Source organism: Rhododendron vialii, chromosome 6a, assembly GCF_030253575.1.
Source record: "Rhododendron vialii isolate Sample 1 chromosome 6a, ASM3025357v1".
Taxonomy (NCBI): Eukaryota; Viridiplantae; Streptophyta; class Magnoliopsida; order Ericales; family Ericaceae; genus Rhododendron; species Rhododendron vialii.
The window spans coordinates 12,182,647-12,254,735 of record NC_080562.1 but is presented as its reverse complement, the minus strand read 5'-3'; the positions used below and the strand labels follow the sequence as shown (position 1 = coordinate 12,254,735).

At 39.7% G+C, this 72,089-nt stretch overlaps 3 protein-coding genes and 1 non-coding gene across 6 annotated transcripts; 2 read left to right on the top strand and 2 right to left on the bottom strand.

Moving 5' to 3' along the window:
* The first annotated feature begins 20,716 nt into the window (after nt 1-20,716).
* Nucleotides 20,717-26,698, top strand: LOC131328902 (uncharacterized). The gene is made up of 5 exons (XM_058361869.1): nt 20,717-21,355; nt 21,933-22,250; nt 25,744-25,836; nt 25,923-25,990; nt 26,348-26,698. The coding sequence occupies exons 1-5, from the start codon at nt 21,050-21,052 to the stop codon at nt 26,514-26,516; spliced, it is 954 nt and encodes a 317-aa protein (XP_058217852.1). The 5' UTR covers nt 20,717-21,049; the 3' UTR covers nt 26,517-26,698.
* A 4,097-nt stretch (nt 26,699-30,795) lies between these two features.
* Nucleotides 30,796-43,024, bottom strand: LOC131328900 (uncharacterized). Of its 3 annotated transcripts, none has more exons than XM_058361863.1 (6): nt 42,456-43,024; nt 41,744-42,148; nt 39,259-39,400; nt 37,297-39,180; nt 32,773-33,236; nt 30,796-31,229 (listed from the first exon to the last, which is right to left on the bottom strand). In XM_058361863.1, the coding sequence occupies exons 1-5, from the start codon at nt 42,896-42,898 to the stop codon at nt 32,865-32,867; spliced, it is 3,246 nt and encodes a 1,081-aa protein (XP_058217846.1). In that variant the 5' UTR covers nt 42,899-43,024; the 3' UTR covers nt 30,796-31,229; nt 32,773-32,864. The 3 variants fall into 3 exon arrangements, with proteins under 3 accessions (XP_058217846.1, XP_058217845.1, XP_058217847.1); XM_058361862.1 differs by having other exon boundaries at nt 32,796-33,236; XM_058361864.1 differs by lacking the exons at nt 30,796-31,229; nt 32,773-33,236 and adding an exon at nt 34,548-34,846.
* Nucleotides 43,025-46,953: 3,929 nt separating this feature from the next.
* On the bottom strand, nt 46,954-47,060 carry LOC131331689 (small nucleolar RNA R71). The gene has a single exon (XR_009201489.1). It is a non-coding gene; the product is annotated as a small nucleolar RNA R71 (small nucleolar RNA).
* A 681-nt stretch (nt 47,061-47,741) lies between these two features.
* LOC131328401 (uncharacterized) lies at nt 47,742-50,303 on the top strand. Its single transcript, XM_058361346.1, has one exon. It carries the CDS (start codon nt 47,742-47,744, stop codon nt 50,301-50,303), a length of 2,562 nt encoding a protein of 853 aa, XP_058217329.1.
* The last annotated feature ends 21,786 nt before the right edge of the window (nt 50,304-72,089 follow it).

Below are 72,089 nucleotides of genomic sequence, written 5' to 3'. Positions count from 1 at the left end.
ACTACAAAATCTTGTGAGGCCACTTCATACGGGATTATGCTTTGGCTTTAAATAGGCCATTTGCTATTTAACAGTCTCTCAAAAATAAGTTGAGAAGCTCGTAAGCTGTTAAAAAGACCCTGAAATCTGGAAAAAAGAAATAGAAATTCGAAGAGGAGTACTGCACGTATGCAGAGATTAGTTGGGAATGGATAACGCCTTGAACACCCAATTATCACAAATACAGTATGTATTTTTATTTTATGTGATGGAATATGGTGCAACTAATATAATACTCCCTTTACATTGTCCATTTTTTAATTGCGTGTCATTTTTTAATTTCTTATATTTTTCAATTTATAATGTTTTTTATGATTTTGAAAACTTTGTAGTATAGAATTAATTGAAATCTATCAAACAAGATTCATATTGTATATTTTTCAAGATTCACACTAAAAGATATAAGCAAACGACATAAAAGAGACAAACAAAATAATGGACAATAAAAATGGAACGGAAGAAGTAATGATTTTACAGTATCGGTCAAAATTGAAAGGGTAGACGGCTGGACCTCATGCCTACCATATTGGGAGTGAGGTGACGCATTTCCCTCCACACATAAATGTTTTGCCCCTCATGGAGGTCTGAACATTAAATTCCCAGATGCATTGTTCTTAGGGAAAATTTCAAAATATTCCTAAACTTTACATTCAATGATTTTTTTTAAAAGTTTAAGAGTTTATTAGACATTGAGGTCCCGTTTGATAACAATGATAGATAGATGAGATTTGTAAAGAGATGGGATTAGGATTGAGATTGGTAATGAGAACGGATTGTTAATAAGAATGAATTGATAATGAGTATGTTTGTTTGGGATGAGATTCGATGATGAGATTATTAATATTATGTTTGTTTGATATGAGATTAGATAATGAGATTAGATTGATAGAAGAAATTGGTAATGTCACGCCCTCGATTTTTAATATAAATATAAAGGATTTTCACAAATAAATTCTCACAATATTGCATACGATACCCAAAAGATTTCAGTAATTCCATTCCCATAATAACACTTCCAAGTTCATGAGATTTCCAAATATTACATCACCAGCTCAACGACCTAGATTAACATAAGTATCAAGTGTCACGAGAGTTTAGAGTTACAAATATTCTGTAGTCAAAAGGATTATAACTTAAATTACAATTACATCTTGCAAAAGAAATTTTCAAAGATGAATGAGTAACTTCTTTGGTTAGCTTTCAAAAAGATATGTCCACACTTCAAGCATTCCAGTCATGCAAGCTATCGTTCCGGATTGGTACCTGAAAATAATATAAGGCTTGAGCTACCCTAGCCCAGTAGAAAAATCTACGCAAACTCTATATGCAAATGAACAACACAGAAGAACAAACAATAGAAACCCAATGACAACAAAGATGAACATACTATCATAATCAAGTATCCAACTATTGTCAATCCACTTTCTCATGCGGAACCACATTCTTTCTCATTTCCCTTTTTGTTCGTCGTTGAACCCTTTATCATGAAGCTTTTCTTTTTGATATTAGACAATTTAGAGAAAAACTCAAAACCATTGTAGGCCGAGCTCCGTTGATTCGGGCTGAATACCGGAGTCCATTGATTTGTACCCAAATACCGGAAACCGTTGATTCGCTCAAGAATACCGGAGAATTTCCATCAAAATCCTTTAACCAAAACCTAAATCCTTTAATTAACTTCATAAACCAATTATATATCTTTAAGAGTCTGAGTCGATGCTCCCACCAGACACTTACTCGATAACGAGCCCTGAAGACAAATGATATGAACAATTTGCTCCTGCCAGGCATTTACTCATTCAAGAGCCCTGAAAGTATATGATGTGAGTATTTAACTCCTGCCAGGCATTTACTCATTCAAGAGCCCTGAAAGTTCTCTTTGTGTCCATTTGTCATCCATTTTCATTCCATTTCCCATTCACAAACATCAAGTTGTTCAATCGAATCCAAAAGCCATCTAATCGATCACATGGTATTACAAGACCAACAATCTACCATATCGCATATAATTAGATACACACATCCTCACCGTACCTCTAAGTACACCCCCTACCTTCACATACCACATATCGACCCTCAACTAGACTCTACAATGCCCGATCTTCTAGTTTCTATACTTGGAGTCTGTAAGTCGTATGCTAAAGGAGTCTAAAAGATTCTACGAGTCGAGAGAACACGAATTGCAATACTACTCATTGGATCCCTAGACATATTCAGGTGTATCGTTCGTGTAACGCCCCCAAATTCTGGGTACGTTAATAAGACTTTTTATTACAAAACAAGTGAGTCTGACTCATTATTACAACACAAAGTCTTACAAGAGTACTTTTAGACAAACAAGGAGGGAACTAAGGTCCCTAACTACTGCTCCGCTTCTTCCTCCATCCGGGCTAGCTCTTCGGCTCCAAAGGCCTCCAAGGTGTAGAGTTCACCATGTTCATCTATGAGGTCTGACATATTATACCGGCGTCGCCACCAATATAATATGTCAGGGTCACCAAAAAGGCAACACCGTGAGCTACAACGCTCAATAGAATAACCCAAACCCTATAACCCTTAACTTACAAACATTAACCATAAAATCAAAGTTCAAACATATTTGACAGACAATGACACATCCACATTCCTTATCCAAACTAACGTTGGTGTCCATGATTTTTCAAGTTTCTCCTACGCGACTCCTCATAGATTGTGTCAACATTTTTCACAATTCATAACCATAACACATTTTCAAAATCGTTTTTAACACACCCAACCTCGGTTCCGCCGTTCCGGGTTCCCGAGTATCCTCACAATGGTTCCGCCGTCCCGGGTTTCCATTGGCACACTTTGCATTAGCTCCTCTCTGCGGATAACCAAGCCACACACCCAACCTCGGTTCCGCCGTTTCGGTCTCCCAAGTATCCTCACAATGGTTCCGCCGTCCCGGATTCCCATTGGCACACAAAACACACACCACACAATGGGCTACCACGTCCGGCCACATTGCGGTTTCCAAAATATTTCGCCCTTTTGAAATCACGTCTTTTCATAAACCACACCCTAGGTGTCATGTTTCTACTTTCTCGATTTTCGTGTGTTGTTTTCATGCATTGACTCCGCGGTAGGACTTTTCACATACGACATCATTCATTGTAATCTTTAATCTAACAAGATCATCCAACTCAATATTATACCACAAGTAATGCAAGCAATTTACGTAAGCATGCTCATAACCATCCTAAGATCAAAATACGAATACTTCTAAACAAGCGATAAGTTTCTATCTTTCAAAAACCGTTCTTTCTTCTTTCATGGAAAGTTCTAAACAACATATGTTTATTCGAAGTTAAAAGTTGATTATTCCAACATGCTCAAACTCCCATTTAGCGAAAAGAAGTTTGTTAACTATCATACATTCACACGTCATAACCTTATCTACTTCACAAAAAACTTCATGTTATACTTTGAACTAAGGACTAAGACATCCTATTTCTCAACATATGGTTCTACACTATACTTAGAGATAGGGGATAAGATGATTCTACCTTATTTCTTGGCGGTAGGGCGGCTATGGAAAGTACGTCGGTGATCAAGCGGAGTAACTTCCTACGGAATGCTTATGGTAGCTTCGAAAGAGAAAGGTTCTCTCGAAACTAAGTCTTAACTACACAACTTAAGCCTTTTTAGAGTGGTTTGGTGGTATCTCTCAAGAACTTCAAAGAAAGAACAAGAAACTTGGACTTTTGAACTAGGAACACTTAGAATTTCTAGAGAGAAGTTGGAGCATATGGAGAAGGTGTGAGTTTAAGCTTGGAATGGCTTGCTATTTATAGGCCAAGGCTCCTCCTCTCCCTCTCTCAACCGAATTCTCTCTCTCTCTCTCTCTCTCTCTCTCTCTCTCTCTCTATATATATATATATATATATATATATATATATATATATATATATATATATATATATATCTTTGATTTTCTTTCACATGTCAAGCTTGATTGAAAGCTTGATAGGTTAGGGTATGGGGTTATTTAGGCTTGCATGGCTAGATTTTTGTACCTTGGATTGGATTATGGAAGATTTGGTGGAGGGAAGGAGGGTTTGTACAAGATTTGGTGTTTAAACAAACATAAAAGGACAATTGTAGGATAGATTTTTGGCTAGGAAGAATATACAACCATGGATTTGGAAGGATGCAAGAAGATCATGGTGTACAACCCAATCTCTCTTTCTTTCTTCTCTCTCTCTCTCTCTCTCTCTCTCTCTCTCTCTCTCTCTCTCTCCCTCCGTCTTTCTCTCTCCTAGTACTAGTACACACACACACACACACACACACATATATATATATACAAGAAAGAATAAGTACAAAAGTACTAAGGGTACTAGATTTACAAAATCCAATATCCCCTTAAAATAATCTAATTAGGCACATGTTGTATTAAACAAATAGATTATGTACCTTGCCAAATCTAGGGCCTAATATAATATGATATGAATGTGTACTCATGCCCAATATTTAAATATGGAGGTAGTACCAAGTACCTAATTAAATAAAGGACTAGGATTAAAATAACCATAAGGTACAAGTACTATTATATTACAAAAAGTACTTAGAATCTAGAATTTAGATTTACCCAATATTTTAATGCACAAAATCACATGGGAAATCCAAAACTTGGTTATTTAATAAAAACCTTGTACCTTGTTGGAAGATTAGTGCTATTATCCAATGGATAACAATTCCCTAGTAGTTATTATTTAATGGGTAATAGTTTCCCTAGCGGTTAATAACCAATGGATAATGGGATGGGATGATATCTAATAAACAATGCATATTTGTCCTTTGCACATGCGTATATATAACTATATATTACTATATCTTTATACTTATCAAATATTCTAATGGAATGTCTATTATTCAATGGACAAAGATTACCCTAGCATTTATTGACCAATGGGTAATGGTTCAACTAATAACTAGGTGAGTTTGGTTCCTTCAACTAGTTGGTTAGAAACTAACTAAGTTGGCCAAGTAAGGCTTCTAGTCAAGATTTAACATCTAAGAGGACTAAAACCTAATTAGGACGGATTACCGGAAATTACCAAGAAAATCATCAAGCCATTCAAGAGAAAATAAAGAATTTGAAATACAATGAGAATTTTATTTATAGAAAATCGGAGTTGTTACAGTTCGTATTTCAATGTGATAACGTCCATTTCTCATTTCTTAACACAACGAGTTCACTCTAGTCCGTTGGATACCACTCTAAGTGAGAAATAAGTAATATTCTTCAAAACACTTGAAAGAATGTGTATACAAACCTATTAGAGTCAATGAGAAGCTTCAGAATGTGATTTTGAAGACGTATGTGAAGCAGCTTAAAGACACTATAGCAGCTCAAACACCTACCGGTAGGTGAATGAATCCTACCGATAGGAGAGAAGAATTCGGCACTTGACCTACCAGTAGGTAAACAAGTCCTACTGGTAGAAACTGCAAACAGAAGAGCCAACATTTTGAACAAAACAACTTTGTGCCTGACCTACCAGTAGGTAAACAAGTTCTACCGGTAGATGGATTCAATTTGGCACTTGACCTACCGGTAGGTAAACAAGTCCTACCGGTAGAAACTACAAACAGAAGAGCCAACATTTTGAACGAAACAACTTTGTGCCTGACTTACCGGTAGAAAAATAAATTCTACCGGTAGATGGATTCGGCACTTAACCTACCGGTAGGTAAATAAGTCCTATCGGTAGAAACTGTAAACAGAAGAGCTAACATTTTAAACGAAACAACTTTGTGCCTGACCTACCAGTAGATAAACAAGTTCTACCGGTAGATGGATGTTCTACCGATAGATGGATGAATACGTTTGAGCAGCTTTTAAGCTGCTACAGTACGTTTGAGTTGGTTGTAAAAGAATTTCTCACTTGTCCTACCGGTAGGGAACTGATTTTCTGGTAAACCAACAACGTTCTACTGGTAGGAAGGACAAGCCTACTGGTAGGAATCCAAAAAAAAATAGACGATTCTTACAACAATAGCAGAATTTCGTTCAAACTCAACAACAACCAATACAAACTCAAAACAAACATGAAAATACTCAAATAACATATAAAGAGAGGTAGAATTTCCTACCTCGAAATCGGAGCACGAAGCCCAAGAAGTTACGAGCCCTAACTTTTCGAAAACCTTGGTCCAACCGGAATACAACTCCTCCGAGCTCAAACTAATGAGATACGGACCACAATACACGTAGGGATGAAAGATTGAAGGTTGATTTGAGTGGATTTTGAGTGGGTTGGGTGAGATTTGGAGAGAGAGCAAGAGAGAGAGAGGCCGAGAGATAGAGAGAGACGTGAGGGAGGTGGAGAAGAAAAATGATTCTCTACTCGCTCACCCTCCTATATATACTAGCCCAAAAACATATCACACTTACACTCCCTCAACTAACAATCCTAACACTTTAACCCCAAATTCAATAAATTCAATAAACTTTACATTTTTCTTAATTTCTAACATTTATAAAACTTTTAAATAATATCCGAAAAATACGGATCCTTACACGTAATAAGAAGGGATTGGTAATGAGAAGGGGTTGGGATTGGACTATGAATACCAAGTCTTGGCCCCGTTTGATAACCATATTAGTTCTTGGGATTGGTAATCCAATCCCATGGGACTACTAATACTGTGTTTGGTAACCCAAAATGAGTTGGGATTACTAGTCCTTAGGGCTAGCAAGCCGGGGATTAGGGGGTATTAGAAATACCCTGGGGGAGATGGTATTAATAGTCCAAACTCAACCCATTCTCATTACCAATCCCTTTTTATTACTAATTCCTTCTATCAATCAAATCCCATCATCTAATCCCATCTTAAACAAACATGATATTAATAATCCCATCATCCAATCTCATCTCAAACAAACATACTTATTACTAATCTCTTCTCATTACGAATCCCTTCTCATTACCAATTTCAATCCTAATCACATCTCCTTACGAATCTCATCAATCTATCACTGTTATCAAATGGGGCCGCTAATACCTTGTGGGCTCCCCGACCGGCGCGCGCTCGAGAGTCGCTACCCGGATTTTTAAGATGGATGATCCGAAAAATCGAAAAAAACTTGTTTGAAAAAGGCTTTTGGTCTAACGAAAACGTCGAGACTTTGAGTTCGAGAGCCACGTTATGAACGGGGAAGGTTTTATTGAAAAGCACCCTGTTCACGCGGTGAAAACCGGTCTCTACTAAACATTTTAAAAAGGAGAAAATTTCATAAATCTTTTGGAAAATGGAACTCTTTAATAAACAAGTAAGAGGGGAAGGGACATGAGAAAATATATCACGCTAGCGTGCATGTGGTGTTATTTGTACAGGGATGATAAGAGTATGATATTGTAAAATGAAATAACTAAACAGTGGACTGTCCAGATCAGAACTATTATCACACGGCTTATCACAATACTGCGCACGGTCTTGCGATACGCCGTGCGGTACACCTATTCCATTATAAGACTATTCATCAGTACCCGTAGCAGCGCTCGGTATTCTAGATATCTCGTGCGTAACTTTTAAAGATATCTAAAAATACCCAGCTACTGTCCTACTTCAGAATGACACCCCATTCTTCAAGCCATGAACAAGAAACAAGTTTTGATGTATTTGATCATTTGAGAAAGCGAAAAGGCCTTGTTTAAGAAATAAAACATGGCTTGTAGATATGGTCTTGTTCTGAAGATACTGATGACAATATTTCAGCAATACAAGCAAGCCTGATGATAAACAACCATGATCCAGACAGTCTAACTAAATAAACAGAGATTAATAAAAGAGCGTGTGGTTGAACGTACTACGTCGTGCGACGCATCAGAACGCTGCACGACGTGGTATATCCTGCACAGTGATTGCTTTTGTTTTTAAAAATGGTTTTTAAGTCAGTATTTAACCAAAAGGGGTCAAGCCTGACTATAGAAAAGTTCCCTTAGGGGTAGGAACATGGCCTAACCCAAGGAAACTTGATTTTTACCTTTGGTCTTGAGCTTGAATGAGGGCGGATGATGTTGGATGAATGTGGACAAAATCGAATGAGAGAAGATGAATGGTTGTTGACTGTTTTGGTGGGTGAGATCTCAAAGTGAGTAAAAGGCTAACTTTGATGGTGAAGAGAAAAATGGAGCATTTTGAGGAAGAAAGCACCTAGAGAATATCTTTAGAGCAACATTCTCAAGGCTTGGAAATGAAAGAAGTGGGTGTATGAGGAATATGAGAGAGAGAGAGATTGGAGATTCAAGGCTTGGGCCCTTTCTTTAGAGAGCTTGGGACCCTTTTCTCTTGAGTGGAGTGGTGTATTTATAGGTAAGAGCCAATGATTTTGAATTCAACTGGGGGAGGTGTTTTTCTAGGCGGGCTAGAAGTGCCTTTTTCAGCTAAGCCATTTTGTAGCTGTGATTCAAGTGAGCATGGCCGACAGCTTTCTGAGCCAGCCGGAACTTTACTTGAAATGTCGTGCGGTTAACCTCATGACCTCGTACGGTGTAACAATTTTTACTACGCTGTGCGGTGTAGAAGTGTTCTGCGCGGTATTCTAAGTCAGTCTAGGGTTTTTGAATTTTTGGTTCGAGCTTTCGGTTGGGCCTGTGGTTTATCTGGGCTTTTGGTTTTATCTGGGCCTTTTGGGTTGAGGGAGTCCTTCATCCAAGCTCTCAAGGGTATTGTTTCCTTTATTTCATCATCGGGACATTCAAAGAACCTCCGAGGCCCAGATTGGGGTATCTACATACCCCTTATGGGCCGACTTGTTCATCCCATGGGAGTAATAGTCCTTACGTTTTTTGGTTACCAAACAAGGACTTAATAGTCCCTTAGAATTGGTAATCTAATCCCAAGAGCTAAGGTCCCGTTTGATAACAATGATAAATGGATAAGATTCGTAAGGAGATGGGATTAGGATTGGGATTGAGATTGGTAATGAGTATGTTTATTTGAGATGAGATTAGATGATGAGATCATTAATATCATGTTTGTTTGAGATGAGATTAGATGATGAGATTGGATTGATAGATGAAATTGATAATGAGAAATGATTGGTAATAAGAAGGGGTTGGGATTGGACTATGAATACCAAGTCCTAGTAAATATGTAAAATGATCATTGAACGTTAAACATCGGAATTGAGAATCGTAATGTCCTACGACTGGCTATGTAGTTTCCACAAGTGCTCGACGAGATCCAATTGGAATTGAGAATGCGATCCGCTATCTCTGATGTGATGATTTAAAGAAATTTCGTAAGCTTGATTATGTTCTCGTGTGATGGCTCTGCAATAGGAACTTGATCACTTTGCTCATAATCTAGTGGTCAATTTTCATCTCGTTCATCCTCAACAATCATATTATGAAGTATAATGTAAGCCTTCATTATATAATTGAGAGTCTAAAAATCCCAAAAGGTTGTGCAGGACCACGCAAAATTGCAAAACGTGCTTGAAGCAATCCGAATGCACGCTACATGCCTCTTGAACCATCGCAGAAAAAAAATTCTTATTCCCTTGAGGACATGGAGTTGTTTTCACCAATGTTGCCCATCGCGAATTTATACCATGGCATCAACAAAGATAATATCCCAGTGCGTAATTATTACCATTAATAGTGTAATTGACTGGAGGAGCACGCCCTTGAGCAAGCTCGCAAAACACGGAAGACCTTTCCAATACCTTGATATCATTATTAGAATCAGGTAATCCAAAAAATGCCCCCCATATCCAAAGATCATACGAAACTACTGCCTCTAAAATGGGGTTGTTTCACGAGCATTATCATTATACATACTTTTCCATGCCGTCAGGAAGTTCTTCCATCTACAGTGCATGCAATCAATGCTCTCTAAGAGCAAGTTTAGTAGTAATTAGGTTTAAAAAAATTGTGAATAGTGCACATTTTTTATTTTACCTACTCACATTTCTTTCAACACTACACTAACACTATCTATTTAAGTTTTAACCTATCCTCTATTAAAATATATTTTCTTTCTTTCTCCAACAGTGCACCAAAGTGCAATTTTTTAAAAAAAAGAAGAAAGAGGGATGGAGAGAGGAGAGAGAAAATAATGTTAAAAATTACATACCTGATGAACAATGGATAGGTAAAAGTGCCGAAGTACTGTTTATAAATACATTTTACCTCTATGTTTACCTACCCTGTTGTAGGAGTAGTTTTCCCCTTTTGATGAGCTAAAATAGCTATAAAGCTAGTTTACCTGTGCTGTGCTAGTGAACTTGCTCTAACATTCCAGGAAAGCCACGACTTTCACCAATCGCTAGCAGTCTAGCAGTGTCTCATTACTTTTTGGTGACCTCAAGTACTCACCAGAAAAAATCTCAACCACTGGCAAATTTCTTGAGGCTTTTCATTGCAGTGCTTTCAACGATCCTTAAGTATTCATATATAAAATCACTCACTATTCCGTAACAATAAGTCTACACACAGATTTATTGCACATAAATCATGCACAGATTACAATGTGGGGCTCACTACGGGTCCCACATAAACGATCCAATCCGTTCATTAAATGTAAAACATTTTTCAAGGGCCTCCTCAAAAAAAATCAGCTCAATCTGATGCCTATAACTGCTCGATTCAATCATCTAACTTTTCATTATTCGAAAATCTTAATGAAAAGTTCAATGATTAAATCAAGCACCTATAGGTATCAAATTGAGTTTATTTTTCTAGGTATCATCTAACTTTTCATTATTTGGATCGTTTGTGTGGGACCCGTAGGGGGCCCCACATCGTGATTGTGCACGATTTGTGTGCAAAAATCTATGTGTAGCAGCGTTGATTCCGTAAGCGAGTATTCTAAGTGTTGCAGTTGTCTTCTAAGCATTATTCCTCTTCTGGACAAAATAAGGTTAGTAAGCTTCCACCTCAAAGTGAATATGAAGAAAAAGAGAACGTTTCATTCGAAATCTCCTCGGAAACACATCGGGAGGAAATACTTGTTAATTAGCAAAATAGTCGAGAAATAGTCTTTGTTGTCCTCCCAAATGATAGCGTCTAATAACAGTGGGACGTAGTCTCAGGCGTGGTCTTGATGAACTCTCAGCTTCCAATCGTTCTGCTTCCATGGCAGCTATTGCAATAAACTCCAAGTCATCGTCGAAATCGGAGTCATAGACAATCATATTGTCTAGAAACTCAAGATCCATATTTAATAAAAATTAGAAGATAGAAGGAAAGAAAATGTAAGTGTAGATGAAAGTTGAATAATAAATGATGGTATTATATAGTTGATGGGAGAATACATCTGTTGGAATATAGCAGTTGGAAATCTGACCGCTGGAATATAACCATTGCAAATACGTCCGTTAGAATAGAGCCGTTTAAAAAGTATAAGAAACTTTTGAGTTCTTTTTAACTAGAAAAATATTAAAATTAAATTATTTTGAAAGATATTTGAATAGAAAAGTAGAATTAAAAACAATGAATAGTTTAATACAGTAGAGATAGAATAGAGAGTCTGATTCTGTGGAATTGTGAAAAAGTGAAGAGCTACTTTCCAAAATTGATTTTTGAGGTTTAATTTGTCCCAAAATTTGCTGAGCCCGGTAAAGATGCTCTAACTAGTAGCTAGTACTTCGTTTGGCCCCTTCTTTGAAAAATTCATGCATCCGCTGCTGAACGTGAGGCTAAACATTTATGGCTCGATTGGATGGTGTATTTGAAGGGTGTATAAGCCAATACACCCAGATGAACAACTGACGTGAATGTTTTAGCACCGTTTGGAATCCATCAAAACCCCTGTATAAGCTAATCCCCCTTCTTCGTTTATCCAGGCCAAGTAGGATTTGGGGTGATAAATTATGGCTACCTCTCGAGCTCGCAATAACTTATCCGGCCTAAAACACCACGTTTTTTTTACCTTTCTACCCTTCTTCATCCCGTCTTCATTCCCCAACTGGTCACCACAATCATTGCTCACCCCATAACCATCATCAGAGCCACCACAAACCGCTACCACCACTGAAATCCTCAATTTCAAATTCAAACCCTAAATTTCAAAAACCCCAAACTCAGAGAGAGAGAGAGAGAGAGAGAGTGTGTGTGTGTGTGTGTGTGTGACGATTACAGAGAGGGAGGGATCGAACCAGGCCATGACACAGAGAAAACTTTTTATCTGACTATCCACCGTCTTCATAATCCGACCATCAGCATCTTTGATTTTGCAACCCCTTTGATTTGCTTGGCAAGACGATCTGATCAAGCCCTTGGAGAAGGTTGGTGGCTGGGTTAGTCAGGAGGGGGAGAGAGAGTGTGTGTGTCTCTGTTTTATGGGTTCCCTATTCTGTTTTGTACGAGTAAACAAAACACTTTCCTTTGCACCCCTTTGATTTTTCTAGAAAAATGCAGTTTTGATCCTGTGGTTCTCATCATCTCAAGTCCTCATTTGCCTCTTTTGTACTTTTGATAGTGTACAAAATTAAAGGCCCAACATGAACACAAGTCCAATTACAAACACACTACTTTAGCTCAAATAAGTACAAAATACAAACAAGTGATTAATATAAAAAATTGGTATTTATATTCTATAAGTTTTTAAATTATTTAATTTGAGTATAATAAATTATTATAGCTTAAATTGTCGAAAAGTAATTAAATATATTATATTTTGCAATTATATAATTAATGTAATGCATGCTAAAGTTTAGACTGCACAAGGGCAAAAAAGTCATTTTACAGCTTTTTACATTATACACCCTTTGCTATCTCTCTATTTTATCCTACATCCAAACCAAGTATTATTTTATCCTCTTTCTCTAATACATCATCCAAATTATCTACTTTTTAATATACCATCTATAAATGTCACATCAATGTGGGCTCTCCCTTATTAACTAATACCCCTTACTATCTTATCCCCCTTCATAAATAATACACCCAAACCACATATGGCATCCAATTTAAGGGCCCGATTGGATGACGTATGTGGTTTGGGTGTATTATTTATGAAGGGGGATAAGATAGTAAGGGATATTAGTTAATAAGGGAGGACCCACATTGATGTGCCATTTATAGAGGTTGTATTAAAAAGTAGATGGTTTGGACGATGTATTAGAGAAAGAGGATAAAATAATACTTGGTTTGGATGGAGGATAAATTGGGTGTATAGGAAAGGGTGTATGATGTAAAAAGCTGACAAATGACTCTTTTACCCTTGCTCAGTATTAAAATCGATAATTTATTAGATTAAATATATTATTACAAAATCCAATAAAATTAATTACTTTATCACAATTAAGCAATACTAATTTAGTTGACTAATAATTTAATTATTTTAATAATTTCAAAAACCCACCCACGGTTTTCAACCACCCAATTACACAGTTTTCTACAAAACCACTCACCTCTCTCTCTCTCTCTCTCTCTCTCTCTCTCTCTCTCTAGTGTAAATGATAACTCCGGCCATAATTTTTTTCCTCTCTCTCTATTTTCCATTTTTTCCATTCCGTGTGCATGTGTGAAGAGGGGGATTAGGGAGGGCAGAACTGGCAAGATTTCACCTGTATTGCCCCGGATTAGTTATGGCTACCTCTGGAGGTGGCCATAAATTAGTACCACGAGGGCTGTATTAACGAAAACGGGGAGAAACGAATACAGGAGCGAAAAATCATACCAAACGGTGGAGCAACTGTCCCATCAGAAACCAATACACCCGGATTGCACAATACACCCGATGGATACAGCATCTGATCGGGCCCTAAACGTATTATAACTAATAGGTGTATTGAGATATTTAGGACCCTTTGTTCCTTTCCTAGTGGTGTCTTCATTCTGAGTAAGAATTAGAAATAAGTAATAGGCAGCCAAACGGTGGACCAAATTGTGTAATTATTCAGTACTCCGAAAGTATACTACATCCTTTCACATAATATGTGGGGCCTATATATGTGTCCACATTTTATGTGAAAGGAGAGAATATACTCCCGAAATTTTGAATAATTTCCCGGACCAAATGAGTTCATTGCTAAGTAAGGGAACCAAATGAGCCTTTTTTGTGAACATCACAAATACTCAGTTTTTTTTTTAAATTATTGACAACATCATAAATACAATTTTGCTACAAAACTAGTACTACGAATTTACGGGCAAGAAATGGGTCACGAATCTCTCTGGCATGGCTAGTTGTCTTTTTGGGTTTGAATTCTCTCCTGTTTCAGAAATTTTCTTAAAAAATAATCAGTTTATTTTACATTTTTAAACTAAAAAATAATGTAAATAAAAAATAAATTTTTAATTTTTTTGCACCGTTTAAATAACCTGAATGAGATCTATCAAATAAGATTCATATTGCTAGGAAAATTATATGCGTAAACACATAATTTTTAAGTTTGAAATTACCTTCTTAAAAAATACTAGTATTTATTTAGATTTCTAGAACGGTATATAGATCTGAAAAAAGTAGTTAAAAAGAAAGGGAAAAGGCAAATATGGTACATGCTTACAGCTAGCAAAAAGAGAGAGAATTGAGAAGGACCAATACTTCTCCCAAACCCATGAGACTTCGAATCACAATTAATCGAATTTAAGGAGTTTTTCTGAATCACAATTAATCGAATTTAAGGAGTTTTTCTGATTTCTACAAGGTAGCGATGAACGAAAGATTTGAAGTTTAGGGTTCAAGGCAAGGTTCTGCATATCGTACCAGTTATAGTACTGATTTTTTTATTGGTACGTACTGCGTACATATCGGTACCGGTGTAATACCGGATATTATTTTGAATTTACCGTTATTAGTGTTATTTTTCCACATAAAAGAATTTATAATATAATATACACATTTATTAAAGATAAAAAATAGTCCGGTATTTGTTCAGTATCGTCTTGTATTTCAGGTACTTGAAGAAAAAAAATTTAAAGCAGTCTGGTACCATTCTGTATTAGCCGGTACTGACTCGTATTTTCGGTATTGATCGGTACCGACCGATATTTGAGCCGGAATAAAATTAGAAATGTAAGATACCAAATTTAGATAATACCGATACGTACGGGCCTGTACAATACCGAATTCATAACCTTGGTTCAAGGTGGAAGCATCATCTCTTCAGTCACCACCGACCGCCATGTACCCACCTCGTCACCTAAAACAAGATCTGAAAAAGTTTTTCTGATCGGTCTTGCTATTGTCAGCCCAATGGGCTAACGATAAACACACTATAAGACAAGAAAAACACGTATTTCTTTGTACTTTTTATACCCTTTAATATACATTCACACACTCACTATTGTCAGCCCACTGGGCTGATTTTAGAATTTTCCTTTTCTGATATACTGTATAAACATCCCAAGGCAGGCAGCTGAGTAAAATTTCCTTTTCTTCACACAAGAGGTGACAATATCAACTCATATTTTTTAACCCGTATTTATATGAATTTAGGTGAATTAAAAATGGATTCATTATGGATTGAGATTAAAAAGCCCAAACCAGCCCAACTCACTGCTTTTTTTTTTTTTTGAACAACAAACTTCATTGCCATTATCGAAAAAAAGATCCAGAGGATCAATTACAGAGAAAGCCACACAAGCATGGGGATATCACCCCGAGAACAAGCATCGAAAACTCCAAAAATCAAAACCCTGGATTACAGTAAGCGCACAAAACGATAAGGGCCTAAGCAGCTAACCCACAAGCCGATGAAATCCGCCAAGCCGAGAGAGGACGTTGCCATCGCTGGTCATTACTATCTCCTTAACATGCGGACAAGGGAGAAACACCGAGGAGCAGCCGCTACAAACCGGCGAGATGCACCACTGCCGGAGCAGCCCACAAACAACCGAAGAAAACCAGACACAAACTTATTCGCCCACCCCCGCACCCTCCGGATCTGGAGAACCCAGACCGGAAACAAAGCCGGACTGGGGAAAACCAGCCGGAGAAAAGGGCACAAAGCCCAGAAAACCAAAACGAAAAGAGAAAAAAGAAAGAAAGAAACCCCCTTAACCCAACCGCACACCTTATTGACTCATCACCGGTCAGAGGACAACAGATCTGGAGATGACGGGTGAGAAACGAGCTAGGGAACCACCTACCGCCAGCCACGGCGCACTGAGGAGTCCTAGTCGTACCCAAACCGCACACCCGGAGACTGGGGAGCTCGAAAGCCCAGACAGTGAGAGAGGAGAGGCGAGGAGGGAAGGAGGGGGGAGGAAGAGGGGGAGGGGGAGGAGGCGGCGGCCTCCCCCCAACGGCGATCAAGCTGGGGCTTTTTTCTTAGAGAGAGAGAGAGAATGGATAAGAACGAACACGGTTGCTCTACAACTGGTTACTATTACACAATCGCTAACAACTCTCTCTCTCTCTCTCTGCCCAACTCACTGCTTGAGAGTACTGGAACTAGAAGATGAAGGGTAGAATACGGGAAGGTCGTGAGATTTCTACCATTTTTACGGGAACTGGCAGCCATAACATAAAAAGTCGAGAAATTAAAAAAAATACGAAACAATTTTACTGCCATTTTTACATCGACATTTTGCTAAACAAAAAAACTAAGGAAACTGATGGGGCAAATCGACTGTGCGTACCAACGGTGGGCCCCATACGGATGATCCGAGCCATTCAATACTTTTTTGCTACAGCTCTAAAAGCATACGTGCAGAAATTGAGCGGGAAAGTTCCATCGAAACTGAATTATTAATTCGAAGGTCCGACTCAAATTCACCTTTTATATACTACTTCCTCCGTTCCAAATTGTTTGCCCCCTACGAAAAGTCGTGCAATTTTTGGATTGAAAAATAAAGTACTTTCGAGCATCATTTTTAAAGTTTCTTTACACCAAATTAAAGTACTGCATGAGCTCTTTAATATTGTGCAAAGAAATTCAAAAAATTATGCCCGGATGTATTTTAATTTTTTAATCTCAAAACAGGTCTTTCTATAAGGGTCCAGCAATTTGGGACGGAGGGAGTAATACTCTGTTTTAGTTGCAAAAATACAAGACGAAAATAAATGAACTTATGCGATAATGATTTTTTTGCATGGAATTACTTCTTTTTTTTTTGAATAGCAGAGTTGCATGGTACTTGTTTATCATGTTTATAAAGGTTTTGTTTTAAAATTTTTGAAATTTTGTTTTGAAGAATGGAGCAATTGGAAAAATATAAGGCAATTATTTATCTTTTTCTATATTCTCTCTATCTTTTTCCATTGCTTTATGAGGAATCAAGCAGGAAAAAAACACCTTAGGTAAGCAAAAGCTGGTGGAGGGCTGGAGAGATTAGTCCTATGATGCGCGCAAGCTGGCCCGGGGACCACTCTTCATTACCAAAAAAAAATAAAAATGCAGCGGTTTCCTGGTTGTAGTTCTAAATTTCAGTTCAAGAATGGTAATTGCAACTTAAATACTTTAGTGGAGTAAGCTGAGAGTCATCATATGTACGTATGATGGGCCATGCATGCACCTAAAACGTATTGGTTGGTTGCCTATTCTTCCACATGTTTTTGTTTTGGTAAATATTCTTCCAAATGTTTCTCACACGTGGTTGTTGTTGTTGATTCACACAGAATAATCAGCTGGCCGGCATGCAAAAACTAATCAAGCACCCATGCCATGCCTTTTCTTCTAGCTAGCACTAAATTACTAAAAGTTGTTCTATTTCGAGTGATAGTGGGGGGGTCTTAATATTATACTCCCAATTACTCAAATTACATCCCTCCCGGGCTTGAACCCGGCCTCATCCTAAAACCAACACATCCTCCCAAGAAACTGATCAACTTTTATTCTTGTTTTAAAAAATATGGGTAACGAAAAATCTCTTACGACCATTTCTAGGAAAAATCACATACATCCTTCTGTTCGAGTAATGCCAATTAATAAAAAAAACCAAATTATTCTCTCTGTCCCAAATTGCTGGCCATCTACGAAATAATTTGCATCCCAAATTGCTGACATTCGTACGATTATGATACCAAAAAATGAAATACTTTTGCTCATGATTTTTAAAATTTCTTAAGAATATTTTAATTTTTTATCCAAAAATTACACGATTTTTCGTAGGCAGTGGGGAGGGAGTATTTTTTTTTTTTTTTGATCCGCGGGGAGGGAGTATTTGAACTGGAGTTGGTTTGCATTTCTGATGGTCGGTTTGAGTTTCGAATACAGGAAGGATAATATAATAAGCACAGAAATCATGTGCATTACTGTACTATTTTGGGTAAATTTCACTTACCTCCCCTGAGGTTTCTAACAATGATAGACACTTCCTCTTACGTTTCCGAAATTGCACTTACCTCTCATGTTAGACTTGTCGGCTAGCAAATGTTAACGGAGTGCGTGAATGTACAATTTTACCCATTTATTGGAGTACTTAATGCAATAGTTATCCAGTCTAGAATTTTAAAAATGAAAGTTTACTTCACCTTATCTCTAAATTTTTTTGTGAAAATAGACTTTAAAAGTTATAATAGTTTGCCTATTTTTTCAAAGGTTTAAATTTCTAGCTTTAGATTGTAGTTTCATTGAAGTTGTGGAAATTTAATTCCGGCAAAATTCTAAAGGTATTTTTTACCAATTGGGAACCCATTACCTTTTTTTTCCAATTATGATTTTGTTGCTTTATAAATTAAATTGAATTTCATTAGAACATCCTATCATAAATATCGTTATCGGAGAAAACATATGGGTAAATCATGTAGCCATAAGGTCCTTTTCTAAAAAATTGGAGAGTAATTTTGACATGTGTACTGCTAATTTAAACCAGCTTCGATTAGCAACTGTATTCTTTATACCATAGAATTTTTTAATTTCATGAAACTTTTAATCTTTTAATCACAAATTTGCTTTACAAGATCCAAAAGTTTTAAAAAAATCGGTTGGAATAAAAAGATGATTTGGCTAAGAAACTGTGGAAGAGTTTTAGCCAAAATATGCCTTTTTCCTCCAATCAATTTTTTTCTAGACTTTTGGACGACATATAACCTTAATTGAAAGCCATGTAATTTAGAAATTTTTGTTATTCTTTGCAAAAACAATAAAAATCGAAGCTTCATGAAAATGAAAAAAAAAACTGTAATTTCTTTGTAGTTATGCCTACAAATGCATTTGTCTTCAAATAAATTCAAAAAAAATTCAATCTCTGTAGAAAAAAATACTTATACATGCATATTTAAAACCAAATGTATATATGTAATCTAAAAGTTCGAAAAAGAAATCAATTGGAGAAAAAAAAATATTTTGGCTAAAACTTTTAACATAATTTTTCTGGTATAAAAATGCATGGTGTAGGGTTGAGAAAAAAAGTTTACCTTAATTTAAAGCCTTACTAGCAGCAAACCCGTGCTATGCACAAAAGTCGCAACACAACGTACAAAATAAAAGTTACTCTAATATTCTCAATTGTGTTTATTTTATTTTGATTTCATGTGAATACACCAATGAAACTTGATCAAGCAAGTCAAATAAAAAACACAAAGATCAAAAAAGCCAAAACAATAAAATATTATCCTGGAATAGTTGTAAATTTGTAACATTATGGAGATGTATTAACCTTTTAAGTTGCATTCACCACAAACATATGACATGAACAAAATCCCATTCAAAAAGTGCTGTAACATCTAGTTTTCATGAATATCAACAAATACATTAGAATTGTCGATACCTCATAAATGCCATCTTCAAAATAATTAAGCAAATCTTCATAAATTATGAGATCTATTGAACTTTTTAAATATTTGGGTCTTCAAATTGTCTTTGGTTCTTCAAATATGGAGACCCTACTCTTATTTTGGAAACAAAATTTTTTAAAAGTATGATGGGCTACTCCTAGATTATCTTATAAATGCAAAAATTGGGAATAAATTATAAAATATATTCCTCCAATATGGAGACCCTACTCTCATTTTGGAGACAAAATTTTTAAAAAGTATGATGGGTCCCCTCTTAGATTCTCTCATAAATGCAAAAAGTGAAAATAAATTACAAAATCTTCCTCCAATATAGAGACCCTACTCTCATTTTTTAAACAAAATATTAAAAAGTATGATGGGTCACTCCTAAATTCTATCACAAAGTGCAAAAAGTGATAATAAATTATAAAATCTTTCTCCAACATGTTACATCCATTCTCCATTTTAGAGTTTGAGAGATGGTTGAAGATGCTCTTAGGTCTCCCATGCATACTCTATATCTTCAAATATCTCTTCATTCCTCCATTTTGGAGGAATTAATCAATCCAACCCATCTTCTATATTTGCCTCAATTTTGGAGGATTGGTTTTGATACTTCATATTTGGAGGATCAAAAATTTATGGAGGAATGGAGGAATAAAGGCAAAAATGAAATATATTGGATTGAAGATGCTGAGTTTGGTCATCCACTCTAAATCTCTACTTTTTTTTTCTTTTGTTTCCGGTTGAAAGAATTGAGGAATAAAGGAATAGAGATGTGTGCATTGGAGTTAATAGGAATTATAAAATCCTTCAAAATTACTTTTTCAACATAAAATTATATTTTGATCTTCCAAAATGGAGGAATAGAGATTGTTAGATTGAAGATGCTTTAATAAGATATTTACAGCAGGATAACCATATTATGGCATGTGTATAATATAAATAAACATAAACAAGAAGATACTGTAACAAAGATACTGTATCATTTTAGTCATGTTCAGAACCGAACCGAACCAATTCTCATCCAATTGTAATGGTCTTGCTTTGTCTTAACTCTCATCCAGTCTTCTTCTTCTTCTTCTTATTCTTCTCTCTCTCTCTCTCTCTCTCTCTCTCTCTCCTGTGTCTATAGACTCTATGCTAACCCCTGAAATCTGCAGCTCAACCCCCATACTCCCTTTATTTCTCTTCCTCACCAACCAAAATAAAACGAATCATATCCCTCACCCAGAAAACCCCCCCGAAAAAAATCAACCAAAAGCGCACCCAAAGTGTGTTTTTTGATTGAGGGCAATTCCATACACAAAAAATACAAATCTTTTAAAGGAATACATACATCGAAATATATAGTAGTCGATCGAGGATGCCCAAGTGCTTTAGCCTAACGGCGTCGAGAAGCTGGTGCTACAGAACCCACTTCTCCAACTCGGGCCTCCGCTCCACCATCACCGACCTCGGCGACGGCACAGTCATGCACTGCTGGGTCCCCAAGACCCGGAAAGACTCCAAACCCGACTTGCTCCTCGTCCACGGCTTCGGAGCCAACGCAATGTGGCAGTGGGGCGACGTCGTCCGCCTCATGGTCCCGCACTTCAACGTCTACGTCCCCGACCTCGTTTTCTTCGGTGACTCCTACACCACCCGCCCCGACCGCTCCGAGTCCTTCCAGGTTACTACTGTTGGAGTTATTTCGTTGTTTAATTCTACATATAAGTATTTGTATTGTTTGGTCTTCAAAATTGGTTTGTTTGCTACTGTATTTCTTCGATCTAATGTCTCGTTGTTTTTAGTTGTTGCTTTTGCTTCGTGCCAGTTTCTGTTTAGAGTCTTAAGACCTCGGAATTGTTTAGTTTTGGTTCGGATTCTCTCCCATCCAAATTTTGAACCGAAAGGGACAGTCCAAATCTGAAATGGTTAATTTGTTTTGCTACTGTACGTGGTTCTTCTAATGTTGGTTTTTTAGATGTTGTTGCCTTTGCTTTTCCTTCGTGCTAGTTGCTATTTGGACTTCGAAATTGTTTAAATTGAGTTCCGATTCTCTCCGGTCCAGGACAGTTTAAGTCTGAACCAAACATCAGTATAATCAAGAAATTGAATTTGCTGAGAAACTCTTAATTGCAGCTAGCAAAGATACAATCTATATTTGAACTGTCCTGTCTGTCGTCTAGTCCAAATTAAGGAAGGGAAATGATCAGATTTGGTTTAGTTTATATGCTGCTTGAAGTCAGTTGTGTTTTTTCATCCAGGCCCGGTGCGTGATGCGGGTGATGGAGGCGAACGGGGTGGGGAAGGTGAGCGTGGTGGGGCTGAGCTACGGGGGGTTCGTGGCGTACAGCATGGCGGCGCAGTTCAGGGGGGAGGTGGAGAGGGTGGTGATATGCTGCGCGGGGGTGTGTTTGGAGGAGAAGGATCTTGGGGAAGGGATGTTTAGGGTGTCGGATCTGGAGGAGGTGGGGAGGATACTCCTGCCGCAGACGGCGGACAAGATGAGGGAGCTCATGAATTACACTTTCGTTAAGCCCCCCAAGATCGTGCCCTCTTGCTTGCTCCAGGATTTCATCGATGTAAGTTTGCCGTCTTTTTTTTTCTCTTTCTCATCTCTTGTCTTAAAACAAAGTTGGAGTCGAGTCCTACCTCTGTACCCGTACAATTTCGACTCTTGGATCAAGTCGGAATATTTTTATCCCTTAGGATTTTGGCATGACTCAACGATCAAAAACACACCGGAACATGATTACACCGGATTTCCGGTACAGAGGATTTTACGGGGTTGTTACATGCACCAGGAGAAAAGGTCTTTTTCTTTTTCTTTTTTTTTTTCTTTTTCCCCCTAATTTTCAGTTTTCAGTGGTGTTTACAAAAGCTTAATACTGTAGAAGAAAATAGAGAGTAGAAATGTTGTTGAACAACTTTGTCTTGGCGTCTTAATCATCTACTGTATTTACTAGTATTAGTCCACCGACGAAGAACCAACCTATCATAACTCGACAGGACAAAAGATTTGAATTGGTGGTAATTACATTACATGGACGCACCGTCGTGTATCTCTCTGTATCGCAGACATTATCCCGAATTCTGAATTTTTTATTTTTTTGAATAAATTGATAAGTAATCACCAACATTGGATTGAGCTAATTTATTAGGATAGGTTGCAATCTATTTCGTGCATAATTGATGGTTATGATGCTGTATGTGGGATCGGAGGTGGGCCATCCAATGGTACAAAATATTAAATATGTACCCTAACTAGAATTATTGTAGAAATCTATGCAAATTTTGGTACAGAAGACCTGAGCGATTCTCTATTATTCTAGAAATCTATTCATATTTAGGTACAGAAGACTATTCATATTTACTAGGTACAGAAGACCTGAGCGATTATCTATCTATTATTCTAGAAATCTATGCAAATTTTGGTACAGAATACCTGTGCGATTATATATATTGATTGGAAAAATAGTTCCAATAATTAACCAGACCACCGGATATTTTCCATGTATATAGAAATCGTCCTCAATTAATAATTTCTTTCTTTCTTTCTTTCTCAAAAAACTACTACTTTACTACTCTAGTAGAACACCACACCTAGTATTAATTACACCTTTGGAGTTGAATTCTGTGTTTCCTCCTCATGTGGCCAAAAAATGTAGTAGTTGAGTCAAATCAAGTCAAGAAGATCGAAGAAAAAGAAAGACGTCCCACAAAGGAGGACAATGGGCACAAGTCTTTATTAAAGTTTTGATTAGTATCTCTCCATTATAAATTAGCATTCCTATCAGCTCTGCTCTTTTGAGACTGTTAGATGTTCAGTTTTGTGTTTTTCTTTTTTAAGGGAGAGTGATGATTTACAGTTTACACCCTTCTTTTATCCATTTCTACTCCTTTTTGGGAATTGATTTTCCACTCCCTTTTTGTTAATGTCACTCTTCTTCTCTCACAAAACCAATCATCTAGTAAGACACAAAGGCCCCGTTTGATAAACGGATTGAAAGTTGGGATTGGATTACTAAGGTGATGGTATTAGTAATTCTTTGTTTGGTTTCTAAAATTGGTTCGGATTGGTAGTCCCATGGGATGAACAATCATGGAACTACCAATCCGGCCCATAGGGGGTATTAGCAATACCCCGTGGGGCTTGGTATTCGTAATCTAATCCCAACCCCTTCTCACTACCAATCTCTTCTCAGTACCAATTTCTTCTATCAATCCAATCCTATCATCTAATCTCATCTCAAACAAACATGATATTAATAATTCCATCATCTAATCTCATCCAAACAAACATACTCATTATCAATCTCTTCTCATTAACAATCCATTTACTAATCTCATTCCTAATTCCGTCTCCTTACGAATCTCATCCATCTATCACTGTTATCAAACGAGGCCAAAGGGAATTGGCATTAACAAAAAGGGGAGCGGCAAAATCACTCCCCTTTTTTTTATATACCTTGTCTTTGTTAGGTAGAGTTAGCCCTAGTTTCCCCAAAAAAAGTTCATTTTTTTTTTTCCCCCATTTTATCCTATTCAAGAAAGATTTTGTAAGCTCCGTGTCACTAAGCCAAATAAGTACTTATTTTACAATTTTCAAGCTTAAAAATAATGGGCTAACTGAAATATGAAAATATGCAATATGGATATTGTTTGAAATATCTCGATGAGATCTTTTAAACGATACAAATAAAATTAAAAAATTATTTATGTAAGCACATTATTTTTAAGCTTGAAAATTGAAAATAAGTAATCCCTCCGTCCCAAATTAGATGACAATTTTTGATATTTGTGCCAATTTCAATTTCTTGTATCTTTCAATATGAATCTTAAAAAATATGCAATATGGATCTTGTTTGATAGTTCTCGATTAGTTCTATTATAGAAAGTTTTCACTCATAAAAAATATTATAGATTGAAAGATATAAGTAATGAAAAATGACACAAAATTCAAAAAATTTCATTCTTTTTGGGACAGAAAGAGTATTTATTTTCACTTTTCAAAATTTGGGAAATTGTATTGAAAAGTGTAAAGGTGTATCAAAGGCTTTTTTTTTTCTCAGCATATTGACAACTCCGTTGGCTAGCTATCAATAGAATAACCCTTATACAATAACAAATTCGTTTTTCATACCATTCCCCCAAAAGAATCTGCAGATTCTCTCTGGAATTGCCAAAACATTGTTTGCACATCCTATACCTATTTGTCTTGTATACTTTCCTAACTTGAGCTTCCAGTCCAAATATACCCAAGTCAGACGTACCAAACCATTAGCCATTTGATCCATAGTCCCAATCCACCATTTGCTCCGATCGCGGGCGAGATACTTGAGTCTTTCACATGAGATTTGAAAACAGATTGCCAACAAACAATAGCCACGATGCCGCAAAGTCTAATTCCTTAAGCAGGGGTGGGGCGATTTTGAGGAGACCATATGGAGGGTGTCAAACCAAACCAAACCAATCATATTTGGATTCATGTCATAAAGATATGATAGGTTTTTTACTTGCTGGCTGTCAGCTACCTAACGCACAACCCTCTTCCTTTATCCAGGCTTGAGACCGGTTGGGAAAGAAAGATAAGGCTCTAAGCACGAACCAGGCAAAGGTGTCGCCGAGAGGAAATCTGGAGTGACTCAGATGTGTGGTGGTGTGTGCCACAGAGAGAGAATAGAGAGTTGTCTTCAGAATTATGTTGAAGCACTTCAGCAATTTAGAATTTTTAAACATGAACAAGTCAGATTATAAAAATAAGCCACGTACTGATTCAAGTATGCACTCTCTACCTTGGACCTTTCACCAAATTTCTAAACAACAATCTCAAAGTGATAAAGGGTGATTGATCATTTTCAAAACAAGCGAAGAAGATTATAAAGTACATGAAGAAAGTTTAGTAGCTTAGTGCAACTAGATAAGACAGAGAGCGTGAAAATCAATCTCCTCCCTGGGATAGCAACGTTAAGTTTTAAGTTAGAAGCTAATTTTTTTTATTCTAGTTGCAAGTGGTGTTTACATTTGAGTCCTAAACTGTCTGGTTTCACTATAGGAGAGCAATTTATTTGGCAGGTAATGTTTACGGAGAATGTAGAAGAGAAGAAAGAGTTGATTCGAGCTCTTGCGAAGGACCGAAAACTCTCGGACCTTCCCAAGATTCCTCAGGTTTACATTTCTTCTTTCTCTTTCAAATTTGGGCGCAACTACCTCCTTCATACCTTTTGAGCAAATTTCTTTTGCCTCTCATGCAGCCTACACTCATAATCTGGGGAGAAGAAGATCAAGTATTCCCCTTAGAACTCGGCTACAGACTAAAAAGGTCAAATACGCAAGTACTTATTCACAACTTTTTTGTATCAAGCAAGCTCATAAGCCTCTACTTGACGCGCCAGTAATGAGGAACTATATTACTTGATCGCATGAGTTAATCATATCTCTGGTTGATGGTAACACATCAGCCAAGATAATGTACATACACATTTTTGTGAGATTGTTGTTCGCATTGGAAAATGGCCGTTGTGTCGAATAGAGTTATTTCTTCCATCGCAATTTTTGCACTTGAAATTTCGAAATGCAGACTCGTGATTTGCAACACAATTCCATGTATAACTTGACTAATCAAATAGACGAAAAATGATTGACATATGGTAAATGGTGTGATTTTGGTTTTATGCAGGCATTTGGGGGACAATGCACAGCTGGTAATAGTGAAGAAATCAGGGCATGCCTTCATTGTAGAGAAGCCCAAGGAGTTGTTCAAGCACTTAAAATCCTTCCTTATTGATTCGTTCCGTCTAACAGTAAGCCCTGTTTCCAATCAGCAGAACCAGATCTTGGCTAACTAACTGCAGACCCTAAATGGAATGGATTTGATGAGTTTAAATCTGACCCATTACATGAAACAACAAACATGTTTTAGAGAATCGTTGTGCCCGAAACACTTTGCATGATTCATAATTAAGTCTGTAATAGATACTTTCTTTCTGGCTCGAGCATTGTAATGAATAGAAATCAGTTCTTGCAGCAACTGTATACCACGAATTGATGTAGGGTCTGTACTTGATCTTAGGTCTCGCATTAGCGTATGGTGGTGTATGGCACTGAATCATTTTTTAATTAAACACGGTCATTTTTTATTTTTTATTTTGGGTCAAACGGAATTTCTAAACACGGTCATTCAATTTAGATACCTTCATCCTCAAGCTAAAAAATGTGTCCCATACATGGGGAATAGTGTTTTTGCGATAGCTACTTATTCTCACTTCTTCTCTTGTTTTCTCAATTCGTTTACTTCTCAGGTTAAGTTCCAAGAGATTTTTTATTTTTTTTGCTGTTTCATGATAAGTGCGGTGTCTGTATCAACAAATTCTCGTTTAATGGGAAGTATTCCCATTTCTTTGAATTCTAATTACTATTATCTAAAGTAATAGTGTTTATCATGTACCATGGACCTTTTCAATCATAATGTGAGGGTTACGTTTGAGGGAAAGACTACGATACACACACCTTATTTGGGTGTACATCATATGCACTTTCCAAAATATTATGAATTATAGAGAAAATGTTACGAATTATATAAAAGTTATGAGATACATCAAAATGTTATGAATCATAATGAAAATGTTATGAATCGTACTGCTGAAAGTTATGAATTCTAGAACAAAAGTTACGAAACACGCTAAAATGTTATGAATGAACCATAAAATAGGTGCATATGGTACATCCTTTTAAGGGGTGTGTATTGTAGACTTTCCCTACGTTGATTGTGACTTTTTATGCTTAAATTTTCCAAGTAAATGTCTAACTAAAAATGCCATACCCTATTCACATATTAACTATCCAAGCGCAGCATTATTTCATAGTTCATTCATTTCTGAGGGTACAAGTATGTGTTCACTTGTATGGACATGGAGGCCTACTGTGCCCATCTCACCGTCCGTCTCGGCAATCAATAGTTCAGGGAAGAGTTATTTTATGACCGGTTAGCGGTAATAAATAGTAAGACCATCCAAACCGTCTAAAACTTTTTTGGACGGTAAGATTTAGCGCAGCTGCATACTGCTGTAAGATGGGCATAGCAGCCCCCACTTCCCACCTGGATAGGTACGAGACAATAAAATGGCAGCAGGAAAAAGAGAGAAGAAAGTAAATGGAATTTCTTTTAGCATCAGTTAGCCCTATCAAATAGGTTGATTCAGCGGTTTTTTTTACAGCACTGGAGTGGGGTTGAACGCCTGTAGAAAAGAGGTTGCCATACGTTTTGAGTATTGTAAATTCTCTATCATGTGACAAAAAGTAGGCACAGAAGGCAATTGTGGTTGCCATCATCTACTTTGGCCGTCTCCTACCCAGAACCCACTATGAGTAAAAAGCTTGAACCTCAACAGTGTTTTGAAGGGATGAAAGAAAACAAATTACTCCATTATATGGGTTCGCCACTTTTATCATCTGCCAACTCAGATGACACATTTGACATTTGCACAAATAAAAACATCAGTTAGCTGTTAAATGTGCGTAGAAGAAATCTGGATTCTGGCCATTTACCATTGTGTGCGCGTTATGTATACGAGGAAGTATTTTGTGTTCCTGTGACACCAAGTGTCGTGCTAATGTGGTGCCACGGTTTCACTTATGGTCGGCCGTGTGTGTACGGGGTGGGGTCCGGAGCCGAGCCAGCAATTTGTCCGCACAGCCGGTTTGGCCTCAATCGAGCCCCACCCTGTGCACTCACGGGCACTCGTATATGTATGTCACGGTTACACAAAACAATTTCTCGTATATATGTATGTTTGTATAAATAGGTTAGAAGAAACCAGGATTCTAGCCAAATAGTACCAAAAAGTGTTTGTGTGCGCTCATGCGTGTAAATATGTATATATGATACTATATTGTCACATATGGGCATGCTTTTCCGAGGAAAACAAAAGGAAGGAGGAATTTATTCCAGTCCACCATGAAAATATATATTCCATATCAGAGGATGCGGTGAATTAATATGGCATGTTGGTAATGTTCAGAAAAGGAAGGTACGGCATATTGGTTACATGTAATGAAATAGTCTTTTAAGTTTAAAGATTCCAAACTTGTATTGTATATTTAGAAACAAAAAAAGATATTTCACAAAATATCATGCTTCCCATCAACATTCCAAAACTCATTTCAGAATATAAAAAATTTGGAAATTGATTCTTTTAACTGAGGCGTTTTAACAAAAATAAAATTACCAGCGGAGTAGTTTTGACAAAGTTGAATCCGTTTACTTGTTCGTTTTGCTTTAAGAAACAAAAAACTCGGGTTTCATTGGTTTTTTTCTAAACCGAAAGTCTGAAAAAGACTTGCATTCTTCTTGGAGATTAAACTATTTACACCGCCGGTGTAAACATTTGTTTCCTCTAAATCAATTGCATTGCTCTACGTCGCCAAAACAATGGTCCCACATGACAACGTGGAGCAATATAATTGATTTGAAGGAAACAAATGTTTACACCACCGGTGTATATAATTTAAGGGCTAGGTACAAAGAAATTTTACCCGAAAATCACCCAGAATGCACTATTAATGACCGGTCATAAATACATCGGTATTTTATGACCAGTCATAAATAGTGCATTTGGATAAAATTTCTTTGTACATAGACTTTTGATATACGGAGTAATTTATTCTCTTTTTCTTGATCATCTGATTAATTACATGCGGAAGCAAAAGAATAAGGAAACAAAAGAACGGCCATCAGGCCATGTCTTATGCAGGGCAGGGCGACTTGGTAAGTTATTGCATAAAAAGTGTACGCCAAAAGGTTTATTAATATGCCAACCTTATGCAGTTTGTATTATCAAAAGGCTTTAGCACTAAAAGTTACTACTAACCATTTACATCAGTCCATACAAAGGAAGTTGGAATTCTGGGATTTCAAACCAAAAATCAACATACAACATAGTGGGCCACTGTCAACGTCTATAGCGCTAGAGCAAATCCACTATCACAACAAACCAAAGGACCCGGGCCCACAATGGACCTGGACCCGAACCCGGATTCTCTGTAGTCAACTGCAGAGAAGACAATACAGTTCAATTACAGTCATTCATATTAAAAATTGATAGTCAAGATTTGCAGAAGTATCCTATAGGTAAGAGACTTCCGCAAATCTGGTCCATTTAAAACACTTTTGAATAGATGCGATCACTCGAACTGTCCTTTGCAGTGCAAAAGTAGACAAGCAGTTTCCTGGACAAATAAACACCCAAAACCACAACACCACTACCCAAGCTTAGCAGCCTTATCCACTTCTTTGCCCTGGTGGTGCCCATCCTCAGGTGCCGATATTTTTAGATCTCACCTCATATCTCTCTTTCGTTCATCGGGTGGTCTCTACCAGCCTTCTAGAGTTACCAAACCTAAAGAACCTGGGTGATGTGACAGCATTGTGTTGTGCATCAAAACATCGTTTTGATAAGAGTTAAAAACACATTTGAGTGCATCAAAACCACATCGTTTCACATAATGCTATCAGAACACAGATCTCAAATCCAAAGAATTCAAATCCTGTACACTTAAATAAAAGCCCACGCATGTCAGGTTTCTAGAGAATTCAGAACTCCACAGCCCAATCTAAAACATGCAAGGATTTAAAAAAAAAAAAAGGGGCACGAGTAGTGTGAAAGACAACTAAATGGCGACGTACAAATACACACACACATAAATGAAAACAAGCAGCGAAAATCTGACAATAGAGAAAGAAGGGTAGACAACATCGAAAATACACTTAAGAGTACAAATTACCAGGTAATGATGGATGATTTGCTCCAGAAATCTTAAGTGCCAAGAACAAGTTCATGGTCAACCAAGGTCTCATAGCAGAAACCTTTGACTGTCAAACTAAGCCAAACCCGAAGAAAAACCAAGTCCAATTCTCTTACTAGTTGTTCCATTCATAGCTCCTTGTTCCTTTCAAGGGAAAAGAAAAGTCTCTTATGATCTCCAACCAAAAAATTCCAGATCTGAGTTGAAATCAGGAAAAGAAAACCATGACCAACCCACAGGGAACGGCATATATACAGTCAATGATTCCTGGCTGATAGTTGGCTGGGCGTGAGTAAAAATTTCTCAAGCAACAGGGCTAGAATATTCAACAAAATAAGAAACAAATATACTATGAGCCTGTCTATAACCAAGTCAAAGCCAAAGGCCGTCCAGTTTGCTTTCCTGTTCTCACCTGTTAAAGAAGAAAACATACTTCTCTAAAAGTAAATGCCTTGCAACTCGTGGTCACCAAGATGGTGTCTCAATGCGGGGCTAACAATTTAACAACTATATTTGCAGCAAAGAAAAAAGAATCAACAAAAAAACACAAGACAAAAGAATCATCTATCCTAACAATGAGGATATGAAAAATCCTTTGGACAAAAGAAAGATATTGGATTCTTGACACAATCTCCAGCAGAAGTGGAAGGGAGTCGTACCAGAACTCCAAAACATGCACTCTTGCATGGGACAACCATTGAGGGACATGATGTACCTACACTTGGAGAAATGCTACCCCGCCAGTGTCTCCCACATGCCTGTGGCAAGAAATATGAACTATCAGTTCCAAAAACTATTAAATTTCTAATTAGAAAGTATTCCATGTTTCTAACTTTACAAACTACATTACATGAACATAGAGACAATCACAACCCGCATAATGCTACACACCACTGCCTAGGTGTTTAATGTGCAAAAGTAAGGCACTGACATATTGACGACATTGTTAGATATGTGAGTGCTTCAGTGCACATTCTGATGATGACTCCTTTGTTCCTCTCCCATCCACCCCAATCTAGCTCTAAATCAACGCTAAATAATGAAGCACCGACACTCCTAGAGATCGCGTATCCGTGCCGGACAATTGGGGACACGCGACATGCCGAGAATACATGGCGATGCATATCAAACATGCCCACATTGTGTCCATTAAATTCTAATATTTCTAATGGTGGGACACACATGGGGATACGACATGGTGATTTCCATAAATTTTAAGAGTTTCCCTGGAGTAAAATATTTTTAACTTCACAAGTATGGGACCAAAAGTACAACATAAAACATATGCGCATCTAATACGCATACTCCATCGGTTGATAATCCATTCGATGGAAGACCTAGCCTAAACATTTAGTGGTTACAATGTAGGTTTGCATAACTAAAAAAGTTATTTAAAAGAAATTTGCCATGTCCTCATTTTTTAGAATTGGCGTGTCTCGTATCCATGTCCGTGTCTGTAACTCTGTATCCGTGCTACAAAGATGCCAAACATATCCCTCGAAAAACTCATTCTTCCTATTATTTGTGAATCCTCTTTCTTCAGATTGTACAGGGGAGCTTAATTTTAACAAAGGGCTTGAGTTTAGCATGGAATAGACCCAGTTTACAAAGCTTTCTTTTGTCCCTTGTCATGCCTATATATCACCCAAGCACCAAAGAAAGAAATATAGTTTTCATAATAGACATTATCCTAACCCTCCTAATTTCTCCAATTGAGCCATACTCTTTCTACCTACTAATCATCTGAATTACAACCCTGAAACCGACTCCCAGACTCACAAATGTCAGAGAACATCAAGCCTGTGACAAGTCTCAAGAAAGTGCAGGGTGGCTCATTCGCAATTAACAATCAAGTAAAAAGCCATGAAATAGCAAACCACCTCCTTTACCCCAAAACCAAGGCAATTTACAGATTTGTCCAATAACCAAAATCTGCTAATGGTACCTGATGAAGCAACCAGATTAAAGTATTGAAAAATTACCCATCTTGCCTAAAATAGCCTAGTCTCTTAGATAATTAGTGTGCTAGACTGGAAGACAAGCCCTGGATGCACCTAACACGATCCCACCAAATTGTGCACTGAACAAAGACAGCCATTTCACAGGTTTGTGTCCCGTCATAGCAATAAACTCTCAACCTCTAGTTTGGAGAACACCAATTCTAGCACACTAGGAAAAGACATTGTTAGGTTCCCCATCGATTCATCAAGTTATGATAATATTTCTTGACCAGGGACAAAATCAAGTCCCATCCATACAAGCACATCTGATGAATATAAGGTTATTAGATATTCAAATTACCTCAGTTATTAAAGAAGAATTACCTTGGATAAAGAATTCAAGATCATATGCGTCATTGTGGCCACTGGAGTTTTCAAGCACAAGCAGCCATTCTAGAAGAAATTAAATTGCTGCGAAACTTTTGCACTGCAGTTTGGACACACGGTACCAATTGCGCCTGTTTGTGTACCAGCTTGAGCAGGATCATGATGGAATTCATTTGTGCACCAGATACATACAGAAGTAACTAGATTGTTGGCAGCTGTATTCAGTGATAAAGCATCCTTTTCAAGCCAAAACGACGAATCAAATCCTGGGCCAACCTCCGTATTGTATGACATTGCCTTAGAGTCTCCTTGAAGAGAACTCAAATTTTGTGTGGTCAGAAAACTGAACTCCACAGGTTCAATATGACCTGATTGTGCCCCTTCAAAACCTAGCATGCTGTCATACTTCCCATTAACTTCAAGGAGCTCATTTTCACCCTGTTATCAAAAATAAAAATAAAAAATTTCCTTGAAAGTCAACAACGACCCTGATAAGAAGATTCTTTTCCAAACATTATAGATGTAAAATACAAGGAAAATATTTGTTTCGCAAACAATAACAAAAGAAAAAGCAAGCTACCAATTCATCGTAACGTTGACAGTACCTTCCCCTAAGTGAGCAGCTACAATTAGTTCAGTTTTACTTGCATCCATGTACGCCATGCAAAAGGATCAACAACAAAAAAGTACGACATGCAATAACCAATGCTGGGTGCTTGCATCAGTATGAACTATGAAGCACGGATTATTCCAGATGGTATACCAATACTCTTCTGATCCCAGAAGTATCCACAATATAGAGTTTAGTTTTCTTTATTTTTGAAGTATTGGGTACTGTTTGCATACTCTAGGTCATGTATCTGAACTTTTACAACATTTAGACTGCTTCCTCCATAGAATTAGAAGATTTCTAGGAATTTACTTACTTTCTAGGGAACAAGACATAATGAGAAGTACCATATTTTTTGGATACTTTTTAAACTATTCTCGTCATGTCAAACTTGCGTTCCATAAAATTGGATTGCAATGGTTAAACAAGTTACCAAGTAAACTTGTATAAGAGAAAGACAATGGTTCTATCACCATACTTGCTATTATGCACAGTGCAACGCTACAAACTATTGAAAAGCTTTTTAATTTAATGTATCCTAGCCGTACCATGTCCTTGTTTTTTTTTAACAATTTTTCTCCTATTGCTATATCCGTATCGTATCATATCATATAAGTATCCGACATTGGTATTGTTAGTTCCTTTATTTTGAGGATGATTATGTTTAACTAGTATGAATGTCAATAACGTTTTAAAACCTAGCTTGGAGTAGCTATTGATAGCATGTCTGCATGCAGATTCTGCCGATTTTAAGTGCAGGACATAACTTCCTCTCAAGCCTGAAGGAATTCGAGCTTGCATCATCTCCCGGTTGCTCCTATGGTGGATAGAGCGGCTGTCAGGACGGTCGACTAGCCGGTCGTCCGGATGGCGTGATTTGATCTAGCCATATTATGCTATCTAAGCAGGAAAAGGAGATTTGCATTTAGTGCATATATACATTGGGCAGCTCTTTTAATTTTGGCCATTTGATTTTGGGGCTGCTCCTCGGTTGGTAAGGATCACCAAGTCTTCAAGCATACAAAAAGCATTATGTAAAAAACCCTTGTCTGAGACTCTGAGATATACACGGTAGTTCATCTTCTCCGGACTCCAAAAGAGAAAAAAAGCCTTCATTGTTGAATCTTGCTTTACTCTCTGTCTTTGTGGGCCACACATTTATTTCACCCTATTTAGAGGGGTCAAAGCACTTCACTTATAAACCCGCCTTGTGAGAGAGAACCCAATCCACTGTGTTTCAATTAAGAGTCTGTTCTTCTGTAAGTTTGGGTAAGCACCAAATTTATTGTTAAGTTGTGATTAACTGGTCTGCATGTACCTATGAGTTTTGAGCTTAAGGTGAGAAATGCATTGTTCCAGAGGAGAGTTGGCTCCCTATAAAACCAACCCAGCTGTAAGTTTTGAGAACATAATGGATACCAGTGTATGTTAGAGGGAACTGCACTAAAGAGTGGACTAAGCAATTAGTTGAACCAATATAAAAAGTTTAGTGTGTTCATATTATTTCCTTTCTGCCTTACATTCTTGATTTAATACCAACACATTTCCTTGCAAAAGATAAAAAGTGTACTTTACAGGTTTAAACCTACTCCCCTCTAGATTGCAACTTGCAATACGCTTCATAGTTGCATCATATTGCCTCTGGATAGTTAGTTCCAAAGCAAGAAATGATACATTATATAAGGCTATGTTTGGTGCGCATGAATGGAACACAATGAGAATGGAGTGGGAGTGGGAATGGGAATGGAACGGAGAGGGAATGGCATGAAATAATACACATTCTCATTCCTTGCTTTGGTAAGCCAACCTTGAATTATGTAGGACTAAATGACCATTCCCATGTTTGGTATATTAAGCAAATGGAATAAATGAAATTAACTCTAAACTTTTCATCCTATGATAAAATGTAACTTTTTACCAAATAGTAATAAGTTTTCACCAAAAACAATACCGAACATTAACAATTTTATAATTTAAATCTATTTATATTCACAATCATTTAAAATGTTTCATTAATTCCAAAAGTATAAACAAGCCAGTGTATTTCAGGTATAATTTCCTAAAATATCGTGATTTCAAAGAATACTTCTCCAAGTAACTACTGATCAAGGAGTAGGTTAGTTGATACCACCAATTCACTTAATACCCCATATTCAACCATTACAACATAGCAGATGACAATTTCTTTACTTTCATATACTTCTTTGTTTCCAAATTTAAAATAAACATAAATGGAAAAACACAAGAATATTTTCCACCCACCTAACATTCTTTGAAAAATAAATTAGACCAATCAAACATATAAGAGTTACAAATGTTACCCAGGTAAAACTATATGACACCAAATGTCTTCATATTGTAATGCCTTTGATAAAGAACCCCATTCGAACACAAGTTGAAGTTAAACGACTTGGCCTGGTCTTAAGAGTTTGCTCCCTCCTAGGTCAGGTTTGAATCTTCTTAAGTGTCATGAACTCTAGTGGTCCAGTTTATAGGAGGCTTTGCCCTGATGTTAGTCTAACTTTAGTCAGGCCCCCCAACAGTTGACGCCTGGACAGTTTAATTAGTCCTTGGGATTAGTCGAGGTGCACTTAAGCTGACTCAAAAACCCTAGGTTATTAACAAAATAAAGTGATAAAAAGTAAGTCAAATAAGTTGAGCTTCCAAAGTACATGAATGCATTACTTCTCTGATGTGAATTATAAACTTCGTTACGACTCCCTCAGTCCCGCATAAGATAGTCAAGTATTCCATTTTGAAAAGTCTCCAAAAAGGTAATGCAACATTCTCATTTTGCCCCTCCTTTTCTGTTACGTTAAATAAGTCAGTTAGGATTTCAAGAAACATTCCATCAAGGGGCAAAAATGGAAGTTAACAAAAGTATACTATCATAATCATGTTCCCTTAAATAGTTGGTTTCCCAATGATGGCCCAACAAAATGGGAGGGAGGGAGTACTTCCTCCCTTCATATGAGACTATTTGAGATCACTATTTGAAGAGTTATCACTTGGGTTCTTCTCTAATACTCCTATGCTGAGAATCTAACAAATATAAATCCACCAACTAAGACAGTTACCGTCACTCTTGAAAAGATTGTGCAATAAACTTCAGCCAGTCAAACACAAGGAAAAAATGTTTCTCATGCACGACGAAAGATAATCAACTAATAACTCGAGGGAGGCAAATGAGGAACTTTCAAAGTGATACATGCATATACATAAACATACACATACATGTACATATAACATATACATACACAAACACATGCACATATACATGCACATACACATACATAAACACACACACACAAACACACATAAACGTATAAAACCCTAACCTTCAACTTGTCACGTATAAAACCGTAACCTTCAACTTGTAATGTATGTGAACAGGTCAGTTCCAGAGTCGTCCTCCGGGCGAAAAGGCGAGGAAGCAAAGAAAGACGATTAAAGGGAGAGGTAGGAGTAGGTCATTTTTAAGGAGGCATCATGTTTCATCAAGATGTATCCTGGTTTTTAGTATAGGAGGATTCCATCTTAGAATGGGATGCCTAATCCTTAACTTTTTGGAAAGAATAGTTAATCCCACTTCTTGTTGGAATAGCCCTTCCAATGGGATAATTATTCCCACCATTACAAGATGTCCCTAATGTACGAAAGAGAATAAAGATAGACTAGCTATTCCATAACACAAGTAGAAAATCAGTTAGAAAATCAAATAACAAAAGTAAAAAAGAAAAGTTGTCTTGGTCTTAAGATAATAGCATCAGGAGAACTCGAAACAATAAACTTTAAGCAAATATCTTTGGTAAACTCATTTGTTGATTATAAAGGACATTTCTCAGTTTCTTTTTGGCATACTATAATCTCGAATATCGATGCTCATACCTTATCTGAGAATAGAGTGAAAGTGGGGTAACAGCCTGAGGATTGCTCCATCTGGGTTGAAGTATCAGCTAAAGTGCTCTGCAAGATATTTCCTTCATCATTTCTCCACATATAGCCAGGAATCACATCCCCAACTGATTGGGAGTTAGTACTGCCAAAACCAATCATCAAGTTGTCAGACCCAGAACTTCCCACCTCATTAATCATGGGCCCCTCCCAAACTCTACCAGTGTTGACCCTGTCCATATTATTTTCACAAGCGCCCATTCTGGAGTAATAAGATGAACCAAATAAGCTACTTTCTTCTTTTGGATCCTTGCCTATTCTGCTGTTTTCAATTCTAAGATCATTTTCAAAACGAAACGTTTGCTCAATCGGACCATTGTCCATACCATCAGCAACTATTCCAGTACTATTGTTGCCAAAAGCAAGAATTAGCCCACTATTACTAGAGTTTTGGACTTTGTCAGGTTTGGGCTCCTCAATGGTGCTCGTAGTATAAAAATCGCCAAAGTTTTTCCCAGTACAAGACTGAATTAGGAAACTATCACTAAAACTCCCTTTCTGCTTGGGTAGTACCTCTGTGATACTGCAATTCTCATTTACATTTTCTTCAACAAAAGTTTTCTCATTCCCAGATAGAATAACTGAACCAAATTCAAGGCTCATCTCCTGTGTATTGACTCTTCGGTGATGTGTGCCCAAACCAATCCCATTATTCTCGTAAGTTTGAACTTCATCAAGCTTAGGCTCCTCCAATTTGTTTGCATTAATATTACACGCATCACTTTTGACACCCCAAGTTTGCTCATAACCAGATAGCTTACTATCAAAATACGTTGTATCAGGTTCAGGACCTCCCATTGGGCTAGTTTTATCCACATCCTCCGTATTTCCAATACAGCATGCTTTTTCATTATGATTGGGAGCAAGTGAAACACGTTTGGAACTTGCTTCCTTATTTGTCTCCTCTACCATAATAGGTTCCCTGTTGACATTGATTTCAGCATCACAGGTTTTCTCAGAAGCAAAGGGTGAACATGGACGGCTTTCCAAGATTCTTTCCTGTTGAATAGGAGAGTCTTTACTTCCGTTGGCAGCACACTCACCAATAATATTATTCTCATTATCAGACTTGGCAATTTCAGAATTCAAACAAGAACCAAATTTAGCAGCAACAATACCATTAGCCTGATCTACACCACCAACACAATTGTTCATCTTATTGTCTATATTGTCCTGAACACGACATTCTTCACCAGAATTTCCTTTACAAAAGTTGGACTGTGTGTCCTGTTCATCACCAGACAAAACCTTAACTTCAGTGCAACTTTCTATGTCTGAGCCAACCTGGCATCTACTTTGAGAAGCAGGCGTCAGTACAATATCGGTCTCGGCACTAAGTGTCATAGCATCATCGTCATCATCGACGGAGGTTTGGATCATAGACTCCTTTGAAGGAACAGTTACAGGGTCAACATTATTTTGCATGCTCAAAACTCCTGGTGATGCTTCATCACTCTTCATGTGGTGTCTTATATGGGCCCCAACATGACCATTATAACGATGCCTTTCATCAAATGTCTTATGGCAGAACTGACACTCGTATTGTCCACCTTTAATTATCACCCCATCAGTGACGGATGTTCCAAGTCTAGATCTCCTTCTCCGATGGGATGACAACTGGTGGTGCAATAAATCATCCTTCTCAGTAAAAGTCATGGTGCACTTCTTGCACTTCAAAATCGCTCCCATTTGATCGGAATTCCCTACCTCTGAACTGAGTTGCTTATCATCATGATTTGTGAGATAAGTAATGACTGATGGTGAATAGCTAACAAGCTCTCCCCTATTGTTTCTCTCTTTGAAAGCGAGATCTGCAGCCTGTGGCATATCACATAAATTAAGTAACTCAAAAGATGAACAAAGAAATGGTTTATGAAATATGACAAATCAACTTACATTTTCAATAGCCATTTTGCAATTCAACTGATTATTTTCTTTGCTTTGACCAAAGTTTGTATGATCGGCATTTGGGAGTCCAAAGAAGGAAAGCAAATAAGGGGAAACTTCCTTCCACGACATAAATTGCTGTCCATTAGGACTGTGTATGACCAAATGAAATGAGGGGAAATTGTGTTAGTAAGAAGAGTTAATCAAAGGAGTTTCCAGATATAGCATTATCATTGTAGACAAAATTTCCTACTAAAATTTAGATTCATAAACTACTACAGGCACTAATGAGAGACATATGCCTGTAATTTGAAATCACAATCAAGGATCTAATATCCAAGCCAAGGTATCAAGACACATGCCTGTACTTGAAAATCACAATCAAGGATCTAACACCCAAGCCAAGGAATCACCTTTTCAAGGTTTAGAAGCGATAACAGGAAAAGTCCAACCAACCGCAAACCTAGTTTCTTTTTCAAAATATGCCACGCATTATTTACAACCTCAATATGTCAATAGACTCCTAGGGAAAAGGCATTGGAAGCCCAAAATGAAAGGACAAGTGAAGTTTTTCACAAAAAGTTGGAACACATTCACTAAGCATAGAACCCAAGTAAAATGGTAGCCAAACCAGTCCTTCAGATTTGGCCAACAACCCTATCTTTTCAGGAATAAACCCCTACCTCGTACTTACCAATAACCACCTTTTCCCCACCCCAATATGCATATTTACCAACTTTTTAGCAGCCACATAAACTACCATTGTCATCAGTAAAATTAGAGGTCAAAATGCAAATATTTTGCCATCCTCGGTTTGGCTGACCTAAGAAAGAAGAAAACAACACGACGGAGTACATAAGAGGTCCAAGTGTCAGAAGAGAGGCAGAGAAGAGAGCTTAACTGCATTACTAAGTACCAAAGAAAATTTAAACAGAAAAATGTGGAGTTGAAATTGGACTCTGTTATGTGGAGTTGGATGTGTTTATTGTGTGGCGTGCATATCTAAGAGTCGTATGCATGAAACCTAGAGATGGAGAGGAAATACAGATATAAATCTGAATTTTGATACGGGTGCGGCAATTCCTCAAATAATAAATTTACGTATATTATTTCATATAAACACGAGTTAAAAAGTTGGCCAATTATTTTTGATGAATTTATTAACCAGCAAACATTAATCAATAGCAACTAGCAAGTTTCATCAACTAAGTTCATGTTTCTTTTCCTTGAAAATTCAAGACAACCATGTCCCGTTTTGAAATGGTGTGTCCGGTACATATCTCACAGCCACATCCATGTCGTGTGGCGTCGACAAGAGTGCATTTCCCTAAATGACGGATTCATGAACCATCGAATTTGGAAACTGGTTGACAATAGAGAACAAAATAAAGGTTACAGTATATGAGAAAAAGAAAAGGAAAGAAGATTCAAACGACATTAGGAAAAAGAAAGGACTGCTTTAAAAAAAAATTATAGTGTGCTCAAGCAAAAGATGATCGAGCTACAATTGATCCAACTGCTTTTTTGGTAGGTACAAAACAAATGGTATTAGAAGGCATAAGGGGATGCCACCCAATTACAAATTAGAAACAAAGCCAAGAAGGTGGAGTCTAAGCCACGAAGCAAACCAATCAGCTCATGCGCCAGAACTAAATACCCTGAAAAGTCCTCCCATTGTGTCCCAACCAAAAGATTGACGTCAAACAAAGAGGAGCCAACAACAAATGAATTCACACCTACAATATCCCTCTAAAAGACCCAGGGCATCCCAAACCAAACAAGAACCATACTCCATAACCGAAGCCACCTTCCAATGAATAAGCAAGTGATCAATGGGGGATTACCACCCCTTTTACAAAGGCAACACAGATCAACAATCACAAAAATGCTATTGCACTTGCTTGCTAAAGGTAATGTGACCAATTTCTTTAGCTAATTTTTTCGACTTCCAAAGATGGGGCTCATATATGTGTCAAGTAACATGAATACACAAAATTTAAGTTAACAAGTTCTAAAAAAAAAGGTTTAAGTAAAAGAATTTTCATAAAAGGGTAGTACATTATAATAATGAATGTTATCAATCCTAGGCAAGGACAACATGGCCAAAAAGCACGTCAATATCTATTCTCCTGATTAAATTCCAGAAACTGTTATGCTCAAAATCTACTTTGCCCATAGTCAAAACACTTCCACAAATCTATAATCTATTCTAATTATACTCTAAAATCTATAAATCACAATCAAGCTCCCGAGTGTCCCTAAGCGTTTTTAATTAGCCCAATCGAGTGGCTAGTGATTGCCCAACTGTTTTGGGTATTCCCATGGTAGAAACTAAACTTGAGTTCATAACAATGGGAATTTCAGAACCTGCTAAACTCTCCCAACATTCCTTGATAATTCCATACTAATAGGCTGCACAGTGAAGCAAATATTAACCCCCTAAAAACCGAAAACCGTATGATTCAAAGCAAACCATAATAATACCGAGAAGTACCTCATGTATCGACTGACGAATAGCCAAACACGGCCTTGTTTCTTCCTGATGGAAACCAAGAGCTTCCATCCCTTAGGCAGCGCATCTCCAAACTCGCTTGCCTCCACAATCTTCTTCTTCCTCCTCCAAGTCCCCCACTTTCCATTTATTTCCCCCAAGTAGCCCAGCACCTCCTCCTCCGTCTTCAAATTCTCCGTCCTCCTCAGCAACTCCACGTCGTACGGATCCTCCACACTCGCCAGTGCCTCCAAATTCACATCTTCCTTCAAAATCTCTTTGTCCCTATCCTCAAAAACCTCCTTAAACACAACAATATCCTTAACCACAGCATTGCCTCCTTCTACACCCACCACTGCCCTAATTTCACTCTTACCAGGCCTCCCCCTCTTCCTCTTCTTCAATTCACTGCAAGGACGAAGCCATAATTTTTGGTTAGTGGGGTCAAAAATTAGATCGTATGCAATTTATTTTTCCTATTTGTTAATTCAAACATATAACTAAGTTATTAGGTTGATTAGAAGGTAGGTATACAATTGGTCCCGAGGACTTATATTATATTATGGAAAGATGCATGATAGTCTCATTCGTAATGCTATCAGCTCGAGCACTTGGAGTTTCGAATGCATATTTGAAAGTCGGGGCAGTTCAAAATAGCGAAATTTTAGTGCAAACTACAAAATGTATATGCGAGAAATCAAAGTGAGCCTTGTACCTATTTCCCTCCGCCACTGATTCACGGCCCGCATTGGGAAACTCGGTGGCCGACTCGCCGTACTCGACACGAATCGGGACCAGGTCGTCGCCGCTGGGTTTGGGGGCGAAGAGTTGTTTCAGGAGGCCGATGATTTGGTGGTTTTCGGCGCGTTCGGGGTCGGTATCGTCGGCGGCAGGGGTGCGGCGGGGGAGGGAGGAGGAGGAGGAAAGGGGCTTGCGGGGGGCGAGGCGGAGTCGGGAGTAGGTCTGTTTACGGCTGCCGGCGGACTCGTTGAAGACGGAGCGGTCGATCTGGGGGATGACGAGGTCGTCGGAGCGGCGGGGGTCGAAGGAGGAGGAGGAGGCGATGGAGCAGTGGGAGAGGGCGTGGAGATCGGATTGGGAGAGGAAGCGGAGGTCCACGATGGGGATTGACTCGATTTGGAGGGTTTCGGAAGCCATGTCGTCGGGATTGTTGTGGGGGAGGGAGAGGGTGCGGTGTGGTGCGACGTTTGTGTTTTCTAATCTCTAATTAGAAAAATTGAGAGGGAGAGAATGTACGCATGTCCATAAATGGTTTCTCCCCACCGAGCGTCCAGGACTCTAGGCTCCGCAAAGTAACGGAGTACTGCTTCGATTGCCTTCGCTCCTTGTTCAAATTTTGACTCAAACTTAAATTTAAATAAAAATTATTCAAAATTCTCATTTGAATTCACTCCTTATCCAAACCTATATCAAATTATTCAAATTTGGTTAAACTCAAACCCTTGCTCAATTTTTTAAGGCAAATTTTAGACTTTTAAATTTACAATATTGCCATTAATGAAGTTTTTACTCAAATTTATACATATTTTGTGATTGTATTTGAGTTTACCCATTGAAACACACAATACCAAATCAAGCTTTTATTCAAATTTTTACTCAAATTTAGGTAAAATTTTAAGTAAAGAGTGGAGATGGCCTTAGTACTCCATAGTATTTAATTTTTAAACCTATCCAATTAAAGAGCTTTTAAACTCCCACTGGACTAAATGGATAACCCTAAATGGATAACCCACTAAATCAGGAGGAGACATCCACCTGGAGGGCTCCGGACATAAGCAAACTCAAAGCCAATTGCGATGTGGCTTTTCCAACGCCGGGGAAAAAGGGTAAAGCAATCGCGGTGCTTCGAAATTGGAAAGGAAAGGTGATGGAAGGCATAGCAAGGTCTGTTCATACTGCATCTAGTCTTGGGGGTGAGCTTTATGCCATTAGAACGGCATGTGAGATGCTTCTCAGCTTGGGCTTGAAAGATGTAGAAGTTGAGTCTGATAACAAGCAAGCGATCACTCTTAGTGTTTCTGAGTTGGTTCCTCCGTGGTTTGTAAGAGCCTTGGTGATGGATATTCGGAATTATGCTAACGAGGGTGCACTCCTTCTCAGATGGGTGAGGAGATCGGCTAACAAGGCGGTCCGCGAAGTGGCTTTTCTAGCTTTAAGAAAGTCTCTTCCTTGTAATTGGATGTTCAATCCCCCTGCATCTCTTGTAAAAGTTTTGGAAAAGGATATTAATGGAAGCCTTTAAGGCCTTTTTTTGCTGATAAAAAAAAAAAAAACTCCCACTGGACTTGGGCAGTTTTTCGGCCGTGTTCGAAGAAATGGGACAACATCACGGAAAAGAAATTGGCCACTAGAGGTGACAATTTCAATTCATATTTTTTAGAGTGATTTATGGGTCGGTTCAGAAACAGAACCATAATCCCACGGACTCCACCCCCGACCCAAAAAAGCACCCTTAGGGCCCGTTTGGACGCGGGGAAAGAATTGAGGGTATTAGTTAATAAAGGGAGATAAGATAATACGGGGTATTAGTTAATAAGGGATGACCCACATTGATGTCATATTTATAATATTTATAAAGGGGGATTAAATAGTAGATTGTTTGGGTGAGGTATTAGAGGATGGGGATTAAATAATATTTCGTTTGGATGAAGGATTAATAGGGGGTATAAGGAGGGTGTATGATATAAAAAGCTATCAAATGACCCTTTTGCTCTTGTATAGTCCCTAAATTATTATGTATTATGATTTATATGTAATTGCACATTTAATTATTCTTTCACAATTTAAGCCGTAATATTTATTTCTACTAACAAATTAACGAATTTAGTATTATTATTAAACAATTTTTTTTTATAAAATTTGGTTTTTAAAAAAAAAATTAAGTGTTCCAAATTTCAATCTATTTGAACCGATGAAAAGATTTTAGTTTTCTGATCAATTTATCATAAATGGTCATGATAAGCCCTCAATAGTGTAAATAAATGGGCTTATCGATCCCTATTTTGTCACTCTCACGTACGTAACTTGCTTTATTTAGATGATATTGCACGGAGGTTGTGTTTTTGTGTGTTATAGGTAAAATGTGGAAATAAGACGTTTTGAACGCTAAGGAGAACAACCCGAAAGCATCCAAAGAGCCAAGACCATGTGGCATCCCGCCACCGAGTCCCAAGGAGCATGTAAAGAAGGGTCAAAGGCTATTCAGGGCATCAAAGTGGCCGTTGGAAAGAAGAAAACAATTTGGAAGTTTTCTGCCAGCAATGTACCGGTACCGCGGATCTGTGGTACCTGTACAACTCGGACAGATTTAGTCCAAAATGCTGAGAAACAAGACTTGTACCGGTACCGAGATTTCATGGTACCGGTACAACCTGGAAAAAATCTGCTTTTTATGCCCGACTTTTGTAGCTTTCTAGGGGCATGTAGGACCTTTGTAACTCATTTTTTAGGGGCTATAAATACCCGCAGACCTGATTGGGAGAGCATCTTCATCTTTTACACTTTCTCTCTCTACCTCCATTAATGGAGCTCCCACCTCTCTCTTCATTTATGCTTTGAGCAAGATTTTTAGGTACGATCCATTTATTTCCGAAGCATTTCACCTTCATTAAAGTTGTAAGGAATCTTCTCATCTTCGAGGATCTTGTCTTTATTTCGAATTTAATCAATGTTTAGTTTTCTCCTTATCTTTACCCTTGCTCATTTCATGTCTTCTTTCGATATGTGTGAGTAGTGTAGTAAGGTTAGGTTGTGGGATGGTTAGCATCCCGTAACCAAGGGTGTTGCTTGTTCTTCTCATGTAATTTTCGTTTTTCTAGCTTAAGCATGTGCTAGGGTCAATTTTATGTATCAAAACTTTGAGGTGTTAATCTTTTTGATCAAATGTAGGCAATGGTTAAGCTTCTTGCCACATTTGATACTTGGAGCTATGTCCCTCCTTGTGTTTGTCTAAATGCTCCAAAAGAACCCTAGACATGTTTAACACATTTGTTAGAAAGAGAAGAATCGAGCTTATCCTTGCGTTATGGGTGTTAGTTATCCCTAAACCTAGCCTTTAGTTTAATCTCCAATTAAAAAGCCGTAGTTAGGTTAAGTAGCCTGTTAACTAAATCCTTCAGTTGGCCGTCTCAACGCCAAAGTTTGGTTGGCGGTCCTAACGCTAAAATCTCTACACAAGCTAATCTCTGAAACAAGTTATGGATGCGCTCCCTGTGGATTCGACCCCGGACTTCCGGGTATTATTATGCTTTCAACCGACCTAGCCCTACGCTTGGGGTATTCTTATTGCAACACACTCTAAGGTCGCAAGCATTTTTGGCGCCGTTGCTGGGGAGCGCTTTCTTTTATAGCTTATTTTGGAGGTTCGCCAATCCATTATAAGTATCTCATTAATTTTAACTTTGCGTGATTTATACTTAATCTAGCGGATACCTCTAACTTGAGTTTCTCAAACGTGAGGTTTAACGAAGCTAGGGTAAGCACAAATCACCTTTTCTTTTATTGTCTTCTCTTATCGAGGCGGCGGTATAGCCCTTCGGAGCTGTTGTTAGGAGGTGGCGGCATAGCCCCTCTTGTCTGTTTACTTTATTCTTGCTTACCATTGTTTCTCGAGAAGGGGTTTGAAAGTGTATGCGTGGTGGTCATCGTGGTGCCTTTCGGAGCCCGAGTTCTAAAAGGCTTCATAGATCTTTTTCTCCTCCTCGACCCAAAACTCCTCGTCGGGTTCGAGCAAGGACACCACCACCCCAAAGAACTCCTTTTTCTGTAAAAACCCCTTCTCGAGAAAGAATGGCCGGAAACGGTGAAGGCGAGATGCCGCCGGTTGTGCCCGAAAGGACTATGAGCGACTATTTGAATCCGGCCCGTACTACTCCGCGGCCCACTATAGTCCTTCCGGCCGCAACCGAGGCGAATACTTTCACCGTTAAAATGCATCACATTAACATGATGCCATCTTTTTATGGCAAAGATAAAGAATGCCCGTACACTCATATGCGGGCATTTGAGGAGTTGGTATCCACAATAGTGTCTACGCCCGCTCAGCTTGAGTCCGCAAAGTTAAAACTCTTCCATTTTCCGTGAAAGACAAAGCCAAGATTTGGTTGAATAACATGAGGCCCCAATCTTTGGCAAATTGGGCGGATTTATCAAAGGCTTTCTACTTGAAATTTTTTCCCCCACATCTCACAAAGGAACTCATGAATCAAATTCAAACTTTCAAACAAAGAGAGGGGGAATCTTTTTATCAATATTGGGAGAGGTACAAGGATTTGCTTAACTCCATCCCACATCATGGCTTACCGGTTTTTCAAAGAGTCGAGTATTTGTTAAAGGGATGCTTTCCAAGCACCCGACTTCTTATGGATAGCATGTGTGTGGGTGGAGTTATGGCCAAAATCCCTGATGCGGCGTGGGACTATTTTGAGGAATTAGCTGAAAAAACTCAAAACTGAGATTGCTCGGACCCTTCTGAAAAGAACGTAGTTAATCCGGTTCCGAGCAATTCCGGTAAATTTCAATTGAATGAGCAAAATGAGTTAGCTCATAAGGTCGCCCAGCTTTCTCTCCAAATTGAAACTTTACAACTCAACAAAGTTGCTGGAGTGGCCTCTGTGGCCAAGGCGGAGGAATTTTGTGTGTTGTGTGAAATTGCAGGTCATGCTACGGGAGATTGCCAAATGCTCCCTGCCGTTAAGGATATTCTTCAAGGAACCGGGCAAGCGGAGGTCAATGCCGTTAATCAACGGTTGACCCTTATTCTCAAACTTTCAATCCGGGGTGGAAGATGCATCCTAATTTCCGGTGGAGCGATTTTCAACCTCCCGGACCGCCACTAGTTCCACCGCCTCAACAACATCAAGCTTTCCGGCCTCCTCAATCTCAAGGAGCGCCGAGATTCTCTCAACATCAACAACCTCCGGGGTTTGCACCTCCCGGATCTCCTCAAGGGCCAAATCAATTTCAACCTCAAAAGCGATCAATGGAGGATATTATGTCATCTTTCATGCAAAGTCAAATGTCCCTCAACGAGCAAACCACTCAAACGCTCGGGGAAATCAAGAATCAAATGGCAAAGTTGACCAATACAGTGGGGATGCTCCAACAAGAAAAGGGGAAACTTCCGACTCAACCCCAAGTAAATCCGCAAGGAATTAATTATGTGGCGAGCTCTTCGGTGCTTAGTCTCGAGCAAGCCAAGTCTATTACAACATTGCGGAGTGGCAAAGAGATTGATAAGGCCATTCCTCCAAAGCCTATCAAACCAAGGGTTACACCCATTGTATCGCAAGCTCCGGACCCTCGTATTGACTCACCAACCTCGGAGCCATCTCCCGTTGGTGAGCAATTGGCCAAATCTCCCAAGGAAGAGCCGAAGGCCCCCGACACCAACATTCCGGCTCCTTTTCCCCAACGTTTGAAAGCTCCGGCCCATGCCAATACCAACTCCGAGATCTATGAGCTTTTCAAACAAGTGAGAATCAATATCTCGTTGGTGGATGCCGTCAAGCAAATTCCCACGTATGCCAAGTTTCTCAAAGACTTATGCACTCAAAAGCGTAAGTTGAATGTTCAAAAGAAGGTTTTCTTGACGGAACAAGTGAGTTCTATTATTCAAACCAACGTGGTTCCCAAGTATAAAGATTCGGGTTGTCCAACCATCTCAATCACTATTGGGGACAAGAAGATTGAAAAAGCCCTCCTCGATTTGGGGGCTAGTGTGAACTTGCTTCCGTATTCTGTTTATGAACAACTTGGATTGGGGGAGATGCGACCTACGCCGGTGACACTTCAATTGGCCGATAGGAGCATTCGAGTCCCGAGAGGGATGGTGGAGGATGTACTAGTACAAGTGGACAATTTTATCTATCCCGTGGATTTCGTCGTGTTGGATACTTGCCCCGTACCCACCTCACAAGCGTCAACGTCAACTTCGGTCATTCTCGGGCGTCCCTTCCTAGCCACAGCCGATGCCATTATCCATTGCCGAAGTGGTTTGCTCAATCTTACTTTTGGCAACATGAAAATGGAGGTGAATGTTTTCAATATTGGGAGCCAAATGGGGGACGATGAGTGCATCCATGAAGTCAATCTTATCGATTCTTTGGTCCAAGAGCATGTGGACACTTTCTTGTACAAGGATCCGTTGGAGGTGTGTCTTACCGCCGAAGAAGAAAATTTTCTTGTCTCACCGGAGGTGGAGTATTTATGTTCATTGCTTGACGTAGAAGATGTTTGTGGGACGGACATATGGTCTCCTAAATTCGAAGGGTTGCCTCCTCTCGAGAGCAAGACCCTTCCCTCGAGTATTCAATCACCAAAACTCGAGTTGAAGGTCCTCCCGAAAACATTGAAATATGCCTTTTTAGGCGAACATGAAACCTACCCGGTGGTGATCTCCTCATCTCTCAACGGCTCGCAAGAATCCCAACTCCTTGAAATTTTAAAGCGGCATACCAAAGCCATTGGTTGGTCTATCACGGATATTAAGGGGATCGATGGTTCAATTTGTTCCCACCACATTGCCCTCGAAGACGATGTCAAACCCTCTCGCCAACCACAACGCCAGTTGAATCCCATAATGAAAGATGTGGTGAAGGCGGAGGTTTTGAAACTCTTAGATGTGGGAATTATCTATCCGATCGCTGACAGTAAATGGGTTAGTCCTATCCAAGTGGTCCCCAAGAAATCCGGTGTCACGGTGGTATCCAACGCCAACAATGAATTAGTCCCTACTCGAGTCACCACCGGGTGGCGTGTATGTATTGACTATCGGAAGCTTAATGCTAGCACCCGGAAGGACCACTTCCCTCTTCCTTTCATTGATCAAATCTTGGAGCGGGTTGCGGGACATGCTTATTGTTGCTTTTTGGATGGATACTCGGGATATAATCAAATTGAGGTCGCCTTGCCCGATCAAGAAAAGACGACGTTCACTTGTCCTTTTGGGACGTTCGCTTATCGACGCATGCCATTCGGCTTGTGTAATGCGCCCGGAACCTTCTCACGGTGTATGATGGGCATATTTAGCGATATGATTGAGAAGATCGTCGAGGTATTTATGGATGATTTCTCGGTGTTCGGCGATTCATTTGACGCTTGCTTGGAAAATTTGGAGAAGGTTTTGGCGAGGTGTGAGGAGAAAAACTTGGTGCTCAATTGGGAGAAATGCCATTTCATGGTAACTCATGGTATCGTTTTGGGCCACATTGTATCATCAAAAGGGATCGAAGTCGACAAGGCCAAAATTGATCTGATTGCCACCCTCCCGACCCCTAAATGTGTCAAGGACATCCACTCTTTCCTCGGGCATGCCGATTTCTACCGGCGTTTTATCAAAGATTTTAGTGCAATATCTCGGCTGTTGTGCCACCTCCTTTCAAAGGATACTCCATTCGAGTGGACTCTGGCCTGTGAAGAAGCGTTCAAGAAGTTGAAATCAAGCCTCACTTCTCCCCCCATTGTGCAAACGCCGGATTGGAATTTGCCCTTTGAACTCATGTGTGATGCTAGTGATTATGCAGTTGGGGCGGTTCTCGGGTAAAGGAAAGACAAAAATCCATATGTCATCTATTATGCAAGCAAAACTCTAAACGAAGCTCAAATGAATTACTCCACCACGGAGAAGGAGTTGCTTGCCGTCGTCTTTGCCTTAGACAAATTCCGGTCATATTTGGTGGGGTCCCCTATTATTGTCTACACCGATCATGCCGCTTTAAAGTACCTTTTTACGAAGTAAGATGCGAAAGCACGGCTAATTCGGTGGATCTTATTGCTTCAAGAGTTCAACATCACGATAAAGGATAAGAAAGGGGTGGAGAATGTGGTGGCGGATCACTTATCTCGTCTTGAGTTCGAGGACTCTTCCTCAAAGCTCCCGATTGTTGATACATTTCCGGATGAATAACTCTTCGCTATTTCAAGTTGCCCTTGGTTTGCCGACATTGTTAATTATCTTGTTATCGGGCGAATTCCGGATCATTGGACCCCACAAGATCGAAGGCTTTTTCTTAGTGAGGTGAAAAGATTTTTCTTTGATGATCCTTATCTTTTCAAATATTGTTCGGATCAAATTATCCGGCGATGTGTGCCCGACGAAGACCCACGGGGGACCCTAAACTTTTGTCACACCGAGGCGTGTGGTGGCCATTTCTCTCATAAAAAGACCACCGCCAAAATTCTCCAATGTGGATTCTATTGGCCAACTCTTCATAAGGATGCTTATGCATTTTGCCGGGCTTGTGAGCAATGCCAAAAACTAGGTGCGGTGACTCGGAGGAACATGATGCCCCTCACCAATATCCTAGTCGTGGAAGTGTTTGATTGTTGGGGAATTGATTTTATGGGCCCGTTTCCAAATTCTTACGGATTCCTCTATATTCTCTTGGCGGTGGACTACGTATCCAAATGGGTTGAAGCCGTGGCTACGCGCACCAACGATCACGCAGTGGTGCTTGATTTTCTCAAGGAGCATATTTTGTCACGGTTCGGAACGCCCCGGGCCATTATAAGCGATCAAGGCTCACACTTCTGCAATCGGCCTTTTGCGGCCCTCATGAAGAAGTATGGCATTACCCACAAGGTATCCACCGCCTACCATTCCCAAACCAACGGTCAAGCCGAACTTGCCAATCGTGAGGTAAAGCACATTTTGGAAAAAACAGTTAATCCGAACCGGAAGGATTGGTTACTTCGTTTGACCGATGCCTTGTGGGCATACCGGACCGCGTACAAGACCGTGTTGGGCGCTTCACCCTATCGGCTTGTCTACGATAAGGCGTGTCACCTCCCCGTTGAGTTGGAACATAAGGCATATTGGGCTATAAAATCTTTAAACTTTCGGTTTCCCGATGCCGGCGCTCATCGTAAACTCCAACTCAATGAACTCGAGGAAATCCGGCGGGATGCGTATGATAATACCAACATTTATAAGTCAAAAGTCAAAGAATTTCATGATAAGAATATCCAAAGAAAGAATTTTGAAGTTGGGCAAAAAGTGTTATTGTACAATTCCAAACTCCATGTTTTTCCCGAAAAATTGCGATCTCGTTGGGAGGGGCCCTATGTTGTGCACCAAGTTTTTCCACACGGTGCCATCGAAGTTGTGAATCCCGCAAATGGTCATATTTTTAAAGTGAATGGTCAACGTTTAAAACCGTTTTTGGAAAATTTGCGGTGGAGGACATGGTGGAGGAGTTAGTCGATCCAGTTTATCCGGATGATCCGTTGATTTGAAAATTTTTTTTTTGAAAAAATGTTTTCACGGGGAGCTTCTGCGTACTTCTGGACTTAATTGTTTGGAAGGCCCGGCCTCTTCGGGGGTACCCATCATTGACTTTAGTTATAGCTTCGCACGTCGCTATTCAAACAAGGTTCGTGTACCCAACTCCGGTTAGTAAGGGCAACTTTTTTGTGGTCTGGTATAGCCACCCATGCTTCGCTTAAGATGTTGTCTAACTTGCTTTACGACACCTTTAATGAAACATGGGGAGAAAAGTAGTACCCGTATAGTCACGTGACGATTTGGTGGTTTAAATACTTGTTAATAATAATTTTTGGGGGCCGGGCTAACGCAAGCCGGCGGTACTCATGTCATTTGTCTCCTCTTTGGAAGTTGGTTCCTAACTCTTTTGCAGGGTGGTGCCCTTCGAAGCATTTTCGTTGACGAACGGTGGCGATGACAAAAATCCTCCAACTTGGTCGAGGTATTGGGTGGTTGACATTCCACCCCGTCGGTATTTTTTTTGTTGTCCCTCTCTTCTTTACCGTTTTTTTGCATTGAGGACACTGCATATTTCAAGTTGGGGGGATGCTTTAATACTTTTAGTTTATTTTCTCAGTTTTGCATAGAAAATTTAAAATTTTTTGTGCAATTTTCCCTTGTAATTAAGTGATTTCAAGTGCTAGATACTTAGATTATGCTCAATTTTCCCTAAATAATGGCAAGAGTCGTGCACCCCGTCAAATTTGATCATGTGTTGAATCCACGTGCATGCATATATGTGAACTTTGTTGAACAAATTGAGCTCCAAGTTGTGTCAAGTAGTATGCATCACCTAGAGTTGAAGTTCATTTTGAAGCATCCCATGCTTGTTTGTCTCTTTTTCCGCACTCGCGTAAATAATTTATGTTTGTTCGTACTTGAGTAGTGTCGATATCTTTTATGCATTATTTTGGAGTTGATGGGCGTGCGTAGGAAATGATTCAAGGCAATTTTTGCTTGATAAAACCACAAATGTGTCCCCTCGCTCCAAATTGTTGAACCGTAGTCCGAGTCTCCATTTTTGCTCAAGTTTAGGAAGCCGGATGTATGGAGGGTTGTGCGGGATGGTGCTTAAATTGTTGTGAGGTGGTTTGGGGGTGTGTTGAATGTGTTGGATTTGATCGGAAGTTGAAGCAGAGGAGCGTTGAAAATTTTGTTCGTTCTGCCCAAGATGTACCTGTACCGAGAGTTACCGGTACCGGTACAACTCAGCCAGATTTTAAAAGAAAATCTGGGCCGGTTCTCACATGGTCTTGGCCCACTATTTAAAGCAAAACCCACATTTTCCTTCTTCAACCTACGACTCCTGCCGAAAACCATAGCCCCATTCTCTCACCTCTCTTTCGGTTTTCCCTCAACCCCACTCTAAAAATCCATCAAACCTCCACCAATCTCCAAGTTTCAAACCAAAACCCAATCTTTTCTTCCAAACCCACGGTATTGCAGAATCCTCTGCCCCATTCCCTTATCTTTCTCTCGGCTTTCAACCAAAACCCCAAACTTTCCTTCAAAAAAAAAAAAAATTCAGTCAAACCCATTTCAATTCTTCAAATTCCAACCTGGAAATCACAAGTTCAAGCTTCAATCATGGTTGTTGGGGGTCAAAATCAGGGATTCAATGCCGAAATCAAGGGTTCTCAACTGGGCTCTCTTCTCTAGGTCCGAAATCCCCTGCTCGCGAGGTAATCCGAAGCCCTCTATTTCACTTACGGATTTTGAAGTTTCTTGTCTCTTCCCATGGAATTTCAGCCAGCACCATCATATTCCTACCCTTGCACATAATTGAAACCCTAACTGAAAACCCCTGAAAATCGAAATCCCAAGCCCTATTCCTGAAATTTTCTGGCGTGGTCTGAGCGTGGGCTGTGTTCTCTGATTTTCGTGGTTTTGGGAATTGTGCTTACTACTGTAGTTCGTTTTTGGGCTGATTTTTTTCTGTTCAGTTGATGTGTGTGGGCTGTGATTTCTTTCTCCATTTGGTTCTAGAGGCTGAAATTTACTGCTTTTACTTGATTTGGGGCAAAAATTTTGTTGTAAGCTGCGTTGGGGCTGGATGTTCTGTCGATTTTTGCTGTGATTACGGTGGGGTATTGTTGTCTGTTTGGGGCTGTTTTTCCCGCAATTTTCTGGCATGGGCTATCTGTTTTGTTCCCTATTTTGATTTTGGGGTTGATTTGTCTACTGTATTCTCTACTTTTCATGGTTTTAGAGGCTGAAATTTTTGTTGAAATCTGCTGGTTTCTGCTTTTTGGTGTTATATGCTGCAATGGGTCGATCAAAACCAATGGCAGATGGGATTAAGTCTTACCGGGCAGACGGAACTAGAGTTCCAGGGTATTGCAGGCCCGTAGACCCGGAGGTGGCTGCTGAAAGGGAAATAGAACAGGAGGAGGCGGGGAGGAAGAAAAAAAGGGATGAGGAGGAAGCTGAACGAAAGAAGTGGGGGGATGGGCTAAAGGGCCGAAAATTCACGTGCGAAAGACAAGTGGATAGTGCCAAGATGGGGGCTTACCCTATAATTGAAGTCATCAATCAGAATGGTTTACCTTTCTTCTTCTCATCAATTAAGAGCTATAAACCCAATCTAGTCGTGAATTTTTATGCAAACATGGTTGTGTACAAAAGTGAGGAAAGGATAGAGTCCCACATCAGGAACAAGAAAGTAACCGCTAACCCCATAGTCATAGCCAAGTATTTGGGGAATTATCGTCGCCCTGAAGCCCACACTGTCACTTACCCATCCGATGGGTGGTCCAAGTCCGAAACTGAAATTATGAACACCCTCACGGACAAGTCACTGGTAAAGAATAGGTATGTTCATGGGCGTTTGTTCGAGCTTTATCGTGTGATCGATTAACAAGGTGGTGCACTTCAATTTGTTCCCCCATGGTTCGGAGAAAAGGCCGTATAAGTCGGACGGGGAAGTTCTTTATGCTTTTGGCTCTATGGATGAGGTGGTTGATTGGGCTCGGTGGATTTGGTTAGAAATGATGAAATTCAGGCAGCGTAGTACTTTTGGCGCCAAGGTCAATATTCCCTTCCCCGCCATGATCACTGTAATCTGCGAAAGCCAAGGAGTTCGTATCACTGAAAAATTTACCCTTGGATCCCCCGGTCCCATTACAGGAGGTTCGGTGGAGAAGAGCAAATCCATGTCGAAGCCTCTGTCCTCAGCGGCAAGCAGCTCCCGCCCCATCGCACCAAGAGGACCCGAAAGAAATGAACAATGGTTGGAGATTTTGATGTGCCGCTGTGACACAATTCAGAAGGAACAGAGTGAGTTGAGGAAAGAAATGGTGAAAGAGGTTAGGAGACGGAAGAAGAAAGAGGATAAAATGATGAGAATGATGAAACATATGTCAGGTTGTGGTGTGGGGAGCTCTAGTGACCCCTATGCCCCCACGCAAGAAGATGAGGAGAACACCACGGACGAGGAGGAGGAGGTGATCATAGCAGATTCGAGCGAGCCTCGTCGCTCGGGAAAGGAACAAATGAGAGAGGATGATGATGAGGATGAGGAGGACGATTGAGGGTTTTCTTTTGGGCTATCTACTTGGTGGCCGGCACGTAGCCGTGGTTGGGTAGTTTAGGGGATGGTAGTGGCCAAGGGTAGTTGAAACCAAGCTAAAAATTTATGGCCGCTACCCTTTTTGTTTCCCTTTTTTTTTTTTTTTGGCACCAAGGTCATTATAAGCTACTAAAGTCCTTAGTTGATCCTATTGTACGCTCGTTTAACTCCTTTTGATGCATGATCGATATTGAAAGCTAACTTAGTATGAAATTTCCGTTTAACTTAGTTTGTTGTGAATAATTACTTAGTTTTGTTTTCTGCTCGGCGCTCTTTTGATTAGCATGCATAGCTTTTTGTTTCCTGCTATTGCGATTCTTGCTAGCGCTTATCATGGGATGTTCTAGCTTATTACTTTCTGCAAGTTCATATCAAAGTACTTCCTTTTGAGTCCTGGAATTGAAATTCCAGGTGAATGTGTGTTGCTTGGCCGTTGGCATGATTTGTTCACCTTAGTTCATTGTATGCACGTATGTGGGTTGCATGTGATTGAGTTCGAAGGGGTGTTGATTGTGGACTCTTGCCGTATCCTAAGTTGAGCATAATTTCGTATTTTGTTTCGAGGGAAAATTGCATGGTATAGTCATATACTTTTTGTTTAAGTTTGCTAGGGACTAGCAAAGTCCAAGTTGGGGGGTGTGATAAGCCCTCAATAGTGTAAATAAATGGGCTTATCGATCCCTATTTTGTCACTCTCACGTGCGTAACTTGCTTTATTTAGATGATATTGCACGGAGGTTGTGTTTTTGTGAGCTATACGTAAAATGTGGAAATAAGACGTTTTGAACGCTAAGGAGAACAACCCGAAAGCATCCAAAGAGCCAAGACCATGTGGCATCCCGCCACCGAGTCCCAAGGAGCATGTAAAGAAGGGTCGAAGGCTATTCGGGGCATCAAAGTGGCCGTTGGAAAGAAGAAAACAATTTGGAAGTTTTCTGCCAGCAATGTACCGGTACCGCGGATCTGTGGTACCTGTACAACTCAGACAGATTTGGTCCAAAATGCTGAGAAACAAGACTTGTACCGGTACCGAGATTTCATGGTACCGGTACAACCTGGAAAAAATCTGCTTTTTGTGTCCGACTTTTGTAACTTTCTAGGGGCATTTAGGACCTTTGTAACTCATTTTTTAGGGGCTATAAATACCCCCAGACCTGATTGGGAGAGCATCTTCATCTTTTACACTTTCTCTCTCTACCTCCATTAATGGAGCTCCCACCTCTCTCTTCATTTATGCTTTGAGCAAGGTTTTTAGGTACGATCCATTTACTTCCGAAGCATTTCACCTTCATTAAAGTTGTAGGAATCTTCTCCTCTTCGAGGATTTTGTCTTTATTTCGAATTTAATCAATGTTTAGTTTTCTCCTTATCTTTACCCTTGCTCATTTCATGTCTTCTTTCGATATGTGTGAGTAGCGTAGTAAGGTTAGGTTGTGGGATGGTTAGCATCCTGTAACCAAGGGTGTTGCTTGTTCTTCTCATGTAATTTTCGTTTTTCTAGCTTAAGCATGTGCTAGGGTCAATTTTATGTATCAAAACTTTGAGGTGTTAATCTTTTTGATCAAATGTAGGCAAGGGTTAAGCTTCTTGCCACATTTGATACTTGGAGCTATGTCCCTCCTTGTGTTTGTCTAAATGCTCCAAAAGAACCCTAGACATGTTTAACACATTTGTTAGAAAGAGAAGAATCGAGCTTATCCTTGCGTTATGGGTGTTAGTTATCCCTAAACCTAGCTTTTAGTTTAATCTCCAATTAAAAAGCCGTAGTTAGGTTAAGTAGCCCGTTAACTAAATCCTTCAATTGGCCGTCTCAACGCCGAAGTTTGGTTGGCGGTCTTAACGCTAAAATCTCTACACAAGCTAATCTCTGAAACAAGTTATGGATGCGCTCCCTGTGGATTCGACCCCGGACTTCCGGGTATTATTATGCTTTCAACCGACCTAGCCCTACGCTTGGGGTATTCTTATTGCAACACAATTGTAGGTGGATAAATTCAAGTAGTGCTCCGAACAGCACTAGAATGCAGCGGCTTCACGTGCCTCTTGAATGTAACCCTAATTTTGTCAATGAAACCCTTGTCCTGCAAAACAGACAAGGAGTGAGCGCACATTTGCCTCTCGTGGCAAAGGCCCTCCGATGCCTTTGTTAGTATCACGTATTAGCAATCAAACCTTAATTATCAGTAGGAAAGCAATAAGAATGCTGTATATTGCGTACCTTTTACCTTTAGGTTTACCTCTTATTTATAGATTTGCGTATGCTTGCTGGCCAAGCATCCGTGTTGCCCTAGGATTCCTAACTCGTATAGGAATCCCAGGATATCAAGGATTCTCGTTTCCTTTATCAGTTCATTACCTTAATCCTTGTAGGACTCTTTTCCATAACAAGCCGAACATCCCATACTCGTTGGGTACCTTTCTCAGATCCTATATTCTCGGGATCTTATTCTTTAACGGAATACCAGTGATTCTGGACCCTTCTAGAATGTTCCCTCAAATAGGACTTCTCTCTCTGTTCGGCCATCTCATGGCCGAACAGACGGCCTGGACCAGTTACTTCATGTGTTACTGGTCCTAAGGAAACAATTTGAACCATATCCTTTCTAAGGAGCTCTCCTCCTGTTCGGCTTTCTCTTGCCGAACAAGTTTCTTGAAAAATGGCATCTCTTATAATTTTCCTTGTATTTGGTCCAATAACGTCTCGTGTTATTGCCCCGAGAATCGTACGACCTTTCTGGACCATTGACTTCTCATATCACTGGTCCATAATGCGTTGACCTTTTCTTGGCCGTGCTCAGGCTCGTTTTGTACCTGTTCGGGAATACCTCCCTACAATTGCTCCCCAGCTTTGCTCGTTTATTTTTTACTTCAGATGATGAGTAAAGCTTTTTTACCGAACAAATTCATTTTGTTTCTGCACCCTATTTCATATATTGGTGCAATGTTTCATCACGTTGCTAAGAAAAGATCATCTTTTCTTGTGGTCGTCACAGGCTTTTAGCCCTAACCTTTACACGTGTCGATCATCGTATTGCTTTTACATTAAATACGAACAGACGTGTTTATTGGAAAACGGAACGCTCAAAACAGCGTCTGGGGTGACGTTTCACGTACGCCACCTACTTTTAGGGTATTTTTGGGTTTTCGTCCCATTTTAAAAAACCCCAATCTCTCTCTTAGACTCCTTCTACAGGAAAAAAAAACGTTTCAAGCTCTTCCCCGCCATTGAAGCTCTGTTCATCGTCTCAAGGCCTCTTCTTTTCTGCTCTTTAGGGATTCCATCGACTATTCTCGTAAGTCATCACTTCTTCTTCTTACAACTCCCTTTCTCTAGTGGATTGTTTACAATCTCGTTTTAGGGTTTTATCGTCCTCTTTCTTTATACTTCAAAGAACCCCAAAAGTTTTTCTGGTAATGGGGAGATTTCGTAGACACTGTAATACTCCTCAAACCATGGCTAGTTTTAGATCTCGATATGGGATTCCTGACAACGTAGCTACTGTTTTGGCTCCTGAGGATGCCATTCGCGAAAGCTTCGATTTTGACACCCTTCACATTCCAGTAGTAGCCGTCGTTGAAGGCGGAGTTAGGTTCCCCTTAGCCCCTCTACTCCGCCAAGTCTTAGCGTATTACAGGCTTTCGCCAATGCAGGTTTCTGCTAATTTCTTCCGAGTAGTTATGGGTATAAATACCCTAAACCAAATGTTAGGGACTTCTCTAGGCTTGTATGATATCCATCATCTATATAGCATTTCCAGAACTGGGGACGCCCTTACGTATTATTTAAAGAGTAGGGATTCTAGAAAGAAGCTCGTTCTCGAACTCCCTGACTCTGCTCGAGGGGATGATGACAACTTTCTGATCGTTACGGGCAACTTCGAACCCAGAGACGAGGACGACCAAGTGATTGGTTTTCATGCCCCTCACATATTCGGGAGCCCACGTTAGTGCTCTCCCTTAATTTCATTTGTTTTGTCCTCTTTCATAGGAAAAGCTTTTTCGTGCTTCTAATTGCTTATGCTTTGCTTTGTTTCAGCATCAAATATTAACCGTGGTTATAACATCATAACCCCACAAGTTCACGTAGCTGATATCAAACGAGCACTTGCATTCAACGGCGAAGGGACATACCTTGCAGGCCGAGCAAGAGCAGCTCAAGTACTTCTCAGCTACAAAGCTTCGTACGGTGGGTTTATTGATCGGAGAACCCGAGCAGCTGACATCCCTGCAATAGCTGGTCCTTCAAGACCAATCCCCAAACAAGAAGAGAGGCGTTCCCAGACTCCTCCAATCTCTGACGAACCTATCCCTCTTGCTGAGGAAGCTTCCAGTTCCACATCCAACTCGTCTTCCAGCGGCCGTACCTTCTCAACTTCAGAGATGAACCGGCCGATTGACTTGGGCAGCCTCCTCACCATTCCTGGTCGAGGTCGTGGTCGGGGCCAAAGTGTTCAAGGTCGTGGTCGTCGCCCCCAGACTCAAACCGATGCTCCTCCTGGATTTTCTCTAGAAGAAATTGAAGCCCTTCACAAAGAAAAACGTCAACGGGTGGAAGAATCCCAAGAAAGACCCCCACCATCCTCTTCATCTCCTGCTTCTATCTGGGCTCCTCCATTCTCGCACGAGAGCCGAGCTATCACTGCTCGGGACAGTGTTGAGTCAGAAGGCACCGCCCTTGCCCTGTCTCAAGCCTTTCTGCTGCCAGGAGATATGCAGAAGGAGGTGGCAAGCTCGCCTGACAACCTTCTAAGCTCATTCATGTCTCACAATGCCAAGGTAAAATCTCGCTTTGTAAACCATAGCATTCCAGAGCATTTGGTATCCATGTTTAACTGTTTTGAACGTTCCAGGTGATGCAAAAAATGGTGGCCATGGCTCAAAAGCTTATCCAGTCTGAGCCTCAACGTGTCAAGCTTGTAAGTGAGAACACCAAGCTCCAACGTACCATCATCAGGCTCGAGAAAGAAAGGAACCAAGCCTTGGGAGTGGCAGATGGTTTAAAGGGACAACTGAAGGGGACTGAGGACAGTCTAAATCAAACGCTGAAGGAACTTGAGGCGAGCCAGAATGAAACCAAAGCTGCATTTGAGAAGGGATACAACGAAGGGATCAAAGTAGCTACGGAAAGCTATACAAACCAGATGCCTGGGATACAAGACCAAGTCTGGGTGGCCTCTTGGACAGCTTGCCTTGCCAAAGCTGAGATTCCTGAATCATCTCCTCTCTGGAACAACATTGAACTGCCCAGTGCTGCTAGTCAAGAGGAAGATGTTGCAGAGGAGAGAGATGAAGAGCAGGTGGTGAATGTGTCTGAGCAACATTCGTCTGAGCAACATGTTCCTGATGTTGAACTGGGTGAAATCATGACCAATCCTGGCCAGAAGGAAGTCAGTGGTGGTCAACTTGGAGATGAAAATACCACAGAAGACGTGATTGCACCAGTAGCTCCTACAACTGTGCCTGTGCAAGATCTCACTGAAGATGAATGAGTTCTGTCTTCGTTTGTCTTTCTTTACATCTGTTTTGAATTGTTCCCTTCAAGATACCTGTTCCAAATGTTTCTATCATGGGTATTTGAAATGTTTAAGTTATTTCGTTCTTATGTAAGTCTTTCGTACTTAATCGTTTGAAGTTTCACATACTTATGCATATATTCGTATGCTTCCAAGTTTGTGCATATTCTCATATGCTATGGACTGTTTGTGCATATTCTCGTATGCTCTATGCATGTATTCGTATGCATCGCAAGGGTTTAAGTTTCTCGTACTTGAATATTTCGTGGTTTAAATTCCATACAAGTGGTTTCATACTTTAAGTTTCACGTACTTAGAACATCACACAAGTGTTTCGTACTTGCGTTCCCACAAGCGTTTCGTACTTGCATTCTCACAAGTGTTTCGTACTTGCGTTTTAAGTTTCACGGACTTAAAAGTTTCGTACTTTAAACGTGAGTTTAAGTTTCACGTACTTAAACTTTTGTTTCAAGTGTCACGTACTTAAATGGATATCCTATACCCTGCTCCCCAATACGAATGAGGGAAACCAATGTCGTAATTCGTATTTAAAACAAATACCAAGAAAACAGCAGTTTAGACTAAAAAAGTAACTTCATTCATAAACTGTAAAACCCAAGAGGGCGTTACTCGTACCCCTTGTAGCTAAAATAACAAAACTAGAACACAAGAGAGTTTTATTCGTAACTCTTCACACAACCACGATGTGCATAAAAATTATTCATATAAAAAACTTTCTCAAATTATAGACATTCCAGGGTCTTGGCACTGGGTTCCCATCCAAGTCTGCCAATCGATAAGCCCCAATGCCCGCGATTTCTGTAACTCGATATGGGCCTTCCCAATTCGCCCCTAGCTTTCCCTCATTAGCCACTTTAGTATTGCCGAGCACTTTTCGTAGCACAAGGTCTCCAACACCGAACTCTCGTGGGTGTACATTCTTGTTATAACTTTTGATGAGCTGCTCTTGGTATGAGGCCAAGTGCACCAGGGCCCGCTCTCGTCGTTCCTCGGCAAAGTCTAACTCAATCTTCAAGGCTCTGTCATTTCCTCCACTTTCAACCAAAGTGGTCCTGTTGGTCGGCAGACCTATTTCCAATGGAATAACAGCCTCTGTTCCATATGCTAATGAATAGGGGGTCTCTCCCGTAGACCTCCTAGGCGTTGTTCGGTATGCCCATAGAACCAATGGCAATTCGTCGGGCCATTTCCCCTTTGCTTTATCCAAACGTTTCTTAATCCCATCAAGGATTGTTTTGTTTGAAGCCTCTGCTTGTCCGTTGCTTTGAGGGTAGGCTGGAGTCGAGTAATAATTTCTTATCCCATACTGGGCACAGAAAGTTTTGAATTTCTTCTGAAACTGTGACCCATTGTCTGTAATCAACGAATAAGGTACCCCAAAGCGAGTTATGATGCTTTTCCACACGAACCTTTCTATCATAGGTTCAGTGATCTTGGCCAATGGCTCAGCCTCAATCCACTTAGTGAAGTAATCTGTTGCAACTAGTAGGAATTTTCGATTCCCAGTTGCCTTGTGTAGTGGACCCACTATGTCCATTCCCCATTGAGCAAACGGCCAGGGACTTGTCAGCGGCACCAGGTCCTCGGCTGGTGTTCGAATCATTGGTGAAAACTTCTGACACTTCTCACAAATTTTTACGTACACCTTAGCATCTTCTTGCATGTACGACCACCAATACCCTTGGGTAATTGCTCGGTGGGCTATGGACCGACCACCAGCATGGCTTCCACATGTTCCCTCGTGAATTTCGTGGAGGAACTTTTGCACCATCTCAGGATGCACACAAAGCAAGTAGGGTCCTGTAAAAGACTTCCTATATAGTTTTCCCTCTGGGGATAACCAGAACCGAGCAGATTTGGTCCTGATTTTATGTGCCTCCTTTTTGTCCAAAGGGAGTATTTCATCTCGTAAAAACTCCACTATTGGGTCCATCCAACTTGGTCCTTGGTTCACGTCCAAGACCATCTCCACACTTCTCCCAATGCTCGGCTCAGTCAGATACTCCATGGCTATTTTTCTTTTAAACTCAGATGGTACAGCTGCGGCTAACCATGCCAATGAATCTGCATGAGCATTCTTTCCAGAACTTATCTGCTCAATATACACCCTTTCGAAGGTATCGAGCAGATCTCTGGTCACCTGTACATATGCCGCCATCTTCTCGCTCCGGGTTTCATATTGCCCAGACAGTTGATGGACTACGAGCTGTGAATCAGAATACACCCTAACTCGTTCAGCTTTAAGGGTTTTTGCACTTCTCAAACCAGCTAAGAGTGCCTTATACTCTGCCACATTATTTGATGCATTGAACCCTAGCCGAACAGATAATTCCAACATTGACCCTTCAGGGGGTAAAAGCACAACTCCAATTCCTGAACCGGTGTTGCAAGCTGACCCATCAACAAACAGCTTCCATTCTAAGGGATCTTGTTCGGCTAATGCCTGTTCCTTCGTTACAGGAGGCTTTGCTTCACACTCCTTTCTCGTAGGAGGCAAAGGTGCAACCGCAGGTGAGAATTCTGCCACAAAATCTGCCAACACCTGGCCTTTGATTGCTGTGCGCGGCTGATAGTCGATGTCATATTGGCTCAACTCAACGGACCAAGTCGAGATCCTTCCCGAGAAATCTGCCTTTCGGAGCAGTGATTTTAATGGGAACTCAGTGTAAACCACAACTTTATGGCTCTGGAAATAATGTGGCAATTTTCTAGTTGCTGTCTTTAATGCTAGGACCAATTTCTCGAGGGGCAAATACCTTGTTTCGGCATCTAACAAAGTTTTGCTCACATAATAAACTGGGATTTGCTCGGATCCCTTATTTCTTAAAAGAACTGCACTCACAGCATGCTCAGAAACAGCTAAGTATAAAACTAGAGGCTCACCTGTTTCTGGAGTCGAAAGAAGGGGAGGAGAGGCCAAATATCCCTTTAGATCCTGGAAGGCTTGTTCACATTCTGCTCCCCATTCGAACCCTTCCCTTTTCTTCAACAGCTGAAAGAAAGGTCTGCACTTGTCACTTGATCGGCTAATAAATCGATTAAGAGCTGCTGCCATCCCAGTTAATCGTTGGACTTCTTTCGTTGTCCGAGGACTTTCCAGATTTTGTAAGGCTTTTATTTGGTCGGGATTCGCCTCTATTCCCCTTAGAGTTACAACATGGCCCAAAAACTTTCCAGAGCCGACTCCAAACGCACACTTCGAGGCGTTGAGTTTCAACTTGTATTTCCTCAATATCTCAAAAGCTTCTCTCAAATCTGCAATATGGCCTTGCCCAGATTTACTTTTTACCACCATGTCATCTATGTAAACCTCCATAGTTTTGCCAGGCAATTTTCTGAACATGATGGTTGCCAGTCTCTGATACGTTGCCCCTGCATTCTTCAATCCAAAAGGCATGACATTATAACAGTACAACCCTCGTGGTGTAATAAAAGACGTCTTCTCCTGATCTGGCCCAAACATTGCAATTTGATGGTATCCTCGATATGCATCGAGAAAACTCATCCGTCCATATCCCGCTGTTGCATCAACCAACTGGTCAATCCTTGGAAGAGGAAAACTATCCTTAGGGCACGCCTTGTTTAAATCTGTGAAGTCAACATATACGCGCCATTTTCCGTTCTTTTTCTTGACGACAACAGTATTGGATAGCCATTCTGGATAATAAACTCTCCTTATTGCCTTGGCTTCCAACAAATGATCCACTTCTTCAATTACAGCGTCAACGTGCTGTACGGCTGCCCTTCGTTTCTTTTGAATGACCGGTTTATGCTGTGGATCTATATTCAAATGATGGCAGATAACATCTGCATTCACTCCAGGCATCTCCTCTGGCGTCCAAGCAAATACATCGACATAAGTTTTCAAAAAACTAATCAGTTCATTCTCTTCCTCTTCTGGCAGTGATTCCCCAATTAGAAAATACCTATCTGGATCAGTCTCGTTGATCAGTGTTTTCTTCAAATCCTCAACTACCCTCTCGGTTGGGTCTTTTCCAATATCCTCAATGGTCGGCAGATCCGGAATTTCCACAGTATTAACATGGTGGGCATTATGGACTCTTTTTATGATGGATACCAAACATTGTTGAGCTATCTTTTGGTTACCTTTGATGTGCTCAATCCCATTAGACCCTGGGAACTTTACCATCTGATGGAAAGTTGAAGAGACTGCCCTCATCTTGTGCAACCATGTTCTCCCTATAATCACGTTATAGGAAGACGGTACATCCACCACTAAGAAGTCAGTTCGTAGCACCACTGTCCCAGCCCGAACAGGCAGAGTTACCTTGCCCAACGGCCAAACTGCTCCTGCTCCAAATCCGACCAATGGAGTTACTGATTGTACCAAATCTTCTTGTGTGAGCCCCAGTTTTTTGAATGCATCATAGTATAGCACTTCGGTGCAACTCCCTGAATCCACCAGGATTCTTTCCATATCATATTCCCTAACTCGTAGGGTTATGACCAAAGCATCATTGTGAGGTACCTGGACTCCTCCCAGATCTTCATTCGTAAAAACTATGCCCTCGTTGCTTGCCCCTTCGTTGCGCCCTCTTTTCTTCCCCAACTGCATTACATGTTGGTCATGTTTCACTTGTCTCTGAAGCAATTTCACCTCATTTCTCGTATAAGGTTCGGCTAATCCATGTATCATATGGATTACCCATTTTGGATTCTGTTCGTAATCCAATTCCATTGCCTTGTCTTTATCCTTGGAATCTTCTTGGATAAATTCTTTGAGGTAACCTCGTGAGACCAAATCATCAAGATGTCGTTTAAACATCTCACAGTCCTCAGTCATGTGACCCCAATCCTTATGGTAACTGCAGTGCTGGTTCGTAGCACGTTTTGCATCTTTATTCCCACCAAGAGTTGGGGGCCATTTGAAATAAGGTTGATTCTTTATTCGATAAAGAATCCTGTAAATAGGCTCTTTCCAAACCGTGTTTATGGAAAAGAATGACTTGGGATCTGGGGCTTGTTTATCTTTGTACTGCTCTTTCTTTGCCTGCCCATAATCTTTTCTTTCACGATAAGTTTTGGGCTCTGGCTTGTCAGCTTTCTTTATAGGTCCCTTTACTTGCTCGGCGGCCAACTTACCATCCTCTCGAAGGATGTCATCCTCGTTCCTGGCGTGCTGCTCAATTCTCTCCATTAATTTTGCCAATGTCTGTACGGGACTCATGTTTAGAGACTTACGCAGTTCCCCCCGAACAGGTAAGCCTGTTTTGAACGTGGCTATTGCGTATTCCTCACTACATCCTTCAATCTCGTTGAAGGTTTCCCAGTACTTCTTTGCATAAGTCCTGATCGGCTCGTCCTCTCCTTGTTTCATAAAAGAAAGACTCTCAAAGGTTTTGGGAGCTTTCCTGCTCGTCAAAAACCGTGCAGTGAATTCCTCGGCCAATTGCACCCATGTTCGGATGGAGCGTGAGCCCAATCTGTGGAACCAGGACAAAGCAACCTTCCCTAAACTCGACGGGAACATTTTGCACATGATTGCATCATCTCCTTCATGCATAAACATCGCTTGCTGGTAATGCTGTATATGGGCCACGGGATCAACATCTGTCTCGTAGAGGATGAATGTTCCGTGTTTTACCCTGGTCGGCAATCTTGCCTCCTGTAACTTTTTGGCAAAAGGGGAGGATGCTATATTCTAAAGTGCTTTCCGTGTTGCTTCCCGTGCAGTCATGGCTTCATCCTCTGGTCCTTTCTTGGATCTAATTCTTTCCCAATCGGAATCAGGTCTCTCGTACCTGTCCCTATGATGTTTCCTACTCCCTTCCTCCTCGGGGGTAGAGCTTCGACCTCTGCTTCTCCTTTTTCTCGGAGATACCCTCCTTCGCTCGGGTGTTCGGATTTTGCTCCTTTCTTTTCGTGGAGAAGCTTTATGTCGCCTTGGGGTCAGACTTCTGCTTCTGCTTCTCATTCCTCGTGAAGGAGCCTTTTGGTACTGTACCAAAGCGTATTCACTGCCTCTAGAATTTCTTCGAGATAGTCCAGAGTCCTCCGGATGTTCCCTGATTCTCTCTAGTTCTCTGATTTCATGTTCTCGTTTTTTGATCAAACGAGCATACTCCTCAATTTCTTGTCTCTTCTTATCAAGAACGTCTTCGCTACGGTATACACTTCTGGAGTGTGCAATCGATTCATCCCCTCGATGGGATTTAGTCCTTCTCGTGGACTTCGATGCCGTCTCTCCATCTCTATTTCTGGAGTTGCCGTGGATAGTAAGGGGGTGGCCCTTACTCGTGGTCCTCTTGCGTCCTCCTTCGGGCTTTCTCGGAGCCCCGGGTGGAGACTTATCCCCTCCTCCAATTAACACATCATTTGGGTCGTGTGGCGTTGCTGGATCTACTTCCATCATGGTCGTATTTCAAAGGGAACTCTTTCGTTTCCCACAGACGGCGCCAATTGTAGGTGGATAAATTCAAGTAGTGCTCCGAACAGCACTAGAATGCAGCGGCTTCACGTGCCTCTTGAATGTAACCCTAATTTTGTCAATGAAACCCTTGTCCTGCAAAACAGACAAGGAGTGAGCGCACCTTTGCCTCTCGTGGCAAAGGCCCTCCGATGCCTTTGTTAGTATCACGTACTAGCAATCAAACCCTAATTATCAGTAGGAAAGCAATAAGAATGCTGTATATTGCGTACCTTTTACCTCTAGGTTTACCTCTTATTTATAGATTTGCGTATGCTTGCTGACCAAGCATCCGTGTTGCCCTAGGATTCCTAACTCGTATAGGAATCCCAGGATATCAAGGATTCTCGTTTCCTTTATCAGTTCATTACCTTAATCCTTGTAGGACTCTTTTCCATAACAAGCCAAACATCCCATACTCGTTGGGTACCTTTCTTAGATCCTATATTCTCGGGAACTTATCCTTTAACGGAATACCAGTGATTCTGGACCCTTCTAGAATGTTCCCTCAAATAGGACTTCTCTCTCTGTTCGGCCATCTCAGACGGCCTGGACCAGTTACTTCACGTGTTACTGGTCCTAAGGAAACAATTTGAACCATATCCTTTCTAAGGAGCTCTCCTCCTGTTCGGCTTTCTCTTGCCGAACAAGTTTCTTGAAAAATGGCATCTCTTGTAATTTTCTTTGTATTTGGTCCAATAACGTCTCGTGTTATTGCCCCGAGAATCGTACGACCTTTCTGGACCATTGACTTCTCATATCACCGGTCCATAATGCGTTGACCTTTTCTTGGCCGTGCTCAGGCTTGTTTTGTACCTGTTCGGGAATACCTCCCTACAACACTCTAAGGTCGCAAGCAGGTCATGATTAAATTTTGACTCTAGGGTTCTCGTTGATAAGCCTTAAGAAAGTCGTAGAATCAAATATCTCTTAGGGCTAATCAACGAGAGTCATAGAGTCAAAATTTAATTATGATCATCTAGGATAACATAACCAGAAAACTAAAATCTTTCCACCGATTCAAACGGATTGCAATTTTGAATACTTAATATTTTACACCGTTTATATATTATAAAAAATATAGTTAAAAATTAAGTGTTTCAATTTTCAATCTGTTTGAACCGGTGCGAAGATCTTATTTTTTTGATCATTTTATCTTAAATGATCATAATGGATTTTTAGCTCTAAGACCTTTCAATGAACACCCTAAGAGAGTTCTGAAACTAAATAAGAAGTCTTAGGATAGGTTTGAATGGAAAATATGATTTTGGGTATAATGGAGAGTAGAAGTTGGTTGAATGGTGGATGGAGAAAGGGGATAACGAAGGGTATTTTCGTCCACAAAACACCCCTCCAAACCCGAATTATTTTTGGGGACCTCAAGAGGAGCCCAAAATTAATACCCGAGAATTCCTAGAACTGGGGAAAACTAAAAGGGGGTAAGAAATAATGGGGGGAAAATTGGAATGCCAAACGGGGGGGGGGGGGGGGGGGGAAGGATGGACCCTCTCATATACCCCTCTTATTCCCCCTCCCTCTTTTTCACTCCATCCAAACAAGCCCTTAAGTACCATATGAAACATTCGGATGACACTGACCCTCCCTCACACCCGCTTTGGTCTTCTCTCTCTCGCTTCCTCTTCAACAGTCCTCCTCCCTCCACCGATCTGCCTCTCACTCCTCTCACCACATCTCCTTCTCATCCACCTCGTGTGTGGATTTAACGACGCCGCCACTGCCGACATCATCCTCTGTCTCCTCCTCCACTTCGCCCCAATTCCTTTGGACGACTCACTTTGCCATAGCTTCGAACTTTAGCAGAAAGTAGTATCAAAAATTAGTTCTATGGGTCCTATTTTATTAGGGGCGCTGTTATTCGCAGCCCTTTATTTTCTTTCATAACCCGTTAAAAATTTTCAATTATACTTGACAGTTAGTTACCGAAAATGAGATATATTTTCAGCATCCAATTACAGAAATACAATATTTTTTTCAACAGTTATTTACCGAAAATGTATGTTCGGCATTTGTTTATCGAAAGTTGAACATATTTTCCATATGTAGTTACCGAAATATAATCTTGTTTTCAACAGCTATTTACCGAAATGTTATGTATGATTTTCAACAACCATTTATTGAAATGTAGTGGGCTCTGGGAGAAAATAAAGGGCTACGAATAACAGTGCCTTTTATTAGTTATAGCCTAAATTTTTGTTAGTTTGAATTCTAGCGATTGTTGTGATTGGGGTGGTCGCGGAGGTCAGTGGTTATTAAACTTCAGAGTATACTTATGCACATGAATTGTTCGATTAAATGTGTGAGTGAAACTTTATTTTTTCAAATCTAGTAAAATTCACGATATCAAAAGTTAGTCAAATTCACGAGTTTAAAAGCTAGTGAAAATTATGAGCGTGTAAATCGTAAAATTTATGAGCTCGAAGCAAGTAAAAAACACGAGCGCGTAGCTCGTGAAATTCATGAGCTTGAGGTGTTTTGAACATGCGATGTTGCGTAAGTTACGGGGAGTTGTCACTACAAATCAAATCGAAACTAGTAAAATTCACTAACTTTGCAAAATTCTCTAGGTGATTGTTGTGTTTTGAAATTCAGTAAAATTCATGAGTTCAATATTAGTAAATTTCATGAGGAAATTTCATAATTAGTGAAATTCACGAGCTTAAAACTAGTGAAATTCACAAGTTCGAAAGCTAGTGAATATCAGGAATTCCAAGTTAGTAAAATCCATGACCGCAAAGTTAGTGAAATTTATGATTTCAAAAGCTTGTGAAATTTACGAGCTCCAAGGTAATGAAATTCACGAGGTTGGAACTTGTGAAATTCACAACTTCAACAGCTAGAGAAATTCACAAGCTCTAATTAGTGATATTCACGAGATTGGAATCATGAAATTCACGAACTCAAAGTTAGTGAAATTTACGATTTCAAAAGCTAGTGAAATTTACAAGTTTGAAAACTAGTGAACATCACGAGTTCCAAGTTAGTAAAATTCATGACCTCAAAGTTAGTGAAAATTCACGATTTCAAAAGATTGTGAAATTCACGAGGTTGGAACTCGTGAAATTCACAAATTCAAAAGCTAGTGAAATTCACGAGCTCCAATTAGTGAAATTCACGAGATTGGAACTCGTGAAATTCACGAGTTTCAAGTCGTCAGCGGGAAAAATCACCAGCTGGAAGTGTTTGGTGGGTGGAGGTAATGAAAAAATAAAGAAAACAAAGAAACCTCAGAAAGATGAGTGAAGTCGAAATGATAAATCTGATTTTAGGAGAAGACAATTTGAACAACTTCTCATCAATGGCAAAAAGAGAAACTTATTCACGGCTCCGTGCAATTTCAGCCGTCTGTTTTGACAATTAATGGTTCAGGTCTTAAAAAAAATCATAGTTTTTTAAAATTCGGACTGTCCAAAATATTTTTTGACGCACGCGATTTAGTGCCGTAAAGTATATTCACTTATAATTCACACCTCTGCCGTAAAAAAAATTTCACAATGGCAATATTTGAGGAAACGGTGTGATTTGATGCTTTCGTCAAGATCGGCAAGGGTAGGGACGTCATATGAGCAACTGCTCATCCTTGCAAGTAATTAAATGTTAACTTAAACCTTAGCGGTAAATAACTAGCTCAATTAGTGACTAACGCGTAATTTGCTGTGTTTTTTAATTTGTTCAAATTCGTCCATTATAATCCAACCCAATCCGTCCATATTGTATAATGAGTTAATATGGGTTCAACTTATATCAACCCATATTTACATGGATTTTAATGAGTTACTCCCTCCGTTCCATAATATTTGTCCGGTCCGCAAAACGAGGATTATAAAACAATGTATTTCTTTCAAGAAAAAATTTAAATTTTTTTTATAAGTTAAAAGAACTCGTCAAGATCTAGTAAATTGTTGAATTTTTTTTCCAACATTTCTTACAAAAATTATATTATTTTTACGTTTCCGTTTTACGGACCGGATAAATATTATGGGACGGAGGGAATAAAAAAATGGGTTCGATATGGATTGAAACTACTATAAAAGACCCAACTCATTGCTTGATGTCCGTCAAATGAGTTATCGATTGAGCCCGAGATAAAGTCGAACTTAGCTAAAGCGACAAAGGAAAGCAAGTACATTCGAGCATTCGATTCAGGCCCTGCAAGCCACGAAGCGAGAGCTGCTGCCAAAGCAATGGAAAAGTTTAGGGGAAGTGGACTTGCCGTGCTACAATTGAAAGACAAGTCCACTTCCAGGCCACCCCTTAGTGTTTAAGTTGTACTTTTATTTTTATTTTTATTTTTCTTGTCAATTGTTTAGGATAAATTGTATGGATTTAAGTTAATCGTTATTGCAACTTAATTGTTTTTTTATTATTGATTCATTTTGTCGAGAGAAATCGGAAAAATATTTTTTTATATTACTTTTAGCCTAATATTTTTTGTAATTCTATATTATAAAACAGAACAGTTTTTGTCTACACATACAAACATGAGCACCTCTACAGTTGTTGATCACCTTCAAGCTAAG

Coding starts and splice junctions, on each gene's coding strand:
- LOC131328401 (XM_058361346.1), top strand. CDS start 47,742: ATGGAGGATATTATGTCATCTTTCATGCAAAGTCAAATGTCCCTCAAC.
- LOC131328902 (XM_058361869.1), top strand. CDS start 21,050: ATGCCCAAGTGCTTTAGCCTAACGGCGTCGAGAAGCTGGTGCTACAGA. Junction 22,251..25,743: donor TGCTCCAGGATTTCATCGAT/GTAAGTTTGCCG, acceptor TTTATTTGGCAG/GTAATGTTTACGGAGAATGT. Junction 25,837..25,922: donor ACCTTCCCAAGATTCCTCAG/GTTTACATTTCT, acceptor CCTCTCATGCAG/CCTACACTCATAATCTGGGG.
- LOC131328900 (XM_058361863.1), bottom strand. CDS start 42,898: ATGGCTTCCGAAACCCTCCAAATCGAGTCAATCCCCATCGTGGACCTC. Junction 39,181..39,258: donor GCAAAATGGCTATTGAAAAT/GTAAGTTGATTT, acceptor GATATGCCACAG/GCTGCAGATCTCGCTTTCAA. Junction 33,237..37,296: donor TCACTCTATTCTCAGATAAG/GTATGAGCATCG, acceptor TTTTGATAACAG/GGTGAAAATGAGCTCCTTGA.